Raw genomic sequence first — 72,089 nt, forward strand, 5'->3', positions numbered from 1 at the left:
CAAAGTAAAGGATACATTTACAGAACACTTGTAGGTATAGGAAAATGTTGGAAATGGGGAGGAATGCTAAAAAGCTGAGCTTGTAGGGTGCATTCCCCCCCCCCCCCCGCACGTAATACAAGAAATTATATGATCGATTGACTGATAAACATTGAACATGGATGAAACGAAGAAACTAAGACAAAAAGACCTATAACCTAACTTATCCGAAACAAAGACCCTGAACAAATAATCCCTACACTTAGTCGCTGTCATGCCGGAAAAGAGAGGAGAAGTATGTGTTTGTGTGTGTTTGTGTGTGTGAGAGTGTGTGTGTGTGTGTGTGTGTGTATGAGAGAGAGAGGGGGCGGGGAAGAAAGCAGCTTTTTGCGTGGAGTGAAGATAAAAGACAAAAAGAAAATAGAAGGACACGAGAGGTAGTGGATGGATGGTGCAAATTAATATTCCTTGTTTTTGACGTGAGATTTTACCCCCTCTGATGTGTAACTCAAACCTAATTGAATTTCCCAGTCAATCTAAATATTGGAAAGAGCGAACACTCCGGAAAGGGCGTAATGAAAAAAACAAAACAACAACTCTGTATTATAGAGTCTATTTCTACCAAGCCGTATAACTATGACGTGCCATGTAGAATTGGAGATTATGTATATATATATATATATATATATATATACTTTTATATTATGTATCTTTTTTTGTAGAGGTCTCGAGAACATACCTAAAGGTACCATCTATAACAACATGTTTATTTTTTTTTCTTTGACAAGGATGGAATCGATTGCATCAAAACACAAAGTTAAAACCTTCCAGTTAATATAACCACGCAGCAAAGAAACACTGCAGTTATTTCTCAATATTCTGTATTTAAAAAAAAAAATGGTTTTGTCTGAGGAGTCAAAGAAATCAAACACTGGTAATATCAAAGTGAACTTGTGCTGCTGTACATTGTGGTATACAGGCATCGTGCCTTCTGTGGAACTCATCGGAGAACCTTCTCCTCTCGAAGGCTTTGCAGTCTTGCGATCAGGCACCGACAGCTTTATTTGCGAGGACGGGTTTACTGAAGAGATTGCTAATTCAATCTGTGCGGAGCTTGGTTTCCCGACATTTCTGGAATTTTCTGGCGTTAGGTTGCCTCCACATCTACCCACCGCCAGCTGGACCAAGGTTTTCAAAGGCTGTCATGAACGTAAGTTACTCTTTAGTTTCAGTTTACTCTCCTAGTGCTAGATTGTAAGCACAAACGTACTTAATAGTTATGTAAGTAAGAGGTATAGCAGCTCCCGTGGAAATCCTCGGGTCTGAGGTCCTCCTATTTATTTCATTCATATTTCGTTTACCCCGTTTTTAATATCGAAAAAGACAGAACTTTGTTTTTTTTTTCCTTAATATTCGTTTGCACCATCTTTTACCAATGAACATCCCCTCCGTTGACCTAGCACCTGAGCTGAGGACCCGGTCAATGGATAGGGACTTTAGGCCCTTTTCCTTTTAACACAGAACTTGGGTTTTTGCCATGTTAGCAGCTCTAGTAGGAATCCGAGGGTTGTCTTCCTGCCCCCACCCCCCCCCCCCAACTCACGCAGACACTCAGCACCAACATGATACTTGTGGTAATCCAAAGATTGTCTTCTTCCCGCCTCCCCCACACGTTTTTTTCCTCCAAAATAAACAATAGTAACTATATTCGAGAATTTTCAAGACTGACAAATTAGGTGATCAGATATACAAATTATTTCTGAGATTCTCATTAAAGAAAAGGGAGTCAAACCTTTCATCGCTACAGATTCAAAATGGAAAGGGCATACTACCCTATCAAAGAAAAAGTGACCCTCATTTTAACCCGTTCCTCACGGGAAGCTGGTATACGTAGTTCCCGTGGGAGCAACTGATACACGGGAACCTGGTATACCAGGTTCCAAAGATGAAGACAAGAGTGCCTGCTTTCGCGGCCAAAATGTACGCTTCTTCGTGTTACAAAGTCCCCCAAAATGGGTTCTATAAAAACATTAGAGTTTATTCTATCAGCTCTTGGTCTCTTTCTGTTGGAAGAATTCGTATATCACAGTATTTTTTACCTTTGTTCTGATTTAGTTTGCCCTTGCTCTGCTACAAAACTCGTATGGACATGTACATTAGCGATCAAAGCTAATCACAGTAGATATCTGCGTACGCTGACCCCAGTCATCGGATTCTGGTGCCTGATTTGTGTTAAACAAAGAGTCTGTGTGCCCATCAGCGCACGCTCTATTTATACATCGCACCCGATCGATATTTCTATTGTTCAAGGGCACAATAACGTATAGATAATTATGTACTTGATCGTGGGGGAGGGGATGCATGCACCGCTTGACCGCTTCCGTAGAGGTAGATTACCAACCTGTCCGCTCTCTGTCGACGGGCAAAAGGAATCTCGTTTGGGGGACATTGAAGGTGTTTTGAGAATTGCGGAAGGAACGGGTTAATGCCCATGTCACACCTTGCCGGACAAGCCAAACGCCTGGGAACTGAAGATCGATTTTAGCATTCGTTGATATCCATTAAAATGCGTTTCATTTCCTTTTTATCCATTGGATGGACGTTTGTCTTCCGGTGATGTTCGTCAGAGCGGCCAGAAAACTTTGTGCATGCACACAGTTTTTCCTCGCCCAAAAAACGGATAGCGCGAGCCGACCCTTCTTCCTCAGTTGCACGTTTTCTCATGTATCTGTAGTGTACTTTGTCATTTTCCTCGCGTTTCGATCCGCTAGGCCTCCTGTAAAATACGGTGCTGGAGAATGCCAACATGGCCCTCAAAAAGTATACAGTGCACTCCCGTTACAACGAGCACGGTTATAACGAGAAATTTCGTTATAACGAAGTAAATCTTCTGGTTCCAAAATTATTACCATTAAAGTGTATGGTACAAAATTCGCTTATAACGAACACGGTTATAGCGACATTTCCGTTATAACGAAGTCTTTTCCGAGCGCCACAGACAAACAAAAATAAAAGAAATGTGCTCCGTTATAACGAAATGCGAATTGCTTTCGAAAACACGTAGCGTAACAAGCATTTATAGCGTCTCTGCATGGGTGAACGCTTCACACCACTGTGTGTTTGCTCTTTATGTCATGCACAGTACCCGTTTCTGAGGGGAAATTGCGTTTATTAATGTAATACAGTTATCCCATCACATTTCACATAGCTTTCCAGTGTATGATGAGTATTCAGCAAACAGAATATGATATATATATATATATATATACGTGGTTTTCTTGTTTTCGTTATATATTGTATTTCTTCGGTGATAACGAACTTTCGTTATAACGAAAGAAAACTGCCGGTCCCAAGCATTTCGCTTTAACGGGAGTGCACTGTACGGCCGTGATTTGGCAAAACAACGTATCTGCATTCTGGTACTTTCGAGATATTCGCGATTTTAGATTTTGAAGCCTCAGAGTACTAGAAATGCTCCCATTTCTCTCCAGTCGATTAATTTTCCAAGAAACTTTTTTAAAAAACATGGCTTATATCATTCTTCTAGTATCTAGTCAGAATTTAAGTCAAAAAGAGCTTTTTTTGTTCAAAATATCAAAGATTTTTTGTAGATACGTTGTTTTGCCAAAACACCCAAACTTCGGACCACGTGCGTGGTTTGGCAAAACAACGCAAGTTGTTCTGCGCACCACGGCATTAGCACGGCAGAACAACGTATCTTACCTCGCACTGAGCAGTAACGAGGCAGAACAACGTATCTGCAGCGTGCAGCGTGCAGCCTCTCTGCGCATCATTCTGCGCAGGGAATGTGATTTGGCAAAACAACGTATCTGCATTTTGGTACTCGGCTGTAGCAAGGCAGAACAACGTATCTGCAACGTGCAGCGTGAAGCCTCTCTGCGCATCATCCTGCGCAGGGAATGTGATTTGGCAAAACAACGTATCTGCGTTTTGGTACTCAGCAGTTAATCTGCTGCACTGCGCTCTGCATGTGCGGCATGCATAAGACCGGGCGCGGCGGCGGTTCAGTTCAGTCCGAGGCAACGCATCTTCGTTGTGTGACATGGCAAAACAACGTAACTGCAGCAGTTACGTTGTTCTGCCATGTCACACAAAGAAGATGCGTTATTCTGCCAGAACGTTGTTCTGCCATGTCACACAAAGAAGATGCGTTATTCTGCCAGAAAAAAACGGAAGCTCAAATGAGATTCAGGGACAGCAACTGTTTTGGCAGAACAACGTAAGTAAGTTACGTTGTTTTGCCAAATTATTTGGACTTATTTTGAAAAATCGCTGAAATTCAAATGCATTTTTCTAAAAATTGATATCACTTTCAGAGTTGAAATTTTGACAGACGATAAGAAATGGCGTAATTTATCTAAAAAGCTAAAAACCTGACAAACCACAAATTTTCAGATGCGTTGTTTTGCCAAATCACGGCCGTGTATTGCCGCCTGGAGGAGGGAAAGCAAGCAACAGAGAAGGCAGATGCGGTCCTAAAGTGACAAATTCGACCTGAGAGACAAAGGCAATTTGGTTTGACTAATTGTCATAGACACAAAGACAAAACAAATTCGAACTACTTTGCTACCCCGAATTTGCCATGCAAATGTTGTGTTTCTAGTGAAAAGGTGATAGGCACATCAATAAGAAAGCGAAATGCATCATATATGTTTCAAGGTCGGGAAGATCATCATCTTCTTTGGGGGAAAAATTCTCATCCCTCTGTGACAGGAGAACAAGTCTTTCGGGAAAACACGGTTTTTTTTTTTTTCAGTCAGTTTACTGTCACGGCTCTTGTAAGATTGTTGTAAATATTGAGGAACGGCAGAGATCTGAAGAAAATTTATGGAAGCATGCAAAATTATTATCATCTGTAATACACTATAGTTATAGTTTTTACCAGCAAAAAGGGCAGCCTTTCCCTCTCCAACCACCGTGCCTCGCGATTTAAGATGACCACGTCCTTGTTTTCAAAGGTGTGGTTACTGCTGTTAAGATGTGAGTATACGGCAGAGTCTCAACATCCAGACGAGCTAGCTCGTCTGTGCTGGTACATGTGTTTGGCTACGGTCTGCTTTGTATCTCCCATGTACAGCTCTTCACACTCGTCATCCTTCCATTGGATAGCATAGACCACGTTGTTTTGTTGATCCTTTGGAGTCTTATCCTTAGGATGGACTAACTTCTGTCTCAATGTGTTGGTAGGCTTGAAAGAGACAGGAATATGGTGCTTGCTGAAAAGTCCGGAAACATAGGGAACCGTCACATTGTATCCCCGCTTTCCCGTCGTCATCTTGCTATGGTTGGATTTGTCCTTGTGTCTCGGTTTGGATTTAGAAACTGCCTTCTCGAATGTGCAACCGCTGTATCCACACGCACTGAGTGCCTCTTTAACATGCTTGTGTTCCTTGATTTTCGTGTTCCCACCCGAGTAGATGGTATCTGCCCGGTGGAGAAGGGTTTTGATTACCCCTAGCTTGTGGACCAGGGGATGATGCGAATCAAAGGCAAGGTTCTGATCCATTGCGTTTCTTTGCTGTAGACCTACGTGTGCAGCGTACCGTAACTCTAAATACTGACCAGCCAATCAAGAAAAGCGGGTGTTCCCTCCTTCTCTCTCTCTCTCTCTCTCTCTCTCTCTCTTGTGTGAACTTGATGTACTTATTCACCTTGTTGATGTGGTCAAGGAAGGAATCCAGCTGGTCTTCCCTATTTTTAAACCGTGTGTCATCTACGTACCGAAACCAGCATGTTGTTGAGATTCCACTGAAAGAATGTAGACCCGTTCAAATCGTTCCATAAACATGTTTAATAAGATTGGGGACACTGGTGAGCCCAGCACACAACCATGACACTGGGTGGAGAGGACGTGAAACGTCGTTCTCCAAATTACAAGTAATTCCAGTTGACCAGATTAACCGATATAATCCTTTCCAACCAATGGCCTATTCTCGAATTTCATTTATCAATGTTACTTCACTTACGCTTTTATATAGTTCCCCGTTCGACAAAAAAAGGGGAAATATGATACATTGACAGGCGGTGCAATTTTATTTTCTATTGTTACTTATCATTCATGTAATTGCTGGAAGTTCAATTGTAATGTAAGTCGGAAAATTAACAACATTAATGCCTCCAAAAGTCATATGAATTAATATTCTTCTAACGAACAGAAAGCCCACATCGAAGTCAGCATTTGTTTTGTCACTTAATTCTTGCCTGTTATATTTGTTTGTTTGTTTTTTGTTCTTATTCTGATACACACAGATTCTCAAAGAACCGTGAACTGTCGGGCAGGTACAGAATGCTCTTCTGCCACAGCTGTGAATCTAAAATGTCGAGGTGAGAAAACGGAGTTAGATTAATTATTATATATACATATATATATATATATATATATATATATATATATATATATATGTATATATATATATATATATATATATATATGAAGAGTTTGTTTGCAAAAACCGATAAGTCCATATTTGCCAAATGGAGATATTTGCGATTAAACGTAAAGAAAAATAAAGAGAATAAGAAAATTTTTGCTTCTTTTGACCGTGACTTGAAAAATGTACCGTTATATGTAGTGACCAATATATCATTTAAAAGGAATTATTTTGTACTTTATGACAGATACCGTACTTCGAAATCTTCAAATATGGACCTATCGGTTTCTTGCAAACAAACTCTTTATATATATATATATATATATATAAAAGATTAAAACCTAAAATGGCATTAAAACGCTTTATCCTGGCGAGGAAAGCGCATGTTTTTGAAACAAAACACCAAACAGGTTAGTCATCGCATTCTTCATCAGCGACCAGGATGCGATGTGATGTTAGATTAAAAATCCGTTTCTGAAGCAGAACATACACACAAGGGTATACGTTAGCTCCTGGTCGGACGGATTTCAAAACTAACCTGCTTGTGATGGAATGCGTCTAAACTGGTGGTAGTTGTTGCCACAGTGCATGGTAACCGCGCAGTTTGTATGTACGCGTTTGGCGTAGCAACGACGCATCCATGGACTGGTTCCCTCCACGAAGAGCCAAAGATGAAAGGATGAAATCAGTTTAAAAACATGACAAACATGAATCCCTGATAGCTTTTCAATGGACTTACATTGCCAACGTCATGCTCCGATTTACTATCACGAAGATAAACGGTTCAGAGACCCACCTCATCTTGTCTTTCACTGACGTATAATTATATATATATATATATATATATATATATATATATATATATATATAATTATATACATACATAGTCGTACTAGGTGTAAAAAAAAAATTTCACACTTTTGATCCTTAATAGTTCGAAAACTATACATCAGGTAACATTAACATTAATATGAACAATAGCTGGGTAGTGTACAATTTAGTTGGAGGTGATTTAATATAATAGCATGAATCAGTTTCTTTAAATTTATGATTGATTTTAAAGTTAACTTCCAGATTCGGTCAAATTTGAACTCTCCGTACAAAATTGACTTTACACAAGAATCAATGATGTGTATGTGAGTGTGTGCTGAAAATGATCCTGAACAATAAACATGAATACCAAGAATACCACCTTTTCAGAGCTATGCTTGACTAGGCTTCTGGACTCTTGCTCCAAGGCACATGAATGCTTTAATAATAATTATAAAGTGGGTTCAAGAATGTAGCCAATTGGAAGCGCTGAAATGAGTCACGTGTGCTTCCTTTATTCTAGTCTGATTTCACTGCGTGTTAAATCCTATTGCCGATCGTCTGTGCGCGCGGCGGCTCCTTTGAATTGCATGAATACGCGCTGTCACTCCTGTAAACAACTTCTAGTTCGGGCTGCCGGCCGGCCGGCCTTTCTTCCCTTGTGCATAACATGTGTGGCGTACGTATACTCTACTATGTACGTACACTTTGTATAGTACAGTAGACCAAGCGTTGTGGGACCGGACGCGTACATGGAGTCACTTTGAAGGGCAAATCCAATGATTTAGCAGGTTAATTCTCACGCCGTTTTCAGAGTATGTTGTCTAGTAGGCCTATATGAGGAGTCTATATCAAGTCTTTAAGGTAAAGGGTGCATATTCTATGTAAAATAAGTAAGTTTTTATGCGGGAACTTAAGTGTCCGGAAACCCAACCCCCCATCATACTTACTGTATGTGCGGGATTTCCGAGTGCGACGTGCGTAAATGTTTGGAACGAACATCTTCGGACGTCTTGACCCACAAAGGTACGTGAAAAACGCTGAAAAATGCTGTTAGTTTTCGAATTTTCGACCCATTTTATAAAACAAATGATGCACAGGATTATTTCGTGGCGTTAGTGGAGGCGTAGCTCACTCTCGGGTATTTACAATGTGTTCAGTACGCTTGAAACTTGGCAGGGCCACCACAACCAAGCAAATTGTGGTGAAATTTTAATCGGAATACGTGTTAGAATGCTATCACCACTAATATATAAAATAAAGGCAAAATTTCGGAGTGAGAGAGACAGGATTGATTTTTGATATTAATACTCCATGGGCATGATTATGAAAATATAAATTTACATGCAGTTTACACCTTTTTTAATCCAGTCCTGTGATGTGTGTCAAGATCTTTACAAAACAATATCACCGATCAGCTACATCAACCTAACCTGGGCTGTACATAGAACAATTCAACATGTAAAATTACATCTAGGCTACATTTCAACGGCGCTATGCCATGCCAAGGTGAAAATCAAGATAATTAATCTAAAATGTAACAGACACGCTAACGGCTAAGCTACTGCATTAGCGCCCATTATAACATACACAAGCAACATAATTTCAACAATTAAACTCCCTAAAACATATGAAGAGTCTGTTTGCAAAAACCGATAAGTCCATTTTTGAAGATTTTGAAGTACGGTCTCTGTCATAAAGTACAAAATAATACCTTTTGAATGATATGTTGGTCACTTCATATAAAGGTACATTTTTGAAGTTATTGTCAAAAGAAGCAAAAATTTTCTTATTATTCTCTCTATTTTTTTTTTGACCTTTAATCGCAAAATATATCCATTTGGCAAATATGGACTTATCGGTTTTTGCAAACAAACCCTTCATATGATTACCATTATGTTGTGCCAAATTATAAAGCAGTGGGTGGTGATGATAGTGAAAGGCCAAGGATTACTAGTATTAATGATGATAAGGCAGATGAGTTGTATTCATAATTGATATTGCATGTGATCAGGTGCTGAAAGCTGAATATGTAATTTGAAATCAGTACAAGTTGAAGTAGTTTACCCATTCATGAGTGAAAACTGTTGGATTCTGTATTGGAGGCAATGTGTACCTGAAAATCTTGGAGAGAATAAAACAGGTTTCGCATTAAAAATCATAGCAAATTAATCATTAACAACTCATGATCATCATCAACTACTTCAAAATTATAGGTATCAGATTGAACATAGCAAATTAATCATTAACAACTCATGATCATCATCAACTACTTCAAAATTATAGGTATCAGATTGAACATAGCAAATTAATCATTAACAACTCATATGAGAGAGACTGCACTCCAGTGTCGACTGCTACGACTGTACGCACGTAAACTAACCTGTAAATTATCCTATGTAGGTTGCAGTCAGTCCCCCTGAGCAGCTGAATCACTTCGTTCTGGTCTGCGATTTCACGGTCTCCCCCACTCAATCTGATCCACTCTTTGGCACACAAAATAGGTTTCGTCTATCTTAGGTTTGTCATAGTCGTGAAATTTTCATCGATGTTACATGAATAATAAAAGTTTCGGCAGAGCAGACGACGTAGACGCGTCGACAGGCTCACAGGGGGCGGCCATTTTGACTCGTAAACAACAAATTCTCTATTCGGATTGGATAACATACATCACATGATCGTTCGCGAATGAATATCGTACACGGCAAAGTGTACATATTCAGCTCCTCAGTGACAAAAAAAGTTCACTGTTTCCCCCTAAATTACCACAATACTACAGAAGGGTTTGTGTCGAACTTTTTCCTGTAGCCTCTTTGGTTATTTGTTTACACGTAGCTGTGGAGAAATTTTAGTGCCGCAGTTGTCGGAACGAAACAAGCGAAAAAGCCAGCTCACCCCATGGCCTAGACGTGTCTAGCTAGCTAGCTAGGCAGGCACTGCTAGCTTGAACGCGCAGCGCGTTCGTCACTACCAATGCCGCACACGCGCGTGTTAAGATATGCCATGTCCGTACGGGATGCAGGAACATCTTGGTCCAAGCGTTGTCATAAAGTCGACTTACCCAGTTCTGCCAGATTAATCGCCCTCTCTCAGGAATTTTGTCAAAATTACTTTCTAAAAATAACTTTCTGTACCGAATCACAACTTATTTTTTAGCCCACTTGAAAGAGCATGAGTTAAAACACACAAAACACTCAAAACCATGAAAATCGACCAAAATCGACTTAGGGAGTTCTGCCAGATTACGGCCGAGTGTCGTTTAACGGTGTATAGTTTACATTTGTGTTATTATTTTGAGCAAGTAGAATTATTGTTTGGGTAGTATTGAGTAGTTGCTTATAACTGTAAATACCATGGCAGAAATGTGTTTTTATTTTCATTTCTGCATATAACGTTTTGTTTTGTTTTGTATGAGTAGTTATTATTCAGTTTTTTAATTTATTTTCTATGGCAGAATTTTTCTCTTTTTTGGCATACAGTAGAATTTCCTTTTTTATCTTGTGTAGTATTGAGTAATCTTTTATTTAGTCTGTTTTCAATTGATTTTTCCTTTTTTTTGCATATTATTTTGTGTAGTTGACAATTATCATTGGTAGTTTTATGTTGTTATGTTTCTGACTGTATCTTTTTTGCAATTTTTAAAGAATTATTTTATGTAATTTTTAGTAGTCCTTATGTAGTTGTTCATCTGTTGTTTTTTCTGTAGATTTTTTTTTCATTTTTTTTTTTAAATAAAGAGCAGTTCTTTGATTCACATGAAATATTACATTCACTTCAAATATTTTCTTGATTCATGTGAAAAATTCCACACACTTCAGTTTTCTTTTTATTCTTATCATACACTCAATTATTTTCATTTATCTACGCATTGTACTTTATTTTTTCATTTCAATCATCTCCCTTTTTTATGTTGGACTAATTGCAAAATAAACCTTTTTTTTATGAAAGACACTTTCAGTCCACAAATCATTTTATATCATTCATAAACAATAGTAAAAATGCAAAGGTCAAGAAGTTACCTTTATAAGTGTGTTTATACAAAAAGCCCCTCCAGATGTACATTTCGTGTTTTCAAACGATTATTTCATACTTTTGTATCTCATACTATATCTACTTTCTGTGAGAATAAGAAATCACACATTTTCATTCTGAGATATACATTTTGGAGTCTTTAACCCATTCGCGGGATAATCCACATCCAGCGTGGGGTGCATTATTTATTACCAAAAGAGGGCGTCCTACGACCTCAGACTTAGCCAGCAGCTGTAGAATAATTTTAGCCAATCACAGAGATCTTCCATGGACTCAGAAAAGTAATTTATGTAAAGAAATCTATTTTAGAATGTCTCTTATTGGCCAAAACACCTACCAGGGGTTCGAACCTGCTGAGAAACGGATCAATATTCATGTTTGAAGCGCGTATGTATCTTTGTTGCCCCAACAACTGCAGTGATTTCTTACGCGCGGTATCGGGATATCGATCTCCTCAGAGAGTGCATGACGATATCTGATTACCTGTGTGTGTCAAATTCCATTTACGTTAGTCAGTGTGGCGTAACTTCTCTAGGTTTCCTGTCCATTTCTCTCTCTTTTCTCTCTTTTACTTTCGTATCATTCTATATCTTTTATTCTCAGATTACCATCGTACTTCTGAGGCTAGTGTTTTGTTCATTTTTTAAAGTGATTATCTCGTTTGCAACAATTTAGAGGTGAGTTTTTGTTCGAGTGTTTGTTGAGTTTTTTGATTAACTCTTTATGTGCCATGTTCGCACTTCCGACTCAGTCGACGGCGTGCCAACTTCGCATATTCTGCTCAACAAACAAAGCCGCCAAGACCGATCGATAAACCGCTAATTACTGCTAATCCCGCGGCACAATGAAAGCGTTTCTCGAGCTTTTGTTCCTCTCATTCCTGCATTCTATGTGGTGATCGACTATCAAGCGATGTTCCTAACTAGATTTGCTCGTACATTCTAAGTTTCTGTCACGGTTTTATGTGCAAAATTCATGCCTTTACAGTAATGTAGCAACTGGTCATTCAAAAGAAAAAATGAAAATAGAGTCGTCATACAATTTATATCGAAACAAAGTTTGGCATTCCTCTTTAACTTTGCCTACTATTATGCCCATCTTATCAGAAATTTGTAGAAGTTATACAAATTGGAAAAACAAAATTCTTTCTCAAAGCGTGACTATATTCGTGTCTCAGAATAACGTGGCACACAGGGGGTTTCCACCATGGCACATAAAGAGTTAAACACGATGTAGATTATCTACGTGTGTGCGAGAACATCGTACTTTGTGTGGTACCAACTCTTTTGTTTTCGTGTTAGTATTTTTACCGTAAAGTGTCGTCACCCTTCGTCTTCCAGGCATCGGATTTTCACCCTAGTTTTGCTCATCGTAGTTTTTTACCTCGATTTTTTTTTTTCGGTGCAAGATGTTCTGTGTGTTTGTTTGTTTTTTCTACGGTAAAATACCATTGTCGATAGGAGTCTTCGTGTATTCATTACTTGTTTTCCACCTTCGTTTCATTTTTGTGTACAACAAATGTCTACCTAGGTCTCGTTTGCTGATGTGTTTTGTGAGAGTGAAGAGTATGATGGGAGTGATATTCAGGGATTTGCTGTGGTGCAGATGAGAGTGATGATGATGATAATGTCCATAATTCTGGTGATGTTGATGTACGAACCCTTATGATGATGCAATTTATTTCGTGTGACCATGAGCATGACGTTGACGTTGGTGAGTACGACACGAGTAGCCTAGGCCGATGACGAGAGTGACACTGGAACGGTGGCTGATACTTGCTCGTGCACAGACAGGAATGGTCTAGAGATCTGCATTTTATCATTTTTTTTTTTTCATTTTGCTTGTTCACTCGGGTTTAGTGCTACCAAAATTTGTGTTTCTAAAGAAACTCGACCAAAAGGTTGACAATAAGTTTGCATTAGGTCTATTCTGTAGTAAATATTAGATCTAAATGGCGATGCTAATTCATTTTGTTTTCATTTAGAACTCGATGAAATCCCGTTTTCTTTGCTATTTTTTCAACTAATAAATTATTTAGAACTGTACTTATAATTTGATGTAGTACGTTTACCATTGTGTTAAATCAATAAAAAAAGAGCCTGCTGAGCAGGTGTTTCATTCTACCCTCTTCATTTCCTACCTATCATTTTTGTTTCCTTGCTGTCACTTTCTTCTTTGACCCTGGATGGAAAAAAAAATCCCATCTTGCCATGTAAAGACAGGACACATACCATCATGAAATATTATGACATTAAACTAATCAAAAAAATATGTAATTCAAATTTATGAAGTTCTTCCGTCGAGATGTTTTCATTGCAACTGATTGACAAATTGCCCTACATCGACGTAAATAAGCACTGAATTGATCAGTGTTTTAGTAGTAGCCATGATAACAAATCATGGGCGTACATACTCGAGCAGGATTCGAACCCACGACCTCCTGATCACCGGACAGGCGTCATCTCCACTAGACCACCGAGCTTTCGCCCGACAGCAAGTGTTGGTTCTAATCCTTATAGCATGCAGCGGTTACTGCTTTGTTATTCAAATTTATGAAGTTCTTCCGTCGAGATGTTTTCATTGCAACTGATTGACAAATTGCCCTACATCGACGTAAATAAGCACTGAATTGATCAGTGTTTTAGTAGTAGCCATGATAACAAATCATGGGCGTACATACTCGAGCAGGATTCGAACCCACGACCTCCTGATCACCGGACAGGCGTCATCTCCACTAGACCACCGAGCTTTCGCCCGACAGCAAGTGTTGGTTCTAATCCTTATAGCATGCAGCGGTTACTGCTTTGTTATTCAAATTTATGAAGTTCTTCCGTCGAGATGTTTTCATTGCAACTGATTGACAAATTGCCCTACATCGACGTAAATAAGCACTGAATTGATCAGTGTTTTAGTAGTAGCCATGATAAAAAATCATGGGCGTACATACTCGAGCAGGATTCGAACCCACGACCTCCTGATCACCGGACAGGAGTCATCTCCACTAGACCACCGAGCTTTCGCCCGACAGCAAGTGTTGGTTCTAATCCTTATAGCATGCAGCGGTTACTGCTTTGTTATTCAAATTTTTTGCTATAACAAAATTGTACTCTATTCAACTATTGCGCATATTGATGGCAGTGTTATGTGATATATAGTTTTTGAAGTATTCAGAATCAAGTGTGTGTGTGTGTGTGTGTGTGTGTGTGTTTTTGTAACACCTAGTACCTGTGCTTTGGCGTCCCGTCCGTAACTGGCGGTTTCATGATGTGGCGGATATTATATATAATAACATTTATAAAAAAAATAAAAAAAAACTGTTTAACTCCAAATATCGTGTAAGAACTGGATGATATGCGAAGTCCAAAACAAATCCTGTAACATAGTTTGAACGCCAACGTACAATGTTTCCCAAATTTTAATATGTGACCGTGCATCACAAACAGAAAAAAGGTAGCACGCAGTGATTTTGTGTGAAACTAACAATAGGTGAAATGAGACAACATAGCCAGTCTTGAGTTTTTTTATATTTTCTGAAAGAGCAAATCTTCTTCTACATTGTGTAAAAGTTTGGGATTATAAAAAGGAAAAAAAAAGGAAACTGTGTTTTTAGTAGTTTTTCTAAAACACTTTATTGCAGAAGAGTATAAATAAATCTCTCTAACAGAGACCCCCTTTTCATTTTCTTAAAAACATTGCACACATTATTTACTTTCAAATCTATATCTTTTGACAGGAAAGCGTTACTGATTTCAAATGTATCATTAATCATGGACCAAATGTCTTTGATAAAGTATTCCCAATGTTAGCCTAATCTGAAACTCATTTCATTATCATTTGATCCGGTGGTAAACTCCCTGTTTTTGTCCCATTCATGGCTTAGAACTGATTAAGCGCTTGAATAGACTCTTTACTTCAGATCCCCTTTTCTCAGTTCACACTTTTCAGAATGTATGCTTTCTTTCCGACATTTAGATAGGTTAGGAGAGTTCATTTGAATCGATAAATGCATCATTTAAAAGCTTACGGTCTTTTCTTTTTGAATTTGACCTTAACTAATAATCCATGTAAGGCGATTTTTTTTTTTTTTTTTTATGGCGCAGGGTCATATATATTTGTTCTGGTCATTTCCACATACTTTTGTCATTCCAATAAATGAATGTGAATGGAAATTCACACAGTCATGTTCGCGAACATATTCGTCCATACTTAAATGCACCTTCCCAGCCATCAATTTCAATACAAGCTGTATCAAAAATCCATGTCGTGCCCATCAAATCATATTCACGTACGCGCGTCACTTTCCAAATGCGAGCATTGCATAACGCTCTACCTGTGCATTCAAAGTCACATGATTATTCCGATGCGTTTGTTGAGGGAATTCACATTCATCTGTGAGTGATCAATTTCTTACTTTGTGCAACTAATTTGATTAAAAATTGAAAGTACTCATTAATGACACCGCATTCACTAAATAGACAACAAACAAACAAACAAACAAACAAAGAAAAAAGGACAACGCATTAACACTAACCTCACAATGCATAAGTACAGCATGACACGAATGAATTCACATGGTCCCGCAATTGGCATCATATTTGCATGTATATACATATATATATATATATATATATATATATATATATATATATATATATGTATATATATATATATTCAGCATATTTTGTAGACTAATATATCGGTCTACTGGAAATACGTTTCTTTAAATACATAGGTGTGTGATTATCAATAATCTTATTCATCATTACACAAAGATATCATTCTAATCTCTGCGTACCTGTTCTGTGCACGTTAATGTAATCTCAGTATATTGCAGTGTGTCGTACTACCCCAGACAATTTTTCAGCACTCTAAATGAGGAACAAACATAGTATGATATAATTCAATCAAATTCTTCTGATTTAATAATGAAATAATATTTAGTGTTACCCAGGGAAGTTTATTTACAAGGTATAAACATGTTTTGTCCATTTCATATGAGGATAAAAAAAAAACAAATAACGAGATATGTCATTTTATCAACTATTTCTAATCTTAAATTATTACATATCATATAGGTTTTCCCCACCCAATTTCGTCAGATCTGCATTCGATTAAACAATACGGTCATTGAAGTTCAGGTGAATGTAAATGATCATCAAGATCAACATTCGAAAAGGTCATTACCTTATCCAATTTCTTTTCATCAGTATACCATTGCATGGGTTTCTCAAATAAACGTGTAAAAAGGGCGTTCGAATTAAACATGCACGTGCAACGTATTCGAATATTAAAGCGTCAGCTCAGCTGTGAAAAAAACGGTAAGGACTTCAAATTCACGAGACGATAATCATTTTTAACATATGAACAGTGTTTTTGTTGCTGCCTATATTATTTTTTTGTAGTTTCTCATCTGTTTGAATATACATACTCAATGTGCCTTGAAATGGGACTTTTGCCTGACAATAGCTAGCTCGCATAACTCCACTTTCAATTATTGTGACCCTGCGTTTTAGTTTAAATAAGGGTAGATTCTGAAAGAACAGCGTCTAAGCTTTAAAATGATGTATAACTCGAAACAAATGGTCTCTTCAAACTTATCTAAACATTGGAAAGAAAGCACACACTCTGGAAAAGGGTGAACCGAGAAAAGTCGCGCTGAACTAATCTTTACCAACCCATACTAGCTATGTGATGAATGGGACAAAAAAAAAAAAAAAACATATGTAAACCAATGGACCAACAACAATAAAGGAATTACTGGATAAGGGAGAAATGGAGCATGGTTTTTAACCACATTCTGTAAATGATTAATGCAAACTTTCAAAGCAGTAGCATTGTTTCAAAAGATATTAGAGTTAAAAAAGTATAGTATGCAAAGGATTTTCAGGAAATGAAAAGAGACCGGTATATAGCACACCTAATCAACTGCTGTTCGGAAAAAAAAAAAGTTGTAGAAAAAAACCGCTGAAAACACATTCTCCCACTCATTGTATGATACCAATTCTCGGAGTCATGAAGAAGAAGAGCTACTTTTTTCAGAAAATACGAAAAACTCAAGATTAACTAGATTGACCCATTTTTTGTAATCATCACTTGGAATCAAGGTGTGCAACGTTTTGTTCGTTTTGTGATGCACGGTCACATATATGTACATTTCATGCACACACGATTTCCGCAGCGGCGAGAGCAGAGTATACATGACGCAAGTAAGATTGTATCACTGGCGAAACCCTTGGATGAAACCGATCGTACAGCTGAGCCAATTGTGGCATCTTGTCAAATAAAAATGGCCAATGTCGGAATGGACTCCCAACTTTAGATATGGATATGGACATAAAGGAAACTACGATATATCGCCATTCCCTGTATAATTAATGTTACAAGCATTTGTGCTTCATTGAAAGTGGAATAAAGGTCGACAGGAAAGGAAACGGACGGTAGAGCCTATGTATGAAGAGCCCGTTTTTGAAGATTTTGAAGTACGGTCTCTGTCATGAATTAAAAAATAATACCTTTTGAATGATATGAAGAGTTTGTTCGCAAAAAAACCGATAAGTCCATTTTTGACGATTTTGAAGTATGGTCTCTGTCAAAAAGTAAAAGATAATACCTTATAAATGATATATTGGTCACTACATATAAAAATGCATTTATTAGGTTACGGTCAAAAGAAGCAAAAGAAATCTAATTATTCTCTTTATTTTTCTTGACCTTTAATCGCAAATATCTCCATTTGGCAAATATGGACTTATCGGTTTTTGCAAACAAACTCTTCATATATTGGTCGCTACATATAAAGGTAGATTTTTGAAGATATGGTTAAAAGAAGCAAATTTTTTCTTATCATTTTCTCCATTTTTCATGACCGTTAATCGCAAATATCTCCATTTGGCAAATATGGACAAACTGCACATGATAATGATACAGTAAGGATTAATTAATGACATTTTGATATAAAAATAAAATCTTAACTCAATAATCAAGGGGGTGGGAGAATCGTTAAAACGCATTGGAACTATCTAAATCGAACGTTCAAAGTGCGAAGTTGTGCTCCTATACTTGGAATTGAAATTGGTACTTGGGACGAACTTGAACGTTTATCCCCCTGGTGTGAAATTGAATGACAACTTTTAGTCGTGTAAAGGAATGTATTTCACTCTTAATCAAATGGGAAAAAATCTAGGTAGAATGGAGTGAAAGAAAATTGACAACTGAGAGAATTAAAATGAAGGCTGGGACTAAATCAGTAACCCAAATGGCTTTAATTTGAACGCATATTCCTTATCTGCTATTTGTTTTCCCTGAAATTTACACTGATTTATCTGAGTATCTTATCATTCGAATTCAGACAATTTTACTTGGGGTTTTATATAGGCGTTCTTCAAAACAAAGATAAGGGTTCAGGTAGCAGTTATTTGAATAATGTCAAACTCTGATATTGATTTTGCAGTATGTTTTAGCCTATTAGTAGATGCCATTGTTCATTCATTCATTCATTCATTCATTCATTTATTTATTTATTTCCATATCAAAACATAACATCTACAAATATCAAAACACAATTGCCTAAGTATATTTATACATTTTGAATGGAGGGATCATAGAAGGCACACAAGACGCTTGTTGGAAATGATCCCCTACAAACAATTATCAATACATTTCAACTAAACAATTATCATTCAAATTCATTTGATAAAATAGATATCAAAGATACAATGAAAAGAGAAGAAAAGAGGCATTGTACATGACACTAGGTATTGCATAATTAGTCCCAGACTGGTTCGAAGAAAAAAAAAAATGATTTTACCAATAGACTGAGAACATATTGCATTTTCTTGTTGTCTTTCGATGTGACGCTCATAACAAAAGAAACTCTAAAATAAATTGATACAGAATTCCAGAATTTCATTATAAATAAATCCCTTATGACACCATCCATCATTGTTCTTGTTGTTGCTGTTTCTTCTTCTTCTTCTTGTCCTTTTTCATGAAGCACGATATGCCTGGTTGTTAATGTTTGCTGACTATCAATGTTAACAAGTCTCCTAAAACGCGAAGCGAGATTGATCGGTGTCATTCTCCTGTCACTGTTGTATGGGTAAATTATTAAAGGAGTGTGGTGTTTTCCATATTCTAATTAAGTTTAATTTGTAAGTGTGCCCTTCTGCCTTAACACAGAGCCTGGGTATCTCGGATGCTACTGCGAATTACAGAGAACAAATGTCGATAATCCACTTCAAAGTTTTGCCAGACATGTCGTCGGGACCGACAGAGAGTGCGCCTCCTTGTGCAAGGAACAACGTCAAGGTCGGGACGTTGCTGTCATTCACCAAAGGAAATGTCTGTGCGTCCAATCAGTTATATTTCTGACTTCACTTGAATCTTATCTTCATGAGTGTTCCTGTCCGGAAGAAATGGTAGTCGGACCCGACGTATTTTATGCCTTCAACGGTGAGTACTGTGTAAAGGCACTCCCTTCAGATGTTTACAATATCTATAGGAAAGTATTTTCTTCAGATATTTACAATATCCATGTTCTTCTCAACACAGATGTCCGCATGGCATAGATTACCAATTCATTTAATGGAGTGTATCTTTGGCACCTATGTCTTTGTCAACACTCTGTTATGGTCATTTTTTCGTCATCAACGGGTTAACCCTTCATTTACAATTAGGAGTTAGGCCTAATACATTCGTATTATTCATGTATGCAGCTGCCGCAGAACTGAGGGGGGAGAGGGCTGCAGATCGGCCCTCCACATCCCCTCCCCCAAGTTATTACTGTCTACATTGTTATTCAGTCCTACATTAGTTTGTTCCTCTTTCATCAGTCATATACACAGCCGTTGTGGTGCACTGCTTGCTTTCTTTTTGTTGTTATCATAACATGGTATAATGTCGTCAATATTTTATCTTGACCTTCTGATTGTCATTTGAATTTAATATAAATCCATTACATAAACCTGTGTTCGTGTGTTATGACATCTCAAGAGTTTGTTCGCAAAAACCGATAAGTCCATATTTGCCAAATGGAGATACTTGCGATTAGATTTCAAGAAAAATAAAGAGAATAATACGATTTTTTTTTGTTTCTTTTGACCATAACTTCAAAAATGTACCTTTATACGTAGTGACCAATAAATCATTTAAAAGGCATTATTTTGTACTTTATGACAGAAACCGTTCTTCAAAATCTTCAAAAATGGACATCGGTTTTTGCAAACAAACTCTTCATTTGGATTCATTATAAGTCTGATGTTATGTAATGCATTGAAATGTAGTAGGGTTGAAATAAAAAAGAAACAGCTTATGATTATCGCACCTATGGCTGCTCCTAGTTTCATACGGATTTTGCGACCATCTCGGCTTTGTTGAAAACGGTACATGGGATTCCAATAGCACGTGGTTTGGTTCTATAGTAACCCTCACCTGTGAACAAGGATTCATCGTCAATGGCAGTGCGACCGTGCAGTGTGTTGGACTGCCAGGACAGTCGACTTACTTCCCGGCTTGGAATTCTTCGATCCCAACTTGCAAAGCGGTCACTTGTGAGTGAAACTTCAGAACGCCCCTCCCCCTCAAGCACACACACACACACACACACACACACACACACAAATAAAGTTCATGCGATTGTATCTTACATTTACATATCAAAGAACCTCCCCCAATATACACACTTCACACACTAACACAACCACACAAGTTGGTTCCCGATTTTACTCGCAAAGAAGGATATATTTTTGAAGCTCAATTCGGTGGAAAAGTCCAGAAAATCGTTGAAATAGTCTTTGAGTATGTTTTCTTCTTCTTCTTTTTAATAGGGGGTAGTTTTCAAATCAATCGCTAGTAATACTGTAATAGGTTACCGTGTAGTGTTAGTCTATTCCGCCTGAAAAAAAAGGAGAAGAAGACAGGCCAAGGGGTAAGCGTCCTTTTCGTGTTTCCCCGATTCTCCCGGGGGTCATATGTACACATTAATACAATGAGTAAAATATACACACTTCATGTTTTGCTACAAAGCAGACCACGCTGACCGTCTTTTCGCAGGTGATTTCACCGAATGCGCTGCACATAAGTCACGCTGCTTGTACGTTCGTAAGTGGACTTCCGTTTCAAAAGCTTGGGACATAAGTGATCAAAATACAAAACCATTTTCATCCGTAAATGTCCCGAGTAACTCCTAGAATCTGGAACAAGCATTTGAGCATCACGGTTGGCAGCCTGTGTGGTCGAGTGTGTGCGTGTGTGTGAGTGTGTGTGTGTGTGTTTGAGGGAGGGGTGAAAGAGACAGAAAGCAAGAGGGAATATTTGCATGTATAATTACGACAAAAATGAAGAGTTTGTTTGCAAAAACCGATAAGTCCATATTTGTCAAATGGAGATATTTGCGATTAAAGGTCAAGAAAAATAAAAAGAATAATAAGAAAATCTCTGCTTCTTTTGAACATAACTTCAAAAATGCACCTTTATATGTAGTGGCCAATATCATTTAAAAGGTATTATTAAGTTTGTACTTTATGACCGAGACCGTACTTCAAAATCTTCAAAAATGGACTTATCGGTTTTTGCGAACAAACTCTTCAAATATATCTATAGACGATTACAGCACTATGCCTTCTATTATTCATTCGAATTGCCATCCGCGATTAATGTCAGCAATTGACACTACTGTTGTTGTTGTTGTTGTTGTTGTTTTCTTCTTCTTCTTTGATACAACATGTATGCCCGGCAGCCTCTGGAATGTTTTGCAAGCATCCTGGTAACTTGTCAAACGGAGAGTGGAACTCGAGCGAAACGTCACTTGGATCTTCAATAACTCTAACTTGCGATGATAATTACGTCATCAATGGCAGTGCCACACTGAGATGTGTACGATCTTCTGACAACAATTCACTTGCCTGGGATGCATCTTTTCCAACTTGCCTTAATTCAGAGATCATGTCCAAGGGTACTTCCGCTTTGCATGGCATGCATAGCTCAGCATGTCATTTCAAAAGACGCAATTAAAACAATCCCTGCGTTCAGACGATGCCCCGCTCTCTCGCGAAATGTCCGTTTGCCAGGACTTTCCACAACAATCCCATCGTGTGAACGCTCGTTGGGACATTCCCCGTTAGTCCAGCAACAAAACTATGGCGGAGGGACTGACCTTTCTTTATCTTCCGCGTAGTTGTTTTCATCGTAAGTGCGCATGCTCACAATGTGACGAATCAGGCAATCGTATAAAATTGCACTCCCGCGCCCTGAAGCGCTACATACGGCGACCTAACACACAACTTATGTCGACCATAAAACTCTCAGAACTGCCTCCGCAATCGGGGGATCGTGTGAACGTAGGGAACTGTTGACGATTTGATCCGCACCTTGCACTTTGCACATAATTCGTCGCTGGTTTCGCAAACTGACGCAATTGGCAAATTTCTGGATTTGTTGTTGTTGTTGTTGTTTTTGAGTTATGATCATTTTTCAACTCTATATTCAATTATCTATCATTTCCGAAAGAGATTAGACAAGAAAACCACTCGATGACGGCATAATGACATCATCCGAACTAGCGTATGTAGTGAAAACAGCGAACAGTGGTTTCGCAAAGTGACGTACGCGGGGAACGTCACTTCGCGAAAACTTTTAGCCTACAGTGGAGTAGGGGACGAACTGACGGAACTTCCTAGAAATGGCACTTATTTTCGGTAAGTAATCGATTTTAAAACGGTCCCTTCCTATATATGAAAGATATTTATATAACAAGTCACTGAAAACATACAGATTCATGTGAAATATCAGTATGAAATTATTTTCAACAATTATAAGGGGGAAAATGCAAGGGCGTAGCCAGGATTTGATGTTAGGGGGGGGGCGGTTAGTCTGCGAGGGAGCGAAGCGACCGAGCCCGAGCGAGCGGAGCGAGCGAGGGGGGGAGGGTGTGGGAGGGGGTTTTTCCCCCCTCCCACGGTAAGAACTTTTTGCATTTTGATGTTGTAAATGGTGCAATTTGATGCATGTTTTGCGCGTTTTATCGACGAGAAACAGTCCCACTTGTTTAAGGTAGCAGTATATTTTAGTGTAGATTATTATTGAACAATTTGCCTATAAAATGGTATAATTTAAACACACTCTCAATATTAATTCTTCTCACTGAATATCATGAACGCGACTGAACCCGAGCGAGCGGAGCGAGCGAGGGGGGAGGGTGTGGGAGGGGGGTGTCCCCCCTCCCACGGTAAGAACTTTGTGCATTTTGATGTTGTAAATGGTGCAATTTGATGCATGTTTTGCGCGTTTTATCGACGAGAAACAGTCCCACTTGTTTAAGGTAGCAGTATATTTTGATGTAGATTATTATTGAACAATTTGCCTATCAAATGGTACAATTTAAATACACTTCTTGTGTTAATTCTTTTCACTGAATATCATGAACGCGACTGAACCCGAGCGAGCGGAGCGAGAGAGGGGGGAGGGGAGGGTGTGGGAGGGGGGTGTCCCCCCTCCCACGGTAAGAACTTTTTTGCATTTTGATGTTGTAAATGGTGCAATTTGATGCATGTTATTGCGCGTTTTATCGACGTGAAACAGTCCCACTTGTTTAAGGTAGCAGTATATTTTAGTGTAGATTATTATTGAACAATTTGCCTATGAAATGGTATATTTTAAACACACTTCTCAATATTAATTCTTTTCACTGAATATCATGAACGCGACTGAACCCGAGCGAGCGGAGCGAGCGAGGGGGGAGGGTGTGGGAGGGGGGTGTCCGCCCTCCCACGGTAAGAACTTTTTGCATTTTGATGTTGTAAATGGTGCAATTTGATGTATGTTTTGCGCGTTTTATCGACGTGAAACAGTCCCACTTGTTTAAGGTAGCAGTATATTTTGATGTAGATTATTATTGAACAATTTGACTATCAAATGGTACAATTTAAATACACTTCTTGTGTTAATTCTTTTCACTGAATATCATGAACGCGACTGAACCCGAGCGAGCGGAGCGAGCGAAGGGGGAGGGGAGGGTGTGGGAGGGGGGTGTCCCCCCTCTCACGGTAAGAACTTTTTTGCATTTTGATGTTGTAAATGGTGCAATTTGATGCATGTTATTGCGCGTTTTATCGACGTGAAACAGTCCCACTTGTTTAAGGTAGCAGTATATTTTAGTGTAGATTATTATTGAACAATTTGCCTATAAAATGGTATATTTTTAAATACACTTCTTGTATTAATTCTTTTCACTGAATATCATGAACGCGACTGCGGTAAGAACTTTTTGCATTTTGATGTTGCAAATGGTGCAATTTGATGCATGTTTTTGCTCGTTTTATCGACGTGAAACAGTCCTACTTGTTTAAGGTAGCAGTATATTTTAGTGTAGATTATTATTGAACAATTTGCCTATGAAATGGTATATTTTAAACACACTTCTCAATATTAATTCTTTTCACTGAATATCATGAACGCGACTGAACCCGAGCGAGCGGAGCGAGCGAGGGGGGAGGGTGTGGGAGGGGGGTGTCCGCCCTCCCACGGTAAGAACTTTTTGCATTTTGATGTTGTAAATGGTGCAATTTGATGTATGTTTTGCGCGTTTTATCGACGTGAAACAGTCCCACTTGTTTAAGGTAGCAGTATATTTTGATGTAGATTATTATTGAACAATTTGACTATCAAATGGTACAATTTAAATACACTTCTTGTGTTAATTCTTTTCACTGAATATCATGAACGCGACTGAACCCGAGCGAGCGGAGCGAGCGAAGGGGGAGGGGAGGGTGTGGGAGGGGGGTGTCCCCCCTCTCACGGTAAGAACTTTTTTGCATTTTGATGTTGTAAATGGTGCAATTTGATGCATGTTATTGCGCGTTTTATCGACGTGAAACAGTCCCACTTGTTTAAGGTAGCAGTATATTTTAGTGTAGATTATTATTGAACAATTTGCCTATAAAATGGTATATTTTTAAATACACTTCTTGTATTAATTCTTTTCACTGAATATCATGAACGCGACTGCGGTAAGAACTTTTTGCATTTTGATGTTGCAAATGGTGCAATTTGATGCATGTTTTTGCTCGTTTTATCGACGTGAAACAGTCCTACTTGTTTAAGGTAGCAGTATATTTTAGTGTAGATTATTATTGAACAATTTGCCTATAAAATGGTATAATTTAAACACACTTGTCAATATTAATTCTTTTCACTGAATATCATGAACGCGACTGAACCCGAGCGAGCGGAGCGAGCGAGGGGGGAGGGTGTGGGAGGGGGATGTCCCCCCTCCCACGGTAAGAATTTTTTGCATTTTGATGTTGTAAATGGTGCAATTTGATGCATTTTTGCGCGTTTTATCGACGAGAAACAGTCCCACTTGTTTAAGGTAGCAGTATATTTTGATGTAGATTGTTATTGAACAATTTGCCTATCAAATGGTACAATTTAAATACACTTCTTGTGTTAATTCTTTTCACTGAATATCATGAACGCGACTGAACCTGAGCGAGCGGAGCGAGCGAAGGGGGAGGGGAGGGTGTGGGAGGGGGGTGTCCCCCCTCCCACGGTGAGAACTTTTTGCATTTTGATGTTGCAAATGGTGCAATTTGATGCATGTTTTTGCGTGTTTCAACGAGTTGAAACAGTCCCACTTGTTTAAGGTTGCAGTATATTTTAGCGTAGATTATTATTGAACAATTTTCCTACAAAATGGTATATCATTTAAATAATCTTCTTGTATTAATTCTTACACTGAATATCATGAACGCTGTCTGCAGTTCAGCAATCAAACAAAAAAAGCATGCACACGAGGGTGTAGATAGGGGCATATCCCCTCCCACACGAAGGTGTTTTTGCGTTTTCAGACCTGAAATTCAGCGGTCTGGTGCAAATTTTTGGTGCAATATTATACTTTTTCATCGAAGTGTTAAAATCACGGAATTTAGCTCTTATTCCGAATGTGCACCATCTGTGTGTATGTATAAAGTCTAGTGAGGTAGAGCTTAGGGGAAGGGGGATTCCCCCTCCCGCTCGGGGAGCTTTTGCGTTTTTAGAATTGAAATAAAGCGATCTGGGTATAGCCACAGTCTACTTCTATGCATGGCGGAAGGGGGGGGGGGGGAGGGGCGGGCGAGCAGGGAGAAGGCGTGGGCGAGTGTTATCTCTACCCTTCCCTTCCGATGGAGCTTTTGCCTGAAATTGAGATATCTCGTATACGCACAATTGATGGAATCAACATTTGGGAAATCACACACACACACAAAAAAAAAAAAAAAATGATGGGGGGGGGGGGGGCTGAGGGAGGAAAGGGTCGATTAAAAGGGGAAATTCCCCTTATAGATGAGGGAACCTTGAGTTTTCGGAATATAAGTGATAAGTCTTGCATGTGCACTCAGAATTATTCATATTTTTTTTTTGTGTGTGTAAATCTAAAAAGTGTACTAAGCTAGGGAAAGAGGCACAGAGGGGGAGGGTTTGGGAGGGGGATACCCCCTCCCAAGCACGAGAAATTTTGCATATTTTGAATTGAAATTCAACGATCTGGTGCACACTTTGAGTGAAATATTCAAAAAAAAATATCTTATTTGATGAAAGGTTGCAAAGGAGACCCGCTTCATGTGCATGCAAACAGTATACACGCATTTTTTTTTTTCGCCTCCCAAATCCCCGGTCCAAATCTTAGGGGGGGGGGGGGCGACCGCCCCCATCGCCCCCCCCGGCTACGCCAGTGGGAAAATGATACGTAGCCCCACCCGTTGAGAAATTTGTTATGTAAAATCGCGCTTAGCTTACGTACATCACAGCGACTGGGCTGTGATGTCGCTAGTATGGTTGAGTGTCTTGTACAGCGATACAATGTTTTCATTTCAACCAAAACTTACAGTATCTCACAAATTCCCTGAAATTTTACTCACATAGAGAAAAACTACTCTGAATTCACAAGGGTGAACGCATCGGGTGTTATTTTGATGCACTCAATTGCGTTGTGTGTATACAGGCCTGTGTAGGGTAGGCCTGGCCTAGAGTAGACCTATACTTTGAAACCAACACCCTTACCCTCTATTTCCAAAAGTAAAACGTGTAAAGTGCACGTAATGCTTTTCCAATGTGCATTTATGATCTAAGGTATCATTCATGTTGCTGTTGATCTTGTTTATCATCGCGTTTCTTAGTAATATTTGGACATCCTAAAATTCCCAGTGAATATTATTACACAAGAGACGTTTGGGATGTCTACTCATCCATCCAAGAACCACTGCGCCTAGTCTTGTGCGTAAAAGTTCGTTCTCTACACACAATGCTATAAATAGAAGGGATGTCGGTTTCAAAGTACCACTAGCAGTGTACCGGTAGTTACTCTACAGTGTTGATTTGTTGGAAACCTGGATCTGGATCTGGATGAATACGCTGAAAAACTCTGGATAGAGTATCACTCAGCACTATACATGTACGTGTACGTGTATTATATTTGTAACTTTATGTTCTGTTTAGGTTACAACTAGAGATCGGTGTAAGAATGGATGGTCAGTGCTAAATCTGTTCATTACCAAGCAATAAAGCTAAGCCTTAAATGCCCAAGAAACTATACTAACAATACTAAACAATACTAGGGTGAAACAATAGTGAAAAATTATAGCCTCAAATACTCAAATAACAGTAGAGACCAACAAACAAAAAAATCTTTAGACTGGTCCTCAAAGGGAGAATCAGGCCAGAGGCAGAGCCCAGCACAGAGTAGCATCATGAGCATTACCTAAGGAAACTGCTTAGAAGTTCTAAGGTATTGTTAGGACTACATACTACAAATGTACATATTATTTACAAGATGTGTCTTTCACTTTTTGATTTAAAAAATTATCTATCCCGATGTTAACTTAAGGTACCGATAACAGTATTGAATGCAGCTTTGCTACCTTCCTGAGCCTCAGCTTCAGGTCTAACTTTGCTGGACCTGAATCTAAGTCTGCAGTACAATTTTTTTGGATCTAAATTACTCTAAAACCAAAATCAGTAATATCTAAAACACATCAAATTTCGAACTAGATTACCAAAATTTTGTTTATTTGGGAGAGAAGACACATTCTATCAGCACTGTAGACTCTAGAAATATTTTCTTTCTTTAAAACAGGTGTCATCTTTGACTTTGACGCGAGAACCGTTCTGACATTAGGCCTAGACGATGCAACAATAAAGTGTAAAAGGTAAGATAGTCTCGATATAATTATGAACATTCTAATAGTTGATAAATTAGCAGTCAGATTCCAAATTTGTTCTACATTTAAACCACAGCTGTAGTTCTGTATTTTACTTATTTCTAATCTCTAGGATTTCATATCCAGTGTAACCTATATTCCCTTTCCAAATTAGATAAGGAAAGCCAGTTGGAACCGCAGAGTCAACATTTTCAAAATGTTCACTATGCTCTGTCTCTAGCCCCAGTTTATACCATGTAGAAAATCTTTCAATTTGTACATGTTAATACCAGCGTCTTATTTCTGATGATTTAAAAAAAAAAAAACAATCATAATCATATCGAGTTATTTGATACCTGACTGTATCCTTATTCGAAACAGGTTTCATCTCTGGAGGCAGAGCCTGGCACTGAGTAGCATCATGAGCATGACATAAGGAAACTGACAGAAGGTCTAAGGTACTATTAGTGACTAGATACTAGATGTATACAAGATAAGATCAAATTTTGAACTAGATTACCAAAATTTTGTTGATTTGGTGGAGAAAACACTTTCTGTCAGCACTGTAGACTCTAGACTCAATCTAAATCTGTAGTAGTATGGATTTAGGTGTAGGTCTTACTTTAGTACGTGTACTCAGGACTCTCACAAGACATTAATGACTCCGCACAACTGATCTATAAATTGGAAACTACATTTAGTCAAATTTGTGCGTGTAATCTCTAACTGTAGGCTGTATATGGATACTTTCTTTAAAAAAAAAAGAAGAAAAACCTTTTCGTTCATTAAAACAGGTGTCATCTTTGACTTGGACGCGAGGACCGTTCTGACGATGGGCCCAGACGATGCAACAATAAAGTGGAAAAGGTAAGAAAGTGTAGATATAAACATTTTAATAGTTGATAGATTAGCAGTCAAAATTTTCTTTGAAATATTCAAAATGTTCACTTATGTCTCTAGCCTCAGTTTACACCATGGAGAAAATCTTTCTGTTTGTACACTTTAATGCCAGCGTTTTATTTCTGATGATTAAAAAAAAAAGAAATCAAAATCATATCAAGTTATTTGATACCACTGACTCTATCCTTATTTGAAACAGGTTTCATCTCTGGAGGCAGAGCCTGGCACTGAGTAGCATCATGAGCATGACATAAGGAAACTGTCAGAAGTTCCAAGGTACTATTAAGACTAGATACTACATGTATACAAAATGAGACTTTCAATGTTTGGATTAAAAATTATCTATCCCTATGTTAACTTAAACAGTATTGAGTGCAACTTTGCTAACTTCCTGGGCTTGAGCTGAGGTCAAACTTTGCTGGACCTGGATCTAAGTCTGCAGTACGGTTTTGGATCTAAATTACTCTCAGACCAAGTTCAGTAATATTTAGAACAGATCAGTTTTTTTTTAACTAGAATACCAAAATTTTGTTTATTTGGTGGAAAAAAACACTTTCTGTCAGCACTGTAGACTCTAGACTCGATCTAAATCTGTAGTAGTATGGATCTAGGTGTAGGTCTTACTTTACTACTCAGGACTCTCACAAGACATTAATGACTCCCCACAACTGATCTATAAACTACTGGAAACTACAGCTAGTCAAGTTTTTGCATGTAATCTCTAACTGTAGTGTGTATATGGATACTTTATTTTAAAAAAAAAATGTTTCTTTCTTTAAAACAGGTGTCATCTTTGACTTGGACGCGAGGACCGTTCTGACGTTGGGCCTAGACGATGCAACAATATAGTGGAAAAGGTAAAACAGTCTAGATATAAACATTTTAATAGTTGAGAGATTAGCGGTCAGATTCCAAATTAATTCTACATTTAAACTACAGCTGTAGTTCTGTATTTCACTTATTTCCAATCTCTAGGATGTCATTTTGAGTGTAGCCTATATTCTCTTTCCAAGCTACATAAGGAAAGTCAGTTCCACAAGGTGAAAATTTTCTTTGCATGTTCAAAATGTTCAATATATAGAGTATTATGTGTCTATCCGCAGTTTATACCATGTAGAAAATTTTCTGTTTGTACAATTTAATGCAAACGTTTTATTGCTGATGATAAAAAAAAAAAAACCCTTCATAATCAAGTTATTTGATACCTGACTCTATTTTTATTTGAAACAGGTTTCATCTCTGGCTTTGATGGAAGGACCGTCCTCCTACATGACAATGCAACAGAGACGAGGATAAGAAAGTCTAACTCGATTTAGGGTCAATTCACTGACACAGATTCAGCAGAGATCCATTCCAGATCATTATATTTTACATGAAGACTAACTACCCTGAAATTACAAGTTTCAAACCTTCATGAAAGAAGTGAAGATTTATTTATTTTCATTTCATTTCTTGTATTTCCATTTTCATAATTAGCTTACAGTGTTTGCATAAAAAATCTCAGTTGAACACTCAAATGTTCATTTTCTTTACTTCTGGCTTTGCATATTATTGTATGAAAGATGCAATTCAAATGATCCCCCCCCCCCTCCAACAAAAACAAACAAACAGAAAAATGTAATGATTGTCCCCATCTCAAAGTAGAAGCTATTTAAGAATTGAATGTTTCAATGAAAATATGTTTTTCATTAGTTCATTTTTAGGGATTTCAATTTTTCATATAAGGTTTGTTTCTCATTTCTGAAATTAGTTTCACAAAGGACATTGTGGGTATTATGCACAGTGTGAAGAAAACAATTTGTACATACAATTTTGATATGTTCAATTGCACAGATTTTAATGATTATTGTTGAAACGGTCTTGATCTTAACTCTTTATGTGCCATGGTGGAAACCCCCTGTGTGCCACGTTATTCTGAGACAGGAAGGTAGTCATGCTCTGAGAAAGAATTATGTTTTTCCAATTTGTATAACTCCTACAAATTTCTGTTAAGAGGGGCATACTAGCAGGCAAAATTAAAGAGGAATGCCAAGCTTTGTTTACAGATAGATTGTATGACGAATCTATTTTCAATTTTTCTTTTGAATGACCAGTTCCTACATTACTGCAAAGGTATGACTTTTGCACACAAAACTGTGACAAAAACTTAGAATGTACGAGCAAATCTAGTTGTGAACGCCGCTTGATAGTCAATTACCACATAGAATGCAAGCCGTATAATGAGAGGAACAAAAGCACGAGAGACGCTTTCATTGTGCCGCGGGATTAGCAGTGATTAGTGATTTATCGATCGGTTTTGGCGGCTTTGTTTGTTGAGCAGAATATGCGAAGTTGGCACGCCGTCGACTGAGTCGGACGTGCGAACGTGGCACATAAAGAGTTAACTGTTACAAATGTTCACTGTCTTACCATTGTTTTTGTTTTTTTTTTTGTTTTTTTGAAAATCAAGGTTGCTTATTTGCGAGTGCAAAGGAAACCTACAGATATCCAGGAATGCGTTTCTGAAACCGATATAGATTGTCACATTGCAGCATTAAATGGAATGTACTGAATTTGAATTAGCAGTACACATGTATTCGTTTGATTTTTGACTACTTGTATTAAAGGTTTGTTGAGTGTTCATGACTTGAAAGGAAACAAAGGACATTGTAGGTAATATGCACGTTATGAAGAAGACAATTTGTACATACATGTACCATATTGATCTGTTGAATTGCGCACTTTTAAATGATAATTCTTAAGAGGGTGCTGATCTTAATTGTTTGTTCACTATTATACAGTTTTCTTGTGAAAATCAATATCGCTAAATTATGAGTGCAGGCATAACCAGCAAAAACCCCAAAGTATCTTTTTTTTTTAATTGTTATTATAATGCAGTATTAAATAGAATGTACAGAATTCAACTTATTCATAAAAGTTGAATTTTAAGTGATATTAATTTTGTATTTACCTACAGACTACCAGGTAGTTTCAATCAGAATCCACGAAGTGTAATGCCTGTAACCACACCATGAAATAAAGAAGTGGGTGTAGGGTAAATTTGAATAAGTGTGCGTTTTGATGTACGTACATATGTTATGACAGTCTGGAGAAATGAAAAGAGGAGAAAGAGGGAGAGAGTCAAATGAGAGAGAGAGAGAGAGAGAGAGAGAGAAAGAAAAAAAAGACAGAAAATGAAGAGAAGAAAAAAAAAGTAAAAGTCAAATGAGAGAAAAAAAAAGAAAGTGACAGAGAAAGATAGAGAAAAGAAAAGAGGAAAAAAAGAGTAACATGAGAGAGATAGAGAGAGAGAGAACGAAAAAAAAAAGAAAGAAAAAGAGAGGAAGAGAAATGAAGAGGAGAAAGAGAGTCAAATGAGAGAGAGAGAAAGAGAGTCGGGATAAGACAGAGAAAGAAAGAGAAATGAAAAGAGGAAGAGAGAGTCATATAGCATGTGTATTACTTATGCGCGCGTAAAGATACGTCGGTTTGCGAAAACTTTACTGCTCGTCTCTGTGCAAGTCTCGAGGACGCGCACCAATACGTCACCCATATTTCTCAGTGAGAGTCCTGTTTTCGTGGTTTCGCGTAGTGACGTACCACTTTGCTTGCTTATTTCTTCCATTTTCTTGTGTGTAACAACTGAAAATTCATATCATCAGACAGAATGATACCTTACTATGCTAACATTCAAAAAAAATCCGCAATCCAGTGCAATAATATACCCGTATTTATCGTTTGGAAAATAAGACATCTTTAAATGCGTTTTTCTCGAAACTATCTTTTCGCATCGCGCGCCGAGACACGTCGGTTTGCAAAACCAGCGACGAATTAAAGCCGCTTGATGCCTTTGCTCACTACACAACTAAAAAGGTATAAACAACATTAAAAATTTGTTTCATAACATGACTTCATTGTTCGGAATAAAAACAAAACGTGAGATGTTGTAATGTGAGCTGAAGTTCAACTCAGGGCGTCGATCCGTTTTCACAATTGGGTAGGGGAGTTGAGCAAAGAAAATATGGAGAATATATGAGGGGTACCCCCCTCCCCCCCCCTCCCCCCCACACACACACACGCAAACACGAGGGAGATTTTGCATTTTCGGACCTGAAATTCATCAATCTGGTGCGCACTGCTGGTAAATATATATATATATATATATATATATATATATATATATATATATATATATATAATATATATATATATATATACATATATACATATATATATATATTTATTATATTCGTTTCTTATCAAAAAGGCAAGAAAATACATACAGAAATTTGTGAATGACCAAATCGTAGTGTATTAGCTCCTGTATCTCCTCTTCAGCGTGTGCGGCCTCACTTTGTACTATTAAGTGTACGGAAGTAAGGGGCGGAGGGAAGAGAGAGGGTAGCGCCTTCCACACGAAGGAGCTTGCCTTTAGCATTCTTTTGGCACTGAGGTTTATACTACCTCTAAAAATAATGTAGATATCCGATTGGTCGATTGCCCATCACGTGACGTTAAGTTAAGTGTACCATCGCACGCAGTAAAAGTCAGCCTTGACATTTTGTTTGAGCAAAATTGGATAGCGAATGGCTGCCGTCACCAATTTCCATTGACTTCCGTGTTAAACTCACGATCGACTCGATTCTTTTTTGTTCCATTGCACGACTCTGCATGGTGTCACAATAAACAATCATTTGCCGCGCGCACTCAATAATTACAATTGAACTTAGAAGCACTAACTTTTGCCACGCATTTTTTGTAAACAATTTCAACCGATGCATTTCGCGTACATACGTACACGGTATCACTGTAAATGTACGACTACCCACTTATCCTTCACTGAAATGGTTGCTAGTCTAAGTGCCAAAGCCAGATGCCGGGCCTATTTTTCATTTAACGTCCACCAATTGTTTTTTGATGGTTCAATCATGTTTTGAGAGTCCTGAATCTGATGCGTGATGACCCAACTCTAACATCTTTGAGGAATTTGGCATATTCAAGTTGGTCGCCAAATGGCAGCCAATTAAAACCAGAAATTCCCATGTATTTCCTTCTAAATAGTGACAAATTGAAAACAATTGATAGTTCTATCCTATTTCGAGGGTGCTAAATACGAATCGGCATGATGAGACTCCTGCATCCTTGAAGGTTTGCAGATATTCAAGATGCCTGCCAAAATGGCAGCCAAGTTAAACCGGAAATTGCTATATATTTCCTTGTTAATGGTGAGAAAATGAAACAATTGATGATTTTACACCTATTTCGAGGTTGATGAATCTAAATCTGGATGGTGCAACTTGTGCATCCTGGAGGATTCTGAGATATTCAAGATGGCCGACGATCATGTCCTACAAACCCTGAAATTCCTGTCGATTTCCATCTGAATAGTGAATAAATTGAAAATAAGTGGTGTTTATACGCCATTTTGAGGATACTGAAGCCAAATTTGCGTGATGCAACTTTTGAGTCCTTGAGATATATATTTTTTTTTTTATATTCAAGATGGCGGCCAAAATGGTCGCCAGAATCAGAAATGTATTTTCATCCGAATGGTGAAAAATTGAAAACGCTTGATGCTTTTACTTTTTTTTCGAGGATGATAATTGCACATTTGCATAATCCAACTCCTGCATCCTTGAGGGCGCCAATTAAAACCGGAAATTCCTATGCATCTCCTTCTAAATGGTGAGAAATGGAAAACAATCATTATGGTTTTATGCTATTTCGAGGTTGCTGAATAAGAATCTTGATGATGCAAGTCCTGCATCCTTGATACCTTATATTCTATGTACTATCATTACGTCACGTATGGATGAAGTTACTGAGTATCACAAAAGCAACCAAAACGTGGCACTTTTTGCTAGGATTAAACACAGTTAAACGAAGCAATGAAGTCGAAATTGATTTTCCCCATTTTTTCTGAAAGCTCAATTCTTCTCCTACATATTAGAAAGTTTGGGCTAAACAAAAGAAAATGTAAAAGATTTCTAGTACATTTATTTTCTAGAATGTTGTTATTTGGCACGTCTTTGAATCTCTTATTACTTAATAACCGTCTACACCTTCTCTACACTTTCAAGATTATTAACTTTTGAAAAAAAAAAATAACGCTACTGCTTTAAAAGTTGACATCAGCCTCGAACAGAGAAAGTCAACACAGCGTGTTCAGTTTCAAGGCCGTGTCACACCTTTCCGGGCAAGCCTTGCGTGCGACTTGCAAAGAACAATGTTGACTACCCGGAGGTCCCCGTAGATGACCCGTACATGACAGTACCTAGCATGTTTCTCAACCGTAGTCGCCCAGAGGTGCGCACGCATTTTTTTTTTTTTTTTTTTACCCGCAACTATGTTTAGCCCTGTCACACGTTTCCGGGCAAGCTACTCGGGCTTGTTGCGTGTAGAGATTTTTTCAGCATACGGGACCATTTCTGAGGGCGGACAAGGATTTTGGCGAGTCAGTGCATGTGTCTTACTTGCTGGAGGCGTTCTGCGTAAATTCTACTTGCGAGTATACTGTGTATCTTGTGTACAAGTCGCGTGGAGGCTGACAACTCTGTGAAGGAATTCCTCTGAAGGAATGGCAGAAGTGCCACAGAATGTCATTATCTGCGTTGTCATCCTGTCATTGGCTGCATACGGGGACTGAAAAGTACCTGCGTGGGAGTTGCCTGCGAGGCGCTGCCGCTAAAGGCCTCTTACTGGTGTTCTGCGTGGACCTCTCCAAGCATCCCCGCGACTCATCCGGAAAAAGAAATGGTCGTGCTGAAAACTTGGCTGCCGCGGTTAGATCGGACTTGGGTGCGCGCCATCGGGTAACTCAAGGCGAGATACGCGCTAGGTACTCTCAGGTCTGGAGTGGACCACCTGCGGAGAGCTCCGGGTAGCAAATTCGTTTCCCCGCAAGTCAAGTCGCACAACTTCCCCAGATACGGTAAAACAAGGCCTTGAGCATGCTCAAAACTTGTTCCGAGTGAGTCATGTGGGTTCGCTCGCAGAGGTACACGCAGACCACCAGTATGAGACCCTTACCAGCAGCTCCGCCCCTCGCAGGCAATTTCAACGCAGGTACATCTCAGTACCTGTATGTCGCTCGTAACAGAACAGGTTTCAAAGCTCTCGCGCAGGTCACACGGAATACACGCAAGTAGAAGGTAAGTAGTACGTGTCCAGTCGGTGAGAAACAGGTGCGAAACTCGCAAACATTCTTGTCCGCCTGCGGAAAACTCTCCTGCGCGCGGAAAATCCCTCCTCGCAACAAGCCCGGTTAGCTTGCCCGTAAAGGTGTGACACGGCCGTCAGCATAGTCAAATAATTTCTTTCTTGTTTCTTCTTCTGTTGTTCTTTTTTTTTCCGACGGAGCGTAACGTTCTCTCTCTCTTTTTGTCTCATTTATCGCAAAAGTGCGCGGTACAGAACTTTTTACTTCAGACCTCTTTTCTCAGCACACACTTTCGCAGAGCGTGCGCCTGCTTCTTTCCAGTATTCAGAAAGGTAGTCGGAGAGTCTATTTGAATCAAGCTACATATACCTTGAAGCATAGATTCTGCTCTTCAAACATATGCCCCTAACGAAATCCATGTCTGGCCACCATTTTATGTTGGTTTTGTGATGAAAAAAAATGAGACCACATACAACTACGATCTTGTCCTCCTACTTGAAGTTGTCGTGATTAAAAAAAAAACCAACAACATTTCTTTAACAATCATTCTCTTCCTTTCAGCAAACAAATCAACCTGTGATCACCCTGGAAACGTCTCGCATGGAACATGGAATTTGAACACCACACTACTTGGCTCCATAGTCACCCTCGAGTGTGATGAAGGTTACATCATCAATGGTAGCTCAACTTTGCTTTGTGTGGGGTCGACACAACTACCAGTTTGGAACGCATCCACCCCATCTTGTCAAATAGTCAAACGTAATGTCAAACATTACTCCTTCAATATATTTGACAGGAGGAAAAATAAAACATACCATGTCACACCGTTTTCATGTTTATATCTGTTTAATGTAAGGTAAGCGTTTGACAATCATGGCTGATGTTTTATCTTATTGTGATCAGCCTACGTGTTTTACGTTATTTCAAGTTTTAAAATATTGGATTGTAAGTAAGCATAAAGCAGCTCCCAGGTGAGTATAACCATAAAAAGCAAGAAAAAACAAATTGCGCTAATCTATGCAGTGGGTGATTGACTTTCAATACTCTTAACATGTGTAGAAAAAATGACACCGATCTTTTTGTTCACATCCGCTCTCTCTCTCTCTCTATTTTTTTTTTGTCCGTTTGTTTTTGCTTCTTACCCACGGCGATGAAAATCGACAGTTATGAAAAGGGCCCCGTATATTTGTTTGTTTGTTGTTTGATTGTGTACTAGATAACAAGGGAATGGTTGAAAAGATTTGCACCAAATGTTCAGGGAATGTTTGGATAGTGACAGTAAAGAATCGATTACATTTTGGTGATAATCGGGTGACCTCTGCAAATTCTGTGTGACCTTATAGTTTTGACCCCGGAGTATAGAATGATGGGGTGACTACTCGAACATTTTTCCATTTCGTACTTTGCACATTTTCCGCTATATACGAAAGCAAAACTCCCAGACGACGAATATTTGTCTTGAAATGTTCGTAAAAATTCCAAAATGTACGTTTTTTGTTTTTGTTTTTTTACAAAAAAAAATAGTCCTTCTGAATTTGTGAAAATTGTGGTGAAAGTTCGCTTTTCGTCGTCACGATATATCCCGTATTCAGTGATATTTCTTTATTAATGTATTTTTGTTATGTTTTGTTTTGTTTTGTTTTTGTTTTTTCGTTGGGGGAGCATTCCTCAGTGCCTCAGCTTCGCACTCTTTTTCATTGTAAAGTGTTTTGGTGGAAGTGACGTCAGTTCAAACTTCCGTTCTTAAAAAAGAAAAAAATTACCAAACAGAAACATTACTTCTATTAAAGCAGTTTGGGTCTTTATGTCTTAAAAGATAATTATTTAGTGCATGAAATTGCCGAAGAGTCTTCAAAAGTCGAGAGCAAGATGATGAAGCGAGCAGCTGGACATTGCTCACATACAGGCATTATCGTGAAATAAGTGAAAAAAGCAAATGCAATGTCACCCTGTAGTTTTTACTCCATATTATAGTATCGCAACTAATCCGTAGAAACACTAAGGCGTGGGTCAGATGCTGCCTTTGACGGCCCCTCTCGTTATCTTTTTTTCAAGCGCCATTGAAATTTTACAAAGCATATATAACTTATATAATAATATTGATGATTTACATAAGTGAATCATTGTATATAACGGATGTTTATCCTGAGAGTCATATGAATGTCAAATGACAAAGTATAGGAAACCGCCATCATCAGTCCTGGCATCAATGGCGACCCGGGGTACATGAAATGTATTGGTATGAAGAAAAAAATAGGCAAAATAAACAACCAACCCATGTAAAAAAGAAATATTGTTGTTATTTTGTTAACTTTTCAAACAAGATAATTATAATGATTTACAAATGAATCTTATTGTGAACAATCATACAAAGTTAGTTTTACATGTAATTTCATGGATCAGGTTCGTGCGACTAATTTTGGGAGCTGAGTAAGTGTTTGGCAGTGTTTGGAAAACAACAGTGACATCTGAAGAAAATGGGACAATTCATTCAAAAGTAATGAACGTGTAACCACTCAGTGCAGTAATCGACGGTATTAAGACAATGCACAGGGAATCCAAAAACTTTCATATTACGGATGAGCGTGTACTTCCTTTCATCTTTTTTTTTTTAATGTAAAGTAGTGATCCATCCTTCGAATTATGTCGAATTATGTTTACGTTATTTTTTTTTCAGTAGTTTTCATGCAGCGACTTAATAAACTGTTGAGGTCTTCCCTCATGGCTCAAAACTTTGGACAAAAAAGAACGAAAAATCATCTATTGACGAGTTGTACTAATATTGTTGCATTCAATCAATCGACACAAGAAGTGGGTGGTCTTCTTCTTTAAGAGGCTAATTGGATTCAAACTGTTGAATTTTTTCAAAGATTTTGTACATGAAGCTACCATAAATCAAGCATATTATTTGCATTTCTGATGTCAACCAAACACTTATTCAAAGACCTTTCTTGTAAAACGGGCCTATGTTGATGATTTATTTTTTTATACAGTGTAGTTTCTAGCGAGTGCTTCGGAATGTATAGGTTTTCAAGTCTGATCAATTAAACATTGACTAAAAATAACGGAAGTCGCATTTATCGATTATCCTCTCAGAAACATTAAATCTTATTCATACATGTTTACGCGAACGACGGTAGCAAGAGCTCAGAATCATCTTGGATTTTCGTTTCCCATGAACGTTCGTGCATGTATGTCACAAGTAATTAAATGTGCATTTTCTGCACAAGCCAGACTCCGTACCTGCTTACTGTGCATTACTATAGGCCAATGTATACGTAACAGAATAAATCTAATTAGGTGTTGGAGGCGTACGTTTAAATGCCTATTGTTCTAAGCCAATTACATTATCTTTAATTCTTTATATGCATCATTCACACTGACCGATAGTCATTGATATTCTACTGCGAAGAAAGTTTAGTTTTTTGTTGTTGTCTTTTTTTTTTTGCAAATCTAAAGAAAAGGGGTTTGAATATGACTCCAGAGAATAGAAATCCGTAAAACAATACACTTTAATAGCTGCTTCTAAGGAAAATCAATTATTTTATGATCCAAAAACTGTTGGAAATCTTCAAGGTAATGTCACTGAAAAAAAAAAGAACATTGTGTCCTAAAGGACTATTTCAGGGTGACGCGAAGGCTGCCATCTATACACTATATCTACTTATAAGTGAAAGAGTAATTGTAAAATTTTTGGGTAATGGATTGAAAAGTTAAAAGTCATAGCGATCTAAAAGTACTTTAGATAAGCTTAATCTCCCAATAACTCAAGAACGGATAACCGCATTTCTACCAGACTCGCAAGATGTCATTGTAAAGACGAGATAGAAAGAAAGAGAGAGCGAGAGTGAGAGAGAGAGAGAGAGAGAGAGAGAGAGAGAGAGAGAGAAAGAGAACAATTCAATTTTGGCCATGACGACAAACCTCAAAGACTATAAAGGATATAAAATAAGCGTAATTCCTCAATAACCGAAGAACGGGTGATCGTGTTGTCTGTGTTAGTAATAAAGTAGGAGAGAAAATAAAAATCCTTTCGCGTCATGTGGTCAAATGACATCGGAGTCATAAAGGACATGATATCAGTTGAATTTCCCAATAAACCACCAACAATGGATGACCAGGGCCCCGTTTCATAAAAGATGTTAGGATGTCAACTCTTGCTGGAATGACAACTTCCCATAGCAACAGCCAATCAGGAAGCTGGATTCTTGTCGTTACCATGACAATTGTCATTCCAGCAAGAGTTGCTATCATATCAACTTTTTATGAAATGGGGCCCAGATTGTCACCAAATGAATTGTTTCTAAAAATAATGTCGCCGTGCATTTCCTTGTGTTGAAGATACTCAGTACAAACTGACAATCTTTTTATATATTTGTTCTTTCTATAATAGCTCCTTGATTGAGGTCCGTATTCTCGGTCTAGTGTTCCTCTATTCTTTAATTCCTAGGGATGGCCGTTGTGGATGTAAGACCCCTACAGTCTTAGCTCATGGCAAAGAGGACTACACGTTGATCGGATAGTCTTATAGTCTTATAGTCTATAGTCTTAGCTCATGGCAAAGAGGATTACATGTTGATCGGATGAGAGTAGCATGACCTAAATATTTTCTGAATTATGCCATTTAAAGAACTTAGACTAACGCGGAGAAGTTGTTGCCTAATTCTTATATTTCTCATATCATTATGCTTAATTGTTGGTTATATATATCATACATGTGAAGTACTGATGAAAACAAAGATGCCTTACCTCCTGGCACGTGCAAGTGCTACTGTCATGAAAATTATACCTGAGGGATTAAGATCGAGATTCACAGATTATTAAAGGGAACCAAATGATCAACATTCCTTCCATATTTTAGTGTAAAACTAATTTCCGAAGGATAACCATAAGGAGAGACACAGAGTGAGAGAGAGAGAGAGAGAGACCGATCCACACTCATAAATGACTCATATCTGAATTCATAGCTTGACCTTCATTAATAAAGCTACAAAGAATTGTGGAATTAAGAGCGATATTGCGTGTCAGTACTGCAATTTCAACTTCAGGGATGTATTGTCATATCAGCCATTGAACGCCTTGTACGATTAAACCATTGTATGTTCAACCTCTGAGTTTCGATCTATTGAGGTAGAGTTTGTTGTTTTAGCGGCCACTAAAAACACTGAAATGTAAATGATACAATTGTGTTGACACTTCCGTGGGACGTCAACATGTTAATGTAAAGGACAAGTTCACCATCATAGACATATGGGCTGAGTGAATGCAGCAATATTAGTAGAACACATCAGTGAGAGTTTGAGCAAAATCGGACAATCCGTTAAAAAGTTATGAATTTTTGAGGTTTCTACTCAGTCACGGCTGGAAGAAAAGACTACTATAGCTTGTGATGTCACATGAGTACAACGATATAAAGAAAGAATAAAGAAAATTCAACATATTTCCATTTTTCTGGCATAACAAAAGAGCACTCGACTTCTCTCTTTCAGAGGGCAGGGGGGAATAATATTACCCTTAACATACGTCAGTAGCAAGAAGAAGAAATGTGCACTTTATTCAAAAAGTAAAGTTTTGTGAAATTCTCTTTCAATTTTCCTTATATAGTTGTACGCATGTGACACCATATACTGTAGTAGTCTTCTCTTCTATCAGTGACTGCGCAGATACTTAAAATATTTGTAACTTTTGAACGGATAGTCCAATTTTCCTCAAACTTTCACTGATGTGTTCTACTAATATTGCTGCATTCTCTCAATCCTTATGTTTATATATGAAGGTGGACTTGTCCTTTAATGCTAATTTTAATGTTAATATGAATGTTAATGGTGCAGATGTTCGTGAAGGTTCAATCAAACACAAATTTACTTCCAGGTGACGTGTCGACCTGTGATCAGCCTGATAGAGTATCGCACGGAGAATGGGATATAGAGACGATGTCGTTTGTTGGATCGACAGTAACACTGACATGTGATGAAGGTTATCACACCAACGATAGTGCAACCTTGCATTGTATGGCTTCATCGGGGGATAATTCATCGACGAATTCACCAGTCTGGAACGCATCGATCCCATATTGCCAAGAAGACAATGGTAAATTCTGGGAAACATCGCTATATCTATTGTAGCATCAGATGTTAACGTAACCTTACAACACGTACAGACCAGTTACTGTTGTATTATACCCAAAGATTGTAATAATCAACTGAGCGCGTTTTCATAAAGAATTGTTTGTGCGTGTGTGTGTGTGTTCGTCTATGTTTGTTTTTTTTTTTTGTTTACTTTGGTGTGAAATATCATAACCGCCTTGAAAACATTCAGACATTTATCATACGGAGACCAGCATGATTAGTCATGTGTAAGTATCCCCCTATAAAAATATGAATAGGTTTTGAAAATAAAAAAATGTATATAATATATACAAAAAAGTGAAGTGGTTTTATAAAGCGAGCAACAACTACGCCTCAGTTTTGAATCTTCCCTGAACGATCTAGAAAATGAGTATTAAGTGGCTAGGCAAATTCAGCTGCTGTTGCTGGCAGGAAGAACAAACTTCTTTGTTAAGCGTCAGCAACCTTATTCAGCACTGATCCCAACAATGGATGCAAACTGTTTGATTCAAAACCAAAAGAATGCTGTCAAAACCTATGATACAAGAGTTATAGCCTTGGGGAGAATGACACCCCAATACTCATGAAAAAAAAAAAACAAAAACAAAACATAATGGTTTATTTCTTCTGGAAAGTGTTTAGGTTTGGAACCAGATGAGATATCTAATATTTGTTTCGTTCATTTCAATACCTTTTGTGCTTTCTAATTTTTCTCGCAGAGGCTGTTCCTCTTTGGCTGATTTTGCTGGTACCTTGTTTGGTGGCCTTCATAGTACTGATTTCCTTCATTGTACTACTCTGTCGTTTTAATCGAAGTAAGAGGTTAGTCTCATGAAATCTATTCATGTGGTTTATCTCACTAATAGTTGTGGTTGCTTATTCTTTGGTCTTTACGAGTAGGAAAAAACAATTAAATATTGCTTATGCAGGACATACTGAATAAAATGTCATCTAAAATGAAGATAATGATTGTGGAGAGTTTTTGTAAAATTCCTTGCGTGCAAGCAGCCAAACGGCCGTGAGATGGCAAAACAATGTATCTACACGAAACCTCATATCCAGTAGATTGTGTTTCAGTTTTGGAAGGTACGGCTCTTTTTTCTGTTTTTGTTCAATTCTGAAATTATGTAACCCTTCAAGGATCAACAGAATCAACCACATATTGATTGCAAATTGAGTTTACTAGACCCCTTATTTCTAACGATGATTTGCATATTAAAGTCGAAACATACGATGTTTCACTGCATCAACCTAACCAAGCTATTGCTACGGCAAAACAATGCGAGTCTCGTCAATGGCGCGCGTACATGTTACACAATAGCCACATTCACACCCACAAACAATCTCGAGATTTTTCTTTTTTTTTTTTGCAACCATTCAGACGCTCCAAACTAGCGCGATAGCGACCCAACCGTCCACACGTACAAAGAAATATCACGCTTATTGCCGATCGAGATAACAACCCAACCAAACTAGGTCACACAGCGCGCTTAACTGCCTGGGCTTCCCTTTGCCCATTGTTTTTTTGCGCGTCTGAAAGGGTGTCAACAGTTCTGGTCGTGGTGAGGATTTAGCTTTTAACGTTTTGCGAGATATTCAGAAACCACTCTATGAGATGTTAAAGAGCATGCAATCAAAAGTTCATTTGATGAAAATCGGTATTTAAATGGCTGAGATGTCCCCGAAAACGAGATGAAACAAAGAGATCCTAATGAAAGGCGTGGTCTGTCGACTTGTTACTATTATTTCTTTTTTAATATCTTAGCCATATGAAAACCAATTTTCATCAAATAAACGATGAATCCTTTTCCAAATTATATGTTCTTTCATATCTCATAAAAGATTTCTCGTTATTTCATTTAGGAATGTTCAAAACATGAACCCCACCTCAACCAGTATTGCACAGTCCCTTTAAGTGGTGCGGTTCGCGCGCTGTTGTTGTGGTGCTCCTCGCTGTTTTGATGCTCCTCGCTGTTTTGATGTGCCCATTCAATGATAGGATATAAGAACTGGAGTTTCTAAATACATGTACCGACGCACCGGTCGCGGCGGGGGCAAATTAGTGCGCTAACGAGAAATAAACGCAATTAGTTCTTGGGATTAGCATCGTGACGCTGATCGCGCTAATTTTCGGGGTTATGTGCAAACATCTCGAGATTGCGATCGCGATTAAAAATCTTGAGATTTGTGTAACGCTTATTGGTGTACGTGGGTCCCCCCCCCCCCAAATGTTATTCTCTCGCGCGCAGAGTACAACCTATTACTGTGTTAACGTGTATGACAAAACAATGCATTTCACGTAGAATTAAGATTAATTTGTTACAGAATTTGATTACACTACAACCAATTTCACTATGTGACTTCGTCTGTTTTCATGAATCTTTGACATTTGTTCCAATGAATAGTCGTTCTTTCAATAAGCGTAAAATATATGAATATATCTACATATCCTCGATAATTCGCGTTGTTTCTTCGTTGCTAAGTTATTTGTGTGTGTGTGTGTGTGTATTTCGTGGAAATACTTAGACTATTGTACTATGATGAAGTCAGGGTTAATTAGAACATAACAAAGTCGTATTTCTATACTCAGGAAACAAAGGCATCTGATTGAGACTTTTCTTCTTTTTTAAAATTTGTCACATTCTTACTTAAATTTCAAGAACAAAATGTATTTGGAGACGTGTTATAAGCAGAGCTATTTCGTCTTAATGCAGACATACGCGAAATCGAACTCGGGATCAACTGGACGGCGATCACATGCAAACTTCCTTTCCTGGTCGCCAGCCCGCCAATAATGGTTTCCCAATGGACACTTTAGCCAACCACGTCAGCTTACAGGGACGACCAGTTCTTCCAGTTCCACCAGTCCCCGAAGACCGAGAAGGTGGACGGGAGCGTTCGTTTCACCTCTATTACTACCCTGAGGAGATGCGCAGACATTTTGGGATAAACCAACAATTGTCGGAGGGTGCCTTTTCGAATGACAGACGCGCAGATCACAGCTTGACCGTGGATGAACTTTCTCGGGATGAACATTCACACGGAACCCATTGCCTGTCGGGCACATTACATCAAGAGTCCAGGAATACAGACAAAGAATATGGATACCACGAATTCGGCTACAGTGATGTCGGTGGAGTCACGACCTGTGGAGAATATGACATGAATCAGGCTCACCTGTTTGACCCGACTGTCTATAACTCGCTCGATGATCTAACGAGGGGTCCAGTCGTCGTCTCGGGTGCGAAGAGAGGACAAATGACAAAGTGCTCACAAAGCACGAGCTCCTCAACCGGTACAACAAATGAAGGTATGTTTTCTGGATTCCCCGTCAAAGAACAAGCTGTGACATGTCCAGAATGGACAACCACCTACGGCGAAATTGACAATGACAACATCGGTGCAGTGAAGCCACCAGAATACAGGGGGAAACTTCATGATGATGGCCGGTGCCACCCTATTCCCGATCACATTCTGAGGGAAGATTCGTCGACCTCGTTTGCTGCGACAGCTCACAACCATTTGAAGCCCGGGGAAGTATTTTTCTATAAAATGGAACCAAGTGAACCTGAGGATACTACAGTAAGTCAGGTACCACAGAGCCCTTCGGTTTTTGACTCGGATGACTACAGCCTTTTGAACCCGGATCTGTGTCGCGCCTACTATCCCGACCCCGACTCTCAGGAAAGAGGAGCACAGACACTCTACGACAACTGTGATGAGATCAAGTTTGATTTGGCGTCCTACTCAGCTTCCACGAGTACGTGTGAGGAACTCTACGCTACAGTAGATAAGCAGAGAGATAGCCAACCAAATGGAAAGGAAACAATGGCCTGCCACCCAGGCAACACAGATGGAAGAAACGGCGCCGAGACAGCAACTGCACAACTCTACGCAACAGTAGCTAAGAGAGGAGGACGTTTCTCAAAGACAAGTGCTGTGTCCACAGGAAGCTGCGAAGAGCTTTACGCAAAAGTGAATAAACAGAGAGATGGACGTCCAAAAGGAGAATTGCCCATTGATGAGCATCACGCTTCCACACAAGGCAAACACAACACTGGGAAGGCAACTGTGGATGAAATCTATGCAGATGTAGACAATTTGCTGTGGAAGTAGTCCATGTGGGCCGTTGATGAATATCCTACATTTTCTTGTGGAAAAAGTCGTTGTTCGATTAAACTTTCTAAAGTATGTAAGACTGATATCAAATAGGACATCATAAACTACTAACAGCAATGATAAAGCAACCATTAGGTATTGATATTAGATACAGTGCAGGACCGCGGACCCCCCCCCCCCCCCATTATACACACACACCTTTGGTTAGTGAAAAAGAAAGGCAGAAAAATATAACAGGAAAAAATCGGGAAAAATCGCAACACCCAAGAATTAGAATTTTCAAAGATTCGCCCTTATTAAGTTCCCGTCTAAGCACCAGCGTAGCAAAAAAAAAAAAGAGGGGGGGGGGGGGGGAGAAGGGGGCAATGGAGGTGATTGCCCCCTTAAGATTCTGAATTCTGACTGCACAAGACTTATCATTTACATTCCGAACAATCAAGTTCCCTCATGTACAACGGGAATATCCCTTTTTAATCAACCCTTTCTTTTCTCAGTTCCCGCAATCATTTTTTTTTCATAATTTCCCAAATATTCCATCAAATATGGGTATACGAGATATCTCAATTTCAATTTTAAAAAGGCAAAATCTCCCTCGTACGGCAAGGGTGAGGAAAGCACTCTGCCTTGCTTTCTCCCTGTTCGCCCCCCCCCCCACCCTGTGCATACAAGTAGACTATGGCTACACTTTGAGTTTTTCAAATATATGCCACAAAATGTGTGCCCCAAAACGTTTAACTGCAATCAAAAAATACAGACTCTCCCTTATGTAGGCGGGAGAATAAGGCTTATCCCCTCCCACATCATCCTGCTATGTCTCCTTCCACAGACTTGCACTTTTCTGATTGACAAATTTCCAGATATTCCAAGAGAAATGTGCGTCAGATTGTTGAATTTCAGTTCGAGAAAAAAGGCTCCCTCGATTATGGGAGGGGTATCTTCCCACCCTCCCATTGATTGGTCCCCTCTGTAGACTTAATGCACTTTGGGGGATGACAATTTTTGAATTTCCTACAAAAAGTGGGCTTCAAATAGCTTTATTTCGATTCTAAAAACGCAAAAGCTCCGTCGAGCGGAAGGGTGCATCCCCCTCCCACACCATCCCCCTCTATCTCCTTAGATTTTGTACATACACACAGATGGTGTACACGCGGAATAATAGGTAAATGCCGTAATTTTGCCTTAAACAAACAAAAAAAAAACAACTAATTATTTCAAATATTATTATCATTTTTTTTGGGGGGGGGAGGGGAAGAGGCAGCTAAAAAAAGTTAGCACCAGATCGCTTAATTTCAGGACGAAAAATGTACAATCATCTTCGTGTTGAAGGAAAACAAATCCCTTATTTACACCCTCGTGTGCATGTTTTTTTTAATTGCTTAACAGACAGCGTTCATGGAAGTCAATGTAAGAATAAATAATACAAGACGTCTATTTAGTTTTTTAAATGGTACCACTTTATAGGCAAATTGTTCAATAATAATCAACATCAAAATATCCTGCTGCCTTAAACAAGTGGGGCCGTTTCAAGTCGATAAAACACGCAAAAACATGAATCAAATTGCTCCATTTACAACATCATCGTGGGAGGGGGGACACCCCCTCCCACATCCTCCCCCTTTCGCTGATCGCTCCGCTCGCTCGCTCGGGCTCAGTCGCTTCACTCCCTCGCATAGTAACCCCCCATCCCCCCCCCCCCAGATCATAATTATACCGGTTATGCCGGTGCGCCTAAGCAGGGGTGGGGGATGACCTTGACCCACCCTCCTGTCCCGCAGCCCCCCCCCCCCCCACACACACACACTGAAAACGTTCCGCGGCCCCTGCATTGTGATTTCCAGGACTCCGCCAATCTCTGTTATCTTCTAGCAGTGTAACGAGTGTAACAGTGTAACTGGCAACTGAAACTTAACCAAGTATGCCGTGACCTGTCCTTCACCCTCTGTTATTTGCTGGCAATGCCTCCTAAGCGCACTACCATACACTACGTCACAATGTGCACTCGCGATCAGACGGTGTACTATTTTCTCTTTCTTCGCAGTAGTATCACAAACTTCGAGATTTGGCGGAGCACGGCGAATTGCCGAACAGCCATGAGCCGCCATCTAAACTGGCGATATAATGATCGCCCCAATTTCACCTTCCTAGGCATGTGGATTCAATTCAACATAATCTTGGGTTTCTCTCATAATGGAGGAACAGTTGACTTCCCTCTTTCAGAAGGTAGGGGAAATATCATTTCCCTTACAATACAAGACAAGACAAGTCGAGTAAACACATTTGTTTTTTTTTTTTAAATAGTACAATTTTATAAAAATTCTCTTTATCCTTACACTATAGTAATCTTCTCATCCACCCGTTTCAGCGCAGATACTTTTAACATGAATAACATTGCACGTTTTATTTCCCCAAAAACGTTCACCGATGTGTTGTACTGATATTGCTGCATTCCGTCAATCCACACGAAGTCGGACTTGTCGAGGAGTTTTACTGCGTTTGTAAAATGACGACCAAGGGTCGTGACGATTTTGCGATCTTTGGTCACTGTGCCCGCGGCTTTTGTAAAAATGATGTGTTCTGTATATAATTCTACTATCAAGGGGAAGCGCGTCCGTGGAAATTTTGCAACAAAAAAAGCGAAACTGTTGAAGTGGGTTTGTAAACCTCGATTCTTTTGTTGTGTCTTTTGTAGTTATGCCTGTATATATATTATTTCGTTGCGTGTGTGCGCGCGTATATACTTGTGTGCAGGAATTTACTGGACAGTCTATTTTTTTTTCTTTTCAACGCATGAATGTAATTTAAAGGACTGTTATGGGCAAGTCAGGGAGCGTATCTCTTTTCTTGATGTATATTAATTATTGACATGCTGCGCCACTCCCTTAAACAGATATAATCGTCCTTGGTATCTTTTGCTACAAACCCAAACTTAGACCCTAACTCATGAAGAAAAATAGAAAAATTTACGCAAGCAATTGTAGATTATATATAAACTCCTCAAAATATGTTCTGCAATTAAAGTTTGATATATCATTTGTTCTCTTATACCCTCATTATCTTCATTGAATATGACATCACAAGAAAGCCTGATTGTCTTTAGAACGACACCTCACTTGCTATGATTGGGTGTTCTTGGAATGTGCAAAACAGCCGAGTATAATGGGAACAGATCAAAAGTGAAAAGTCGCAACACTTTAGCTATTGATAATGTACAGTTTTGATGGAAAAAAAGGCCACTGAAATAAGCAATGCTGAAATGACAGCACTTTCATAAACTCCCAATTTCCTAGACATTAGATGCCTGTCTGATCAACCTTTATGTTTAATTTCAATCTGCAGATTCTGCTGCAGTTTTTAATTCATGGATGAAATCTGGAATCTAATGATAATCTCACAATGCATTCTTTTCAAGCACATTCCTTCCCTGAAACGTCAAAGCAAATGGGAATCACACTGTTGGTCATAACACGTTTACTCTATTTTGCAACTTTTCACATTTGACCTTTCCTCATATTCAGTAATACCTGCATTCCAGGAATACCCAATCATAGCAAGTGAGGTGTTTAAAGATAATTAATCAGGCTTTATTATGGTGACATATCTAATGAAGATAATGCAAGGTATAAGAGAAATATGATATATCAAACTTTATTTGCAAAACGTATTTTTAGGAAGATGTATATATGAAGAGTTTGTTTGCAAAAACCGATAAGTCCATTTTTGAAGATTTTGAAGTACGGTCTCTGTCATAAAGTACAAAATAATACCTTTTAAATGATATATTGGTCACTACATACAAAGGTACATTTTTGAAGTTATGGTCAAAAGAAGCACAAATTTCTTATTATTCTCTTTATTTTTCTTGACCTTTAATCGGAAATATCTCCATTTGGCAAATATGGACTTATCGGTTTTTGCAAACAAACTCTTCATATATATATATATATATATATATATATATATATATATATATATAAAGACGATGAAGACAAACAAGTTGACATAATGCATTAGATTCCAACTTCATTTATTTGTAAACCAAATTTTCGACCCTTGCACGGATCTTCCTCAGGGTAACAGAAGATCCGTGCAAGAGAATCCGTGGAAGATCCGTGCAAGGGTCGAACATTTGGTTTACAAATAAATGAAGTTGGAATCAAATGCATTGTGTCAACTTGTTTGTCTTCATCGTCTTCATGCTCTTATTCCAACACGCGGATAATAATGCCATTAGGCCTATATATCTGTGCATCACAAAACGAACAAAAAGTCGCACGCACTGATTTTGTGTGAGATATGAAAATACGTGAAATTTGTCAACTTAGCCAATCTTAACCTTTTCATATTTTCTGAAAGAGCAAGTCTTTTTCTACATTTTACTGAAGATAAACGAAAATGAAATTGTATGTTTTTGTAATTTTTCTGGAACTTTTTGTAGAATAGTGTGATTAAGTGTTTCTCAAAGAGTCCTCATTTTCATTTCTTAAAAACCATGTCCATGCTCATCACTTTCAACTTTAATAACTTTAGAAGAGATGACGCTACCACTTTAAAGATTGGCATTAATCATCAACAGAATGTGTTCATAAAGCATATTTAGTTTCAGCTTAATCTAATAATCTCTTCGTTGTTGTTGCTCTGATGGTTATCCTGTTATCTGTTCCATTCATCGTGCAGCTAGCGCGGCTTGGTAAAGATTAAGCTCTTGAATAATACCCTTTTCTCCAGAGCCTCTTTTTTCAGTTCACATTTAACCAGAGTGTGTACTTTTCCCCCAATATTTAGATAGTTTAGAAAAGTCCATTTGGATTGAGTTGCATATCATTTTAAAGCTTAGAGTCTGTTCTTTCAGGATCTGACCTTAACTAAAACCCCATGTTTGGCGACTTTTTGTTGGTTTTGTGGTGCAAGGTCACATATATAATACAAAACAACACAAAGTATGTATGTAGGATATTGAGATGCTGGCCTAGTCGACACATTAAAATGGAAGTTCTTTTTGTGCGTGTGTGTGTAAGCGATTGCAATTGGGTTGATTCAGGATATAGTAGTAAACTCAGATGTGTACGTAGTGGGGTAACCCCTCGAGGTAGCCATAACGCGAAGTTTGTAAATTGACCTGTTATACACTGTGCATTGTACAATTGTGCACATTATAATGTCATATTTTATGCTGCACATTATTCTTCATGATAATCACGTATCAATTTAGAAAGATAGGATCGGGGTACCTCTTGTTTAAACTTGAACCAAATCAACCCATGTGAGACGATGGTATCGGCTTTAATCTTTACTTGTCGTTACAATAATCAAAAGTAACGATAGAAAAAAAGAAAATGGCGTGAATTTAAATCTCATTTGGGTATGCTAAAATCACATCGTTCTCTATCTTTTTTAGTATGCAAACGGAATGTTTAACCAATCAGTTAATCTTAAACCTCATCCAAACTGTAAATAGTGACCCCAAATAAAACACTAAATTCCTGAGGTATCTAAATACCATATCAGAGTGTGTATCACATTCACATTGCAAAAATATTATCCAAAGAAGTAGGTTCATCAAGAATGTAAAAGAAAATGAATTCTTAGGAGTTTTGTGTTTAAGGTGATTATGAACATGTAACACGTGGAATTGTACATACATGAACTATCGGACATTACTTATGAGTGTATATGCGCAAGTCTGTGCGTGATGGAGTGTTGAGTGGGCAGGACCTGCAATTCTGAAAGCTTCCGTCCGTGAAAGTGGTTAATTTTGCAGGTATAAGATCACAATTGCTGGTACATGTAGATATGCTTAATTGCACACATTTCTATGGAATATAAAAGTGTAAGTTTGGTTGATGGCAAATTGAGCAAGTTTGCAACTGACATGTGAGTATGTCAAGTTACATGCCACAGAGGTTAGGGCATGTACGTTTGTCTAGAAATGGAAAAGGAAAGAATGAAACTTCTTGTGAAACATCTCCTTTGAGAAAGACAATCTTAGTATACGCCGTAAATAATAGTTCATTAATAAGAAGTTGATTACAAATACAGACGTACTTGAGGCTTTTTAGTGGGACCCTCCATTTCCATTTCCATCCGTGTAATATGCAAATGTATATACCTTATAAATGCAATTATGTTGCTACCCATCATCACATGTATTTTGTTAATGTACGTTTTTAAAATTACTACAAATTTGTTTTGTTTATGCATTGTATATGATTTTCCCTGTTTATTTAATGGAAATGAAAAAAAATGAATAAAGTTGAAAGTCGAAAGATAGTCTTGAAACGCTTTTGTACTTGATGTAGTTCAACAGCTGTCTTGCACTGTAGTCTGTGGGTCTGAGTTTTAGGCTAATTCATACAGTGATGAAAGTTTTGAACAGGAACATTTGGACTAAAGTGGGCTGTGCAGATGGAAGCGTCCGAAGAGTAAAAATGAACTCATTCATCACATAAAAAGTACACATTTGTCGTAATCATTTCCTGTCATAGATGACTGTTTCAACAGCAGGGGCTATCTGAAGTAATATGCATTCATAGTTACACATGAACAAATGTTTATATTTTAAGTTCTACATCATCCCGAACAACGTCTTAAATGTACTACTCTATAAAGAATCGTCTGATCACACAGAAACATGTTTATTACGCTACACAGCACATGCCATCGAAGGTTCCATTATTGTTCCTGAGGTAAACACCAAGTGAAAACGAAAATAGTTTCTGTAAGTATGCTCCAGTCAGCTCTTTCATACGTCACCTCTTGTCCAAACATTTTAGATCAAGAAATTAGATATAATAATCAAGAATAAACAATTAAAATCATGTTATTTATTTACCTATCTTTACATGTTAACATGCCAAGTAAGACAAAAAGGAATATAATGTACGGAATTTGTATGTATAGGATGTTATTGTATATACTTTTTTTTTTTGTAAAGCTTCGTTTATACTCTAACAGACTATTATAAGTTTCCTTGAATTAAAAAAGCCTGTTGTAGATAAAATATGGACGGAATGTCCAGAAAACAGAAAAAAAAATAAATAAGACATTTTGATTGATTTAGTTGATGATAATGCACATACTACGTATGTAACGTTTGCATTTCTTCTGGTTTAATTGATTAGGAAGTCTTAACCATCCAGATTGTTACTGAGTAAAAACAAATATTTGCATTATATTTTTAGTTGAACACTTGTTTACAACTTTTATACAGATGTGATTATAAGCCTCTAGCGATCTCTATTTTTAAATGAAAGAGAAAATTGTATTTTTTTTTTACTTATTTGTGAATCCATTGTATAGTTTGTCAGCTGATTTATTGATCACCAACTTTACATGAAAATACAATGTCTGCAGTCTCCTGTTTATTTGAAAGAAAACAGTTGTAGGCAGTCCTTACAAACGTGAATTATAAGAGTGTATTATAGCAAGATTCACTATAAAACCTCCTAATGATGTTTATTGTATTACACTCAACCACGCAACTGCAAGGTTATGTAATTTCTAACATCTCAATTGCAACAAATTATATCACAATTCATACGGTAACGCAAAACGTTGCAATTAATACATCGATTTGCGTATCTCATGAATACTTTCCATGCAGCACAAATTGCACGTGTTAAAGCGGATTTCAACACTACCGTAAAAGAATTTGTGAAATGTGATTGAGCACATGTCAGTGAAAATAAATAAAAAAGAGTAATCATCCACACTTGAAATGGTTAGATGAAAAAAATGTGGTTAAGTTGTTTATAATCAGTATATATATGCACATATTTATATATTAATATTATATGCCTGTCATTTTTTTACATCGTCATAATCAGTGAAATCAGCTCGCAACCAACATTGCAGCTTACTGCAATATGAAGACTCAAAACACATTCCTATATGAGACGAAATAGGGGAATACGTATGTATACAATAGATATATTGAAGAGTTTGTTCGCAAAAACCGATAAGTCCATTTTTGAAGATTTTAAATACGGTCTCTGTCATAAAGTACAACATAATACCTTTTATATGATATATTGGTCACTACATATAAAGGTATATTTTTGAAGTTATGGTCAAAAGAAGCCAACATTTTCTTGTTATTCTCGTTTTTTTCCTTGACCTTTAATCGCAAATATTTCCATTTGGCAAATATGGACTTATCGGTTTTTGCGAACAAACTCTTCATATATGATATATATATATATATTGGGTGAAAACGTTGAACGATGTACAATTGGGCAAAATCAGGGGTCAAAATTAAAACATGTGACTCACTGATACAAATACATCTCAGTGAAATGTCATTGATGTCAGCTTTATTACAAACCCAATTATACTGGGATATCTCCAAGGGTGCTATTTTTATTCGAGGTTAAATAGAACTGTGACATATTGGCGAACGTCTCTGACTAGAATAAACGTTGTTTTAGTGAAAATTCAAATGAAGGGTGAAAACACATTCAAATGAAGATAATTTAATCTTGTTCATACTTTCAAAGACTGTGTTAATTTGTTCATAAAATATTTTTTACCTCCTGTGAAGTTTACAAAAGGTAATACACATGGAAGTTAAAGAAAAAGTAGTGTTTTTGTCATTTAAGCAGAGATTTTCGTATTCTTATCTTCACTTTCATCTCATTTGAACAAAACATATAGCAGTGGTCTCATTTGTTTAAATGTTAATGTTCAGTAGATACTAATAATGAATTTAGTGCATTTCGTTTGATCAAATCACCATAAAAACCATATACAGATGCTGGAAGTAAGCCATGTTTTAATCAGAGACGTTCTGGTTTCACTCATAGACGTTCCTCAGACATAGACAATGCAAATGATGTCCTTTGATCCATAATTAAGAGTTTTGTGAGCAAACAACATCATTCCTTTTTAAACACATGTTGATCTTTTGTCAACAATTCAGAATGGTAATTTCAACTTGAATTATTTTTTATACTAACTGATTGTAACTACAAATCTCCAAATTGTAAGAAAAATTTCGATTTCTGCACCAAAAATCAACAACAAGCCTGTTCTTGATATACTATTTAGATCTTTACAACACTTTTGAATGACAGACAACAAAATTACATGAAAAACTTTCAATTTCAACTACTTTACCTAATAACTAGTTATATCAGAGACATTTGCTTTTCCATCAGGGACGTTTCGGCTGTAAGTTATCACTAAACTTAAACATCAAACTCCCTATTTTAGAAATGCTCGTAACTCGACATTCCACATTCATAGAGAAATCATTTACCTCGGTCTAAATGTCAAAAATTGTTTTTGTTAATGATGACCGCTACTTTACATTTTACCTTCAGGTGTACATATGCAGGTGTGCCCACACGCTATCAATTTTGTATATGTTTGCTTTGAAATGTAGTCCAAATCTATAACAAAGGTAAACACAAATTTATTGATACTTATTTGGTTTGACCCCTAAGCCTAAAATATGATTGTATGAGTATGTCAGGCCAGTTCAGATTTTTTATTAGGGACCGTACCTTGGCCACTGCTATGACGTCGTCTCAGAAAGCTGTATTTAACCTTTGCTCATCCTAGAAGCATCAAATTTCGCTGCACATTTTTTGTACACAATGGCAGATATAAATTGTTAACAATGTAATGCACTTGCCACAACAACAAACTCAAAAGAATATCAACGGTGTGGTATACCAACTGTTTGTTGACCAAACGTGACCTGAAAAGCTCTTTCAAGAGGTTGACAATGATAGCATAACAATATCACATTTTATCTGTCACATCTTTAGGGGATTATTAATCCTTCTTCCTTCAACTTAAAGGCGATACATAGTGTTTTAGAGGAAACTAGGAAAGGGAAATTCTTAATAGACGTTTTTCTGTTTTATCACAGACGTTGGTATTTTTCCTTTTCTCATATATTTGGCTTACAAACCTCAAAAATATTACTAGAATATTTCACCCTACTTCTAAAGGAAAAAAAAGCTTCATTAAAGGGGAAATTCAGCCCAAATGTATAAGAAAGAAAATCTTTATATGGCTCAACAAAAATGAGGAAGTTATGACATTTTGAAGTTTCCCTAGTTTTTCAGTAAACAGTTTTTGAATGGTCATTATGAATCTGCAAATGACAAAGTGAGCATGTCATCCCCTCACAACTTGCCATTTGTACATAACATCTTGAAATTTCCAGTTTTTCATTCATTATGCCCTAGGCTTAAATCCGGGTATATCTAAGTGATCACTATTCCGAAGGTAATCAACCAGGAATAGCATCATGTTTCAGATTTCAATGCCAGAAACATTGATTTTTCGTTATTTTTTTGTACACGATCAATGGAAAATTGTGAGGTTATGACATGGTTAGCTCACTCATGAGCATGTTTTTATCCACTATACAAGAACTTGTTTGCAGAAATTAGCAAAAATTCAAAAAGGCAGTTAAGTAAGGGTGCAATTAAGCATAATTAAAGGTGCAAGTGCATGTGCCCCACAGGTGTGCTGCCACTGTTTCAAATTGGGTGCAAATTTGAACCTTTACTTCTAGTGTGTAAGCCTCAAATTTCACAGGCTCAAAAGGAAACGCAGTGATGTGCATTAAAAACAGAGTCCGCATTACAACATTGAACTGAATTTTTCCTCCATTTGGTATTTCAATGTAAATCAGTGCATAGTACCGACTGTGTCGCTTGCTACCTGAAACCGGGGTTGGGATAGTCATTATTTTGTGAACGGATGGCACTTCCAAGATCTTGCCAGTGCCACGGCCGTGATCTTGAACCTGTAGGTTCCATGAACATGACTGAGACTAAAGATCCTTAACAGGAAGAAATTCTAATATTCGGAGTGTTTAAAATCCATCTGGTCTTCCCATCTTGCTGAAAGAAAAAGAAATAGAATTAAAATGATATTAAAGTTATCTTGCCATACACTGGAAGAACAATGCACGCACAAATGAACGTCTCTGATCAAAATGATAAAATCAACATTGTTTTTAGATTGCGCAAATTACCCAGAATAATGTATGTATACGAGGGCCATCTACTGTGGAAGAATGAAAGATCTACTCCTAATTGTAGTAATTGAAAATATGTAAAACGTCCCGAATAACGTCTCTGACGTAAACATCTTTGCTTATCAGTACTTAATGGGTTTTATTTTTATAAGATATTGGCACTTTATTTGGATTGAGGAACCTATGTGCTACAAACGTAGACAGCAATTCGCCATGATGGGTCATTAATATTGGTTTGAGAACAGATCCTACTTGTTCAGAGAACGTCCCTGACCTAAACCTGTTTTTCTTACATTTCTGCTTCTCCTACAAAACATACATATTTTAAAGTGACTACTACATTATGATTATAGACTATCGACCTATTACTAGTCATAAACATAGTTTCTGTCCTGGCAATGTGTTTACACTTGCTCAATCAAAATAAAACCTTAAATTTGAAACTCTTCTACATATTTTCAACATTTTTCAGGAAGCTTCATTTTTCTTAATATTATAACACGCCCGTGTTAACTTTGTTCTACTTGTTCCTATTATACTAACCGCACCCATCCAGAGCTAATTTTACTTTAATGTTCTCATAATTTGAATAGTGGATGTCTTTATTTCATGAACTAGTAATTATCAGAGACGTTTTTCATTTTGCTCAGAGACGTGCGGTCTTTGATCTTCATGCACATTCTTACATATTTACTGTCTATCCTTCTTTAATTTATTTTTAATCCAAAGATTAAAATACATAATTTCACAAATTATACTAATTGGCAAATCTACAGAATAATAACTCTTATAAATCGGCACAAACACCAGCAAAGTTTTTGTTATTACTCACATTTTCAGAATTTGTGGGCATTTCCGTTGTTGAATTGTGCCGACTCGATTCCAGGATGGCGCGTCAGTGCGTAAAATAAGCACGCAAATAAAGTATCATGCAGTGCGTAAGTGTCAGATGAGGGAATATCCCTTCAGAGATTTGCAATCAGGGACATTCGTTTTGATCAGAGACATTCGCCTATTTGGGTTTTCAACCAGAACTCATTTTTGTGGACAGTATGCTACTGAAGTTGCCAATCATCACAGTCGCCTGGCTCACACTGACATACTGATCGCCAGTTTTTATCTCAAGCGTAATCCACTTTCATTAATGACACCATTAACCAATCGAACGTCACTGATGGTTATTCAGTATAATTTTCTTTAATGAGCCACCACGCGATTATTTTATATGGCTCACTCACAAATTTCGATGGAATGGTAGTATGAATAAGACGCTAAATAAATATAGCCTTACATGTTTTCATATTCATCCTGAAATTTTTGCCTCAAGGAAAAAATAATTCATTTAGAGACGTTCTTTTTCAGACATGAGTGAACTCAAAGTTCCTGATAAGATAAATGATACACACGTTCATGACAGAAGTACTTGATTAAATAGTTGAAGTATGTGGGCTTACTCACACGGAAAAACAAAGTTGTAGAATTGGATTAGAACAAAAATTGCGACGTGTGATCCTGGGATTTTTTTTTCATAAATTATGCATTTTTGTCAATTTTTTCAGCTTTAAGGCATTATTTTTTAAGGAAATGCAGTAACAACAATACAAAGTATATATTTTCTGAAAGGCACAACCCTCCCCTACCATATGATACCTAAAACTATGAAAAACTCCCCCAGGTGACAATTTTACAAGGGTTTGAATATCGCAAAGCCCGAAAATGGCCAATTGTACATCGTTCAACGTTTTTCACCCATATATATATATCTGCATATATATATACATTTATATATGTATATATATGCATGTATATGTATATATATATATATACATGTATATGTATATAAATATATACATTTATATATGTATATATATAAATACATATATATTATGCATATAAATATGTTCAAATTCGTAGCAAATCTGCAGAAGAAAGGAAGAAATCGCACGTTCATTGTTTTTTTTTCCTCTGTAACATCTGAACGGGGTCAGCAAAAGTCAAACCTTACGTCTTCATTCAAATTGTATATATGAAAAAAAAAATGCATGTGGCTACTGCGTTAGAAAAAAATGTAAATTAAGTCAAAAGTTCAAGCAGTTTTGATACAGAAAAGAGTACATAATCGTGGAAGATGCTTTCTTCTCAATCACACCAAGTGAATCAGATAGTAACACTCATAATAAAATAGTAAGTAGTAATGATTGTATGTAGTAATAACTGAGTTATGTTTCTTTCATACTTTTTGAGGTCAAGAGGAAATCAATTCAAATTAAATAAAACATCAAATAAATAAGACGAAGTTAAACCCATAGCAAGCAGGTAAAAGATAAGCTATTGCACTGAGGTAGCAAATGTAACTAGAAAGTAATAGTATGTGTTCACATCGTAATGTCGTGCAATTATAAAGTTAATACTGAGATAATGCTAACATGTCCTTTGTTTTATTTACATACACTGCATGTAATGTTTTGGCCCGGTTGTATACGTGACAAATATAGATATTAGTTTTGAAAGACAATCAAAAAGGAACATTATCATTGAAAAAAAAAATCTGGATTATATTCTACAATTATTCAAAAAATAACATACTATAGAAAAGTGTAGTTACATATTGTTCTTACGTATTTGTATTTACCCGTAGAAATTCATACTATCAGGCACGCCATAAACGCTGAATAAAATCACTGTTCTGGACGATGGTTTTAAGCTATATCCATAGCAATATGTAACGTTGTCCATATTGATATAACTCTCGCTATCTCATATAGCTTTATGAATCTGAAGGCGTGTGGCGCTCTAATTCTTATTTTTTTTTGATGTAATTCTTGGGATTAAAAAACAACAACAACAACAAAATCCCGTTATGAACACGCGATGTATAAATGCACGGTTTTATGCACATTGAATGCCCAAGTACTCCAGCTGCAGTATTTACAGATCAGTTTTATCTATTTTATAATTCATAACTTTCCATCTAATGAATGGGATCCTTCTGCGAAGCGGCTCAATGCTGGGCCGATGATGCAAAACAACGAAATGGAAAGTATCCATCGATGAATGACGTTGCGTGGGTAATACACATAGTTCTGTAGAGAAAGCGCAGAACCGGAAATGTACGTCGTAAGAGCGATCGATCAGATATTGGTATCGCGAGGTGATATCGCTTGATATCAGCTATATGTGATAGCGAAAATTGCAAGACATCGTATCAGCTTGTGACAAATCAATGGCACCTTGCATGCATTTTACAGCTTAACTGTTGTTTTTTTTTTTCTGTAAAGTATTTCCTGTAGATTAATGGTGGCTGGTTGACATTCATAATTATGTTCCATCATCAACATACACCGCGTCCACCACATACTATAATCAGCAATAGTTCATCACATTGACAAGGGCAGAAATTAAGGTATAATACATTATCATTAGTCATTTTCATAGCTTTGAATCTCAACTCAGGAAGCACATGAGCCAACGGAGAGTGGATGAGGTCGTTGACATTATTGTGTAAAATGCTGGTCATCCGAGACAACTGATATAGTTTACATAATAGATGTAATAGATCAACAAATTGCACAGAGTAACCTTATCATGAATGCACGCGCACAATGTTGATACATTGATTATGCTGAACAAACATAGTGCATGCAATCATTGCTGCATCTGTCTCTGAACTAATGACTGTGGAAGTGATTAACCAATAAACAAAGTGAATTAGTGTCTTGGCTTGGATGTGCCACGCGAAAAGCAACATGTACATTTGATATTACTAGGTACTATAAATTTTGGATATTACTACAGATTCTAGCGGCAAACCCTGATTCATCTTCATATCTTTCCTCTGTAGACAATCGTTGACATGGCATGCAGTTAGATATCTTATTCAATACGATTGTTTTTATGCCTCCGCCACGAAGTGGTGCCGGAGGCATTATGTTTTCGGGTTGTCCGTCCGTCCGTCCGTCCGTCCTTCCGTCCGTCCGTAATGAATTTTGTGGACAAGGTAACTATCGAAACCTGTTGAGGTATCCTAATGAAACTTGGCATGTATGTGTATTAGGGGGTGAAGTTGTGCCTATCAACTTTTGGGTGCACATGCTCAAGGTCAAAGGTCAAAAGGTCAAGGTCAAATACATAAAATTTCACTATTTCCACCATATCTATTGAATGCCTGAAGATATTTTCTTGAAACTTAGTGTATACATGTATTACCCAATTAAGATTCTCTGGTGAAAGTTTGGGTCATGAGGTCAAAGTTCAAAGGTCAAAAGGTCAAGTAAAAATATCAAAACTTCTTTTTTTTTTCTCCGTACCTTGGAAAATTGTTCAAGGTATCTTCATGGAACATAGTATATACATGTACTGACTGGAAGTGATTATCTAGAGAATGTAGGGTTCATGGGGTCAAAGGTTAGGGGTCAAAGGTCAAGTGCAACACTTCAAAATTTTACTATTACCCTCATATTTATGCAATGCCAGCAGGGTTATTTTTTTACGCTTGGTGTATGCATGTGTAACCTAATAGAAATTCTCGGGAAAGTTTTTTTTTTCTCTTTTTGCCTCAAAGGTCAAAAGGTCAAAGATCAAGTGAAAGTGCTGAACTAACTTTTTCCTCCATATCTCTGAAGTGGCTCAAGTTACCTTGAAACTTAGTACATATTATGCATGTTCTACCTGAAAGTAATTATCTTATGAATTTTAGGGTCAAGGGCCAGATGAAAATGGTAACAATTTACTATTCAATTCAGAAATTTCACTTTTTCTCCACACCTGTACCTTGAAAATTACTCAATGCCTAAATGTATGAATGGGTCAAAGTCAAGTTAAAGTCCTTAAATCCCTAGATACTGTACATGCTCTCTTATTCATCCAATTAAACCTAGGTCAAGGAAGGTGAACATTCAACACATTTGTGACAAACTTGTCATTCCAATATTTTGCCAATTTTGTGAAAATGTAATCACACAGTGTCCACATGTACTATCTAGACCTATTGGGAAAATCATGCATTATGGCGGAGGCATACCAGTCGCCAAAGCGACATTTCTATTTTTTTTTTTTTTTTTTTGCGTATGCGGTTATATTATTTCGTACTAAATGAACAAGATAGACGTTTGGGAAGGTAATGCCGACATAACCGCTTAGACCAAGATAATTGTGCAAATTTCCTGTGATAAAGGTAGCAATGTTGCTCTTTGAAATCAGACTGAGGATTATTCGTGGTACCTACATGACACTAAAGCAATGTTCTTTCTTTCCAATACATGTATAATATTCATGCATGCACATTACCATATGAAAGTGAGTTTATGCACGTGCCTGTGTATGGGTGTGCGTGGGCATACATTTTTAAGGATGAACTTACTTTTTCAGCAACTATTTTGTTTGTTGCTAGTAGTCCTGCTTTGAAAATTTTAAAAGAAATCATGCTAGTGAGAGGTTCGGTGTCTGTCACAAAAAGTCGACTAAAAAGAAACACGAACACTAAAGCAACAAAGATTCAAGCGGCGAAAGTACATGAGACAAGCATGTTTCCACAAGACCCACATGCATGGTCTCCATGATAGGGCACTACCAAAAATTTGTACACGATCGTCTATCTTCGTTACAACTTGTGTTTGTGTGTGTGTGTGTGTGTGTGCGTGTGTGTGCATGTGTTTGTGTGTGTGTGTTTGTTTCCTCTCTTTTTTTTCAGAGTGTCTTTGCAGCTTTTATTAGTGTCCAGGCGCACAAAAACAAACCACTTCTTGCAAGCTGCAAGACTGAAAGTAAAACCGGTGTCAAGAGGCTCTTCTTTTCCGTGTACTTCTAACAAACCACTGCATGAATTCCATAATGGTGAAGGCTCTCTGACACTTACTGTTTTGAATTCATTTTTACTCTGTTTCATGTACACCACTTTCGCCAGTGTACTCTCCTCCCCATGCTCCGCTATATCTACATGTAGTGGATTGAGTCAATGTCTTCCGGCAAGTCCGAAGCCTTGTCTTTGTCGATCATACTCCCACAACCTTCCGCTTCTCATTCATTCACCTCTATTGTTTCCCACCCGCATTGGTCGTGCTGCATTACCTTAGCTACAACGAATGCAGTGATTCCCCTTCATAATGTTGAAACTTGGTCATCTTCTCATCCGATGGTTTTACTTCTCCTATTTGTGGTGTATAATTATCATTTTGGCCTTCATGGTCCGCCAGAGAAGCAGATTCTTCGAACGTTTTTGTTTTTGTTTTTGTTTGTTTGTTTGTTTGTTTGTTTGTTTTTGTTTTGTTTCTTTTTGATCTGGCATACTTCTTGCCCAGAACCCCTGCCTGATTCGTATCATCTCTAGCTTTCTGCGCTGCTCCTATTGCTGCGTGTCTGGGTGAGACAGTTTAAGGGAAAAGAGATTATAAGTGTTATCGATATGCAACCAGGAAACAAGTAACACTTTGATAAAATGTGGGAAGTCTTGTTTCAAAAATAGCAGTTGAGACGAGAGATTATTTTCTTGTTTGTTTAATTGTTTTGCCAAACTAGCACTTGCCCTTCACTAACAAACGAAGATTTGATTGTCGGAAGAGAAAACATTGACAAAAAGAAAGTACTCCTTTACGAGAACTAGCACTTGTAGTGGAGTATAAGGATAAGTGGCTGGTTTAGATTATAAAAGTACGAGCAAACACACTTGGAACCACTTAACCTTGTTTTAAAATGAAATCAATGCTGCCTAGAGATACAATTCTTCAGCGGCAAATTAAGTGCTGCAGAAACTCAATATTGGTTTAGTGTTTCAGCTGTCAAAAGGATCTGGAACTATTATGGAGTCCCATTTCTTTCTGCATCGAAAGTGAAGTTACGATCGCAATAATTATGCCAAGTTGCCAAAGCTGTAAAGCTGTAAAACTATGGAAGTGTGATTATCTCTTCCAACATTCTTTCAACAATATAAAAAAAATGTGGTAAATAAGGAAAATGCTATCCAGATCCTTATTCACAAATCATAAACAGTTTTTTAAGATAATTATAATGCTTTATACTGATGTGTTGTGAGCTTTCGTAAAAGAACATAATTCTACGTTACTGTGTTCGAGGAAAAATGAAATAAATTATGAAGAAAAATATGCTGCACAAACTCTTGTACGCTATATGGAATTTTGTTATCAGGACTACTATTTTGCTTTTCTTGCCTATACACCTGTTTATTGCCTTTCCTCTCGAGGTGTATCGTTGTGTAGCTCACGTCATGTCTACTTGATCTATCCAAAAGAGAGTTAAACCGGTGAGTTATGTATCCTCCCCACTCTGATTTTTGGGGTCCATTTCTTTATTTTCTTTTGCATAAAGTGCTCTACTATTGAACTTATCGATGTTATAGCTGCAGCTATATCTTGCTAACATGTTCAACAATCTTTTTAGTCTTCATGTATCGAGGAGTATGATTTTGGTTTTGAAAGTACATTTTGTATGTTATAACTGAGAACATAACAAAAAAGATACTGAAGGATATTATTGTAAACCTGCCATACCTGTGTCGTGCCTTCAGACTTGTCACGGGCATTTGACTTCAACGGCTTGTGTGTGATGGATATGCCCTCGATCTGTAGCATGTACAGGGAATAGGAGGCAAAAGAATAGCCTATGCAAAGTCATCTAAACAATATATCAATTTACATGCAGTAGTAAACCCAAACTTTTATTTTATCCGTCCTAACAGTAACACGTTCACTGGAAGTTATTATCTTTTTTTTTCGCTTTTCTAAGGAATGACACAATAAGTAGTTACATCCTTTTTTTTAGGGGACCTTGTTTAACAAGCTTTGCTTTCTCAAGTTCCCACGCAACATTCCTTGTAAACATCAACATAGTTCTTTTTTTTTGTAACTATACAAAACAAAGTACTTGTTCCCACTAGGGTTTTGTGTAACATGTAAATGCTTTGTCAAAACTAAATTGAAAATTGAAATTGAAATTGAATTAAAATTGACAATTTACTCTTTGTTTATGTTGTGTCAGTTTTTCAAATATTGCAAACGTGCAGTTATACTGGTATTGAAGTGGGAAGCGGCCAGGATAATGAAAAAACGGGTTGAATTACTTGATGTAAATGATCCCTTTTTTCTTTTCTTTTTTCTTTCTCGAATATTATGTTTACAAAATGATGCTGTCGCATAGACATATTTCTGCAATATTCTTTGATATCGCTCTCATGTACTGACTCGCAATGCAATAAGCATCATCCCACTGTTTATTTGTAAGTAAATCATTCGTTGTGTGCCATACATACCTCTGAGTGTGTCTTCCCTGAATACATCTTCGTGAATAATGTGCAAGGCAGGTTATGGCATATGATACGGGAACGTTCAAGATGAGGCATGCGGCACAGACAGTCAGCAAAATCTATTGCTGCTTTTGCTGAGTTTCAAGTCCACCCTCTGGATATCTGCAACGAAATTTCGCGGATCTGCAAAAAAAAAAAAAAAAAAAAAAAAAGAGAAAAATCACACTCCTGCTTTCACGACGAATTTTTGAACAATTCTTCTACGTGTTAATACTCAAAATCGTATGAGGCATCACTTTTCAGAGAAACCCATTATTCGCCAGAAAGAGACACGTGGCTCAAAGCCATATTCGAAACGGAACTGTTATTTTAGTATTTTGTAGCTTATGGAACTACCCATCGACGTTACATTTAAAGGATTTGCTCATGATGGCGTCATCACTATGTAAAAAAAAAATGATTACATTTATTTACGCTAAATTTGTCTATTTACGTGTTATCCTTATTTTGGTCCATATGTAATTTAATTATCCATTTATTGTCCCTGCCGAACGAGTTCGAGCAGGGGACTATGAAACGGGCTCCGTGTGTCCGTGTGTGTGCGTGTGTGTGTGTGTCTGTGTGTGTGTATGTGTGCGTGTGCGTCCGTGTGTGATCAAAATGTTCAATTTGCTACTTGTCTGTAATTCATGAGCCAATTTTGATTCTGTTTGCTTTGATAGCACTACATGGGAGCTTTGAAACTTCTACACAGAATTTTAGTTGTAAACTTTGACCTTGACCTTTGACCTATATTGTACATTTTCCTACAAAATGCTACTCCTTCGCCATTTCTAACCCGATTTCGATTCCGTTTGCTTTATGTGATGGCACTAGGTGAGGGCTTCAAACTTTCTACACATAATTTTGACCTTTGACTTCTTTGACCTTTGACCTTGATTTTTTACCTTTATTGTACATTTTGCTACAAAATGCAACTCCTTCGCCATTTCTAACTCGATTTCGATTCCGTTTGCTTGATGTGATGGCACTAGGTGAGGGCTTCAAAATTTCTACACAGAATTTTGGCCTTTGACTTCTTTGACCTTTGACCTTGATTTTTTACCTTTATTGTACATTTTGCTACAACATGCTACTCCTTCGCCATTTCTAACCCGATTTCGATTCCGCTTGCTCTATGTGATGACACTAGGTGAGGGCTACAATACTTCTACACAGAATTTTGACCTTTGACTTCTTTGACCTTTGACCTTGATTTTTTACCTTATACAGTACTCTCCGCATAATCGGGTAGGCTCGAGCAGAGCGTTTCTTACCCGATTAAGCGGAGTACCCGATTAACAGAAGAACACGTCTCATTCACAGTTGACACATACAAAGTGTGTATGTACATTATACATGCATTGTACACTGCACCAAACACCTACGATGTATGCTTGAACACGCATGCTTGCACGGCACATTATACATACCTTACACTCGCTGAGTCACGAGCAATAATTTACACTCTTTTTACGGACTATGTCTTCAGAAAACTCATGTTTAATCACTCCCCAAAATGATTGGTCTTCTTTGCAAATTAAAGAGAATACGATTACCCGTGGACAATTTGACATTCATGATTTCTTAAAGCCGTTGTTTTATCTGCGGTAAAATGTGGGTAGAAATTATATTAGAAGAAAACTATTAACCCATTTATGCGGAGAGGCAACCCGATTATCAGGTAAATTTAATGTGCATTAGAACTGATTTTGACATTACTACCCGATTAAACGGAGTGCCCGTTTAAGCGATACCCGATTACGCGGAGAGTACTGTAGTACATTTTGCTACAAAATGCTACTCCCTCGCCATTTCTAACCCGTTTTTCTTCTATTTGTCTGCACAGATTATACAATTTATTACATAATTTCACTTACCTTGTAAGAAGCATTCTTTTTATTGCAGGATATAGCTCCATTGGAGACGTGTACCTTTCCACTTTATCATAACTAAATATCAACTTATTGACACTACGGTAATCACAAAATACTACTTAAATGATATACATATCTTTAGCTGCAACAAACTCATTGATGTCAGTCCAAAGATTTAAACTTTTGGCGGGGACATATATTACGAACCGCGTAATTTCTACTTTTCCTTGTTTATGTATCCATTCATTTTAAAAATGAACATTGCATTGACTTTATCTAATGAGCAATATCTCCATAAATCTTGTACGGTTTTCTCCGAACTTTTTTTCCCCTTTTTGTGGTGCAATAATACGCTTTGAACGCTGTCTGAAAATTCTCCCCGTTTTTTTAAGATGGGATGACAGGATCATGATAAAAAGATTTGTTTGAATTTGATACCTCGACTTCCATTGAACGAACTTTTGGACAATACATATCACTTAGCTGGTATAGAGACCATATTATCATTAACATATTTTCTTAGACGATGTCATATGCGTCATGTTATGAAATAACAACTTTTTGATAACTTACAAGCTTGGATATGTAAATTGGGGTCACATTCAAAAATAGTTTAATAGGTATCTCAAAAGTGCACGCTCCATCCCTCCAATGTTTTGCACACAAATAAATTATTGGTACTTGGATCATTCCACCATACAGTGCCGAATAACGACTTCTTGGTCAGGAGCGATCTCAACTGGGTAAATTGAAGTCAAAGTCAACAACATTTATTTCTGTATTGGATGATAAGTAGCGTGTGTCTTTAGAGGTATATGCAGTATGCCCGTCATATTTTGTGGACATGCAGTCCCTTTCTCCCGGATCATTTTAAATTAGGGTCGAAGTAAAAAAAAAAAAAAAAACCCAAAAGACTTATCGCTATAATTTTGTAAATACATGTCCTGTTGATCCTACATTTGGACACAATATAAGCCAGAAAAATTGATACACTGTACAAGATGACCTTTGAAAAAAAAAATTGATTCCAAGACTATTATTTTTTGTTTGTTTGTTCGTTTGTTTTGTTGCATATCACCTAACTCTTCCCTGTGACGAGTTCAAGTCTACTTGACAGAGTGCAGATGTTTCTTTCCCTGCTCACCCCTCCCCCCCCCAGCCCACCCATTTGTCGCTGAACTTTGACCTCTACTTGACATTGTTGTGGATGAATGGACTCTGGTACTTAAAAAGAGATAGAGTGGGAGTGAGAAAAAGCTTTGAGTGGGGATTTGACACATAATATGAATGCAATAAATGTGTTAGAAGACTTGGAAAGAAAAGTATGGCAAAGCGAACATTAAACTACACATAGCGCCAAGTAAATATGAGGGGAAAGGGGAGACAATGACACGATTTGGATGTATATTATCATATTTTACTTTCATATGATTTATTTTTTTCCTTTGAAAAAAAGAGGGCAACAACAGCAATATAGTATTTCACGGCAAGAAGTAAACAATGACAAAATGTTGATACTAAAAATCAGTACCAACTTCATCATCGCTTCACGCACAGTGCTCAATAGAAGAAATACGAATTACTCTACCTTTACCAGGGTTGTAGTACCTTGATGGTACCATGAACAATAGATTTTCTTTTCTTGATTTTACATAGCACAAGTAATCAGATAGCAGAAATACATCATATACAGTGGAGTCTAATCTCCATCTTTAACTCTTTATGTGCCATGGTGAAAACCCCCTGTGTGCCACGTTATTCTGAGACACGAAGGTAGTCATGCTTTGAGAAAGAGTTCTGTTTTTCCAATTTGTATAATTTCTACAATTTTCTGTTAAGATGAGCATAATAGTAGGCAAAGTTAAAGAGGAATGCCAAGCTTTGTTTCAATATTGTATGACAACTCCATTTTCAATTTTTATTTTGAACGACCAGTTGCTTCATTACTGCAAAGGCATGACTTTTGCACATTAAACCCTGAGCAAATCTAGTTGGGAACATCGCTTGATAGTCGATCACCACATAGAATGCAAGCCGTATATGAGAGGAACAAAAGCTTGAGAAACGCTTTCATTGTGCAGCAGGATTAGCAGTATCAAATTAGCGGTTTATCGATCGGTCTTGGCGGCTTTGTTTGTTGAGCAGAATATGCGAAGTTGGTACGCCGCCGACTGAGTCGGAGGCGCGAACGTGGCACATAAAGAGTTAAACCTCAACCGTGCCACACACTGTATGCTGAGATTGCATAGTTAACGGCTGTCCAAAGGAAGAAGATATATCTCCATATAATTATAAAGGCGCACACACACAAAAATTACATACAAGATATAACAATAGAATACCGACTTTCCTTTGTACAAAGTGAAAGGGAGCACATACGAGTCATTCCTTTCAACGCACACCGTGCTTTTTCCATTTCACATCTTATACGTTATCATGCAACACTTTGTACAAATGCCGAAGTTTTTTATTCTGACAAAAACTATGGGTTCCATTCGAAATGAAAGGGAATATAATCCGATAGGGTGTCATCACTTTGCCCCCCCCCCCTTTTTTTTTAACCTGTAAGTACGTAAATGGCCGTAAAGTGGTACTAAGATCTTGAAGTGTGAGGGTGGCGTGGTTATGTTTTTGCGCTGAAGAATCCCCTTTGTTTTGTGCTTGTCGGCTAAAGTGAAAGGGGAGAGATGAGCTGAAGACCAGACTTTTTTTTTTTTTTTCTCATGAAACCGAAAATGGGCCCGCTCTTTTGAAAACGCTCCGCCGGCCCTGTTGTTAGGTATATTGTTTGTTGTTGTTGTTGTTGTTGTTGTTGTTGTTTTCTGGACGGTTTCGGTGGATTGTATTTACACTGCACATTTTCCACATAACACTTCCCGCTCTGTGATATGAGTCATTTGGCAAGGATCCTGTCCGCTCTACTTCTTGCTCAACTTCATTCAATCTTAAAGATATTGCCACCTTCTTTAGGAATTAGAACGTGTCTTAGCTCTTCTCCCAGGAAGCATAGTTCACGTCTCACTGCTCTCCCATGTTCCTTTTTTTTAATAACCATCCACTCTACTTCTTTTTTAGTAGTACTCGAACAAAACGAATGTCTTTAGCACTTATCCCACCAAACAATGGTTGGAGGTCTTAAATTGAATATGCTTTGCCAACAATCGGTCGTGATTTGGCAAAAAGGTGTATGTCTGAAAAATAGCATGTTTTTGGTTTTTACCATTTGGGGGGTTTTCGATGCCGAAATTTTCATGTGACCAACTTTCGTAAGTCATCGATCATTTGTTTCCGAGATACTTGGGGCTATCTCTGTATTATTTTATCAATTTTCCTGCTTTTGATTAGGCAAAAGGGTGTATCTTTACATACACCCTTGACGTACAATGACGTACCAGGATAGAGAACTACATGATTTGGCAAAAGGGTGTATCTCTAGATACACCTCTAACCGTGCACGCTGGGGAGCGCTTAAAGATTTGGCAGATAGGTGTATCTTTAGATACATCCATCTGCCGAATGAATCATGAATTATAGTTGCGAAGTATGATAAGGCAGAAAGGTGTATCTTTTATACTCTGTGTATATTATATACTCTGTTGTTTATACGTGCTGCTGGCATGTATGTGTACCGTTTCACCGGTCGGTGCGGTAGCGGGCCATGCTCCTGACTTAAAACTGGCAGCCCGTTGCACTGCAGAAGTTTCTCCTTGTTGCTAGTCGGTGAGTAGATAGAACCTAATATCTAGAAGTTCAGATCTAACGTTTGTCCTAGACTTCTATGGCCACTTCTATGCCATTAGATGCGCAGATTCGTAAAATCTAGCATTTCTGTTGAAATGACAGCTTTTACGGCAAGTGTGGCTGTGGGATGAGAGTTCTCTACGCTTCAAAATGACAGTGATCCCTGCACTGTCCGTGCTGTGCACTGCATGTAGAAGCCTGTACATAGTTAACTATACACAGCCCAGTCGCTGTACATGGTACGTCGCGACAGGGCTGTACGCGCGCGACCACCAACCACTAGGACAGCGACGTAATCGTATTACGATAGCTTTGAATTTTGATACTTAACATCATTTTTTGTCACCTCAAACTCAACGAGTATACTTTTCAATATTTACTCTACATCTTATGCTATCAGTATTCAAATGTACGCAATGAAACTTACCGGAATTGATCATCATATCCAGCATGTCCACACCGTACACAATCTTTCACGCCAGGCCTAACTATACACAGCCCAGTCGCTGTACATGGTAATGTACGTCGCGACGTACC

General features: G+C 37.7%; 1 protein-coding gene across 1 annotated transcript; it reads left to right on the plus strand.

The window, feature by feature from the left end:
* Positions 1–5,786: 5,786 nt before the first annotated feature.
* Positions 5,787–40,910, plus strand: LOC140246775 (C4b-binding protein beta chain-like). The gene is made up of 7 exons (XM_072326109.1): positions 5,787–5,811; positions 6,250–6,324; positions 19,392–19,664; positions 20,552–20,761; positions 21,949–22,164; positions 36,984–37,181; positions 40,873–40,910. Exons 1-7 carry the CDS (start codon positions 5,787–5,789, stop codon positions 40,908–40,910), a joined length of 1,035 nt encoding a protein of 344 aa, XP_072182210.1.
* Positions 40,911–72,089: the final 31,179 nt, after the last annotated feature.

Source organism: Diadema setosum, chromosome 3 (genome assembly GCF_964275005.1).
Source record: "Diadema setosum chromosome 3, eeDiaSeto1, whole genome shotgun sequence".
Classification (NCBI taxonomy): Eukaryota; Metazoa; Echinodermata; class Echinoidea; order Diadematoida; family Diadematidae; genus Diadema; species Diadema setosum.

Coding starts and splice junctions, on each gene's coding strand:
- LOC140246775 (XM_072326109.1), top strand. CDS start 5,787: ATGTTTAATAAGATTGGGGACACTG. Junction 6,325..19,391: donor TGTGAATCTAAAATGTCGAG/GTGAGAAAACGG, acceptor GCCTTAACACAG/AGCCTGGGTATCTCGGATGC. Junction 20,762..21,948: donor AACTTGCAAAGCGGTCACTT/GTGAGTGAAACT, acceptor TATGCCCGGCAG/CCTCTGGAATGTTTTGCAAG.